The sequence below is a fragment of the Amblyomma americanum genome, chromosome 5, assembly GCF_052857255.1.
Source record: "Amblyomma americanum isolate KBUSLIRL-KWMA chromosome 5, ASM5285725v1, whole genome shotgun sequence".
Taxonomy (NCBI): domain Eukaryota; kingdom Metazoa; phylum Arthropoda; class Arachnida; order Ixodida; family Ixodidae; genus Amblyomma; species Amblyomma americanum.
The window spans coordinates 71935441-72007529 of NC_135501.1; the positions used below are offsets into that span (position 1 = coordinate 71935441).

Genomic DNA, 72089 nt, shown 5'->3' on the forward strand with positions numbered 1-72089 from the left:
AAAGAAAAAAGGGGGGATTCTTTTCCACCCCCTCAGGGCTGCTTTGGAAAGGGGTGAAGGGCGTAGTTTGGTGACAAGCGTGAAGGGCTTGACCCCTGTACATGCAGAAGGCAACATTCCAGAGGAACTGGTAGGGGGGAAGGGAGGGGGGTAAAGAGGAATGCCAACGAGGCCTCTAAAAAAAGAAGAGAAAAAAAGAAACAAAAACAGAAAGACAAAAAGAATAAGAAAAAGAAAAAAAATTAGGGGAAAAAAAGGAAAGAAGAGCCATTGTACAAGACTTGGAAATATTCATTCAGACACGGGTTGTGGCAACACGAGAGAAATCAAATAATACAAGTTCCTAACCAATCCTTAGAAGGGCACTCCGTACACACGCATACAGATACAGACAAAAGACAAGGCTAACAATAAATCCAACACCAGAAACGAACTGCAATGAGTCGGAAGTACAATCTACCGCAAGACAAATGACCATTTAGAGTAAACAATTCATCAATGTATGAAGCGAAGACCGACATGACAGCAAAAAAATGAGGGAGGATAACAGGAAATGGGTGACAATATAATACAATGCGCGACTATACAAGATTAGAATAATAATAAAAAGGGGAAAGAAAATAGCAGTAAATGTGGGACAATGCAAGTGAAAAAACTGGGGACAATGCAAGCGAAAAAAGGAAAACACGTCGGAAGCTATGCTTGTTATTATGCATGCTGCCGCCCGTTCTATGAGTCTGGGATAATTATTTTTGGTAGTCTGGGATAATTATTATTTTAGGAGTCTGGGATAACTATTTGTTACATCTATTGAGTGTGTAAGCATGATAGCCGGCCTACTGTTTCGTTAATGCCGCTCGAGACTTCGTTAAATTTGTGAATCAGGTACGATTCACAGCTCTCGCGGTCATAATTTGTTTTTAACCCCGATTGGAGTACAATAGTTGTAAAGTTATCGAATGGGTGCCCAAGGTTGTTGATGTGCTTTGAAAGTGGGAGATTTGGCTGTGTCCGCACATGTGATCTGTGGTTGATGCGAATTCTGAATGGTGTAACGGTCTGCCCTACGTACTGAGCTTTACAGGTGCCTCATTCCAGGAGCTAGACAACATTAGCGCTGTCGCATGAAAAGTTACCTTTTATCTTAAAAGAGAAGAATGACGCTGCGATTTTAGCACTGGTTGTTGTTGTCATCATCGGACAGAGTTTTCACCTAGGTTTATTGCATGGCGCGGATCCTCTGAAGCTACGGTTGCCGATTGTGGACGATGTTATCATATCCCGGATGTTCCTTGCGCGCCTATACACAACACGTGGGGCATCAGGGATAACTTCTTTCATCTTTTGACTCTGTTGAAGGATGTTGTGGCGTTTTTTAAGAATTGTGCTAACATTGGGAATTGAAGCCGAATGGGTATGAACCACATTGACTTGATAGTCCGGGCGTGGCTACTTTTTGCCATTTATGAGTTCGCGCCGGTCATGCTTTGAAGCTTTCTTGACTGAATCGTCGATGACTGACAATGGGTGCCTCGGTCGTGCTAGGTCCACACGGAGTTGCTCGCAGTTTGATTCAAAGTCGCCTTCTTTAGAGCAAATCCTAGGGAAACGTAGGGACTGACTGTAAGCGATGGATGTTTTACAATGGCGAGTGTGACTGCTCTGGTAGTGTAGGTACTGGTGACGGCCGGTGGGTTTTCTGTAGACTGTTGTCTCAAGTTTGTTATTCGTGATGGTCACCTGGACGTCAAGAAAATTCATTGTCGAGGCTGAATGCGACGAGAAAAACGATATGTTAGGATGAGTGCTGTTGAAGTCCGAAATAAACTTAGTGAGTTTTTCTTCACCATGTGTCCAGACCATTAATATGTCATCGATGAATCTTCGGTAAAATATTGGTTTAAAGGGAAAGTAGTTGAGGAATTTGGTCCAATTTTGGTTCCCATTGACGTTCCACTTATTTGCACGTAGTGGTGGCCATTAAACTCGAAGTTATTTAACTCAAGTATCAGTTTTAACATCTCTGCAAGGTTAGACAGCAGTCGCGTAGCTCAGTTGGTAGAGCACCGGACGCGTTATTCGGAGGTCGTTGGTTCGGATCCCACCGGTAACATGGTTGTTTTTCTCCTGCTTTATCAGTAGTTTTCTTTAAGTCAATTCATTGGCACTACAAATTAAAAAAGAACAATTTAGAAACATCTTTAATGCACCTTGGTTTCGGTGATTGTCGGTTTCCTTAATATGTTTGTCAAACGGGCCCCTCATTTCATTTACCTTCTCTGCTAATAGCTTAACGCGGGTCTCGGTTTTGCCAGTCTTGATGCCATAGGTAGCATAAGAGGGTTCTCGCACAGTTTCCGCCCTCGCCGTTAGATGACGTTCCACGTCACGCTCGCGCTATTACAGGACGTGCTACGTCCGCCGCTATGGTCGAGGGTGGTGCTGGTGAACACTCTCAAGGTACGCTTACGCCCAATAAACATAAATACTCACGAGAGCAGCAGATTGGACAGCCGTCGCCGTAGCTCAGTTGGTAAGAGCACCGGACGCGATATTCGGAGTTCGTGGGTTCGGATCCCACCGGCGGTATGGTTGTTTTTTCTGCTGCTTTAGAAGTAATTTTCTTTAAGCGATTTATTAATTTAAGTATTATTATCCCACTGAGAAGCACAACACATTAAAAAAACGTTCCCCTATGCACCTTGGTTTCGGTGACTGGTAGCTCCCTTTATAGGTTTGTCAAACGGGACCCTCATTTCATTTACCTTGTCTGCTAATAACTTAACGAGGGTTTCGGTTCTGGCAGTCTTGATGCCATAGGTAGCATAAGAGGGCTCTCGCACAATTTCCGCCCTCGCCGTTAGATGACGTTCCACGTCACGCTCGCGGTATTACAGGACGTGCTAGGTCCGCCGCTGTAGTCGAGGGTGGCGCTGGTGAACACTCTCAAGGTACGCTTACACCCAATAAACATAAATACTCACGAGAGCAGCAGATTGGACAGCCGTCGCCGTAGCTCAGTTGGTAAGAGCACCGGACGCGATATTCGGAGGTCGTGGGTTCGGATCCCACCGGTGGCATAGCTGTTTTTTCTGCTGCTTTAGAAGTAATTTTCTTTAAGCGATTTATTAATCTAAGTATTATTATCCCACTGAGAAGCACAACACATTAAAAAAAACGTTCCTTTATGCACCTTGGTTTCGGTGACTGTTAGCTCCCTTTATAGGTTTGTCAAACGCGCCCCTCATTTCATTTACCTTGTCTGCTAATAACTTAACGAGGGTTTCGGTTCTGGCAGTCTTGATGCCGTAGGTAGCATAAGAGGGCTCTCGCACAGTTTCCGCCCTCGCCGTTAGATGACGTTCCACGTCACGCTCGCGGTATTACAGGACGTGTTAGGTCCGCCGCTATGGTCGAGGCTGGCGCTGGTGAACACTCTCAAGGTACGCTTGCACCCAATAAATATAAATACTCACGAGAGCAGCAGATTGGAAAGCCGTCGCCGTAGCTCAGTTGGTAAGAGCACCGGACGCCATATTCGGAGGTCGTGGGTTCGGACCCCACCGGCGGCATGGTTGTTTTCTCTGCTGGTTTAGAAGTAATTTTCTTTAAGCGATTTATTAATCTAAGTATTATTATCCCACTGATAAGCACAACACATTTAAAAAAATAACGTTCCCCTATGCAGCTTGGTTTCGGTTACTGTTAGCTCCCTTTATAGGTTTGTCAAACGGGCCCCTCATTTCATTCACCTTGTCTGCTAATATATATATATATATATATATATATATATATATATATATATATTAGCAGACAAGGCAAATGAAATGAGGTGCTCGTTTGACAGACATTATATGGACGCCGACAGTCACCGAAACCAAGGTGCATTGTGGAATGTCTCTAATTTTTTTACTTTGTAGTGCCAATAAAGTGGTTTAAGGAAAATTGCTTATCAAGCTCCTGCTTTATAAGTAATTTTCTTTAAAGCAATTGATTGACACTACAAAATAAAAAAAATTAGAAACATTCTCTGATGCACCTTGGTTTCCGTTATTGTTAGCCTCATATATATATATATATATATATATATATATATTCCGCGCAAGCAGTTCGCCGCAGCGGCCGTCAGTTCCTTCATAAAAAGCTAACAGAATATCTATAAATAATAAAAAAACATTAATGCGTAAACCTGATGGTTAGTAGCAATGGGGAGTTTGGCGTCATGGCCGGCACGATGCAACTTCGGTATTGAAAGGTAAAGAGAGGAGGTCAGTAGAACTCTGTTGAGTGAGAAAATCCGTCGCATTCTTTCCAAACAAAGCCGAGTTAAGCTCTTGGGGGGCGTTGAAAGTTTTTTGCAAGGTCCGCCCTTTGGTCCGAACAGAAGGATATTCATTGCCAACTAAAAAAAAGGAAGCGAAAGAAAAGAATGTTCTTCGCGGGCGTAAATGCGCCTGCAATGCACAGGCAGGTCACGAAAAACTCCCCCGTAGCACGACTCGGCAGTTGCATCGCCTGCCTGTACCTTTTTTACATTCGAAAGCGAAAGGCGTACAGTAATATCTTCACCAGTCGCTCTGCGCCCTTGGCCGGCGTAAAAGTTTTATAACCACAGGAAGAGTTTTTCCCCGATCGCCATCGCCATGCATGCGCAGTTAGGAGGATCATAATAAACGTTCAGACGCGAATAACTCAACACACACGCTTGCTATGAGAAATTTCAAATTTATGTACCAATACGCGTGCCTTTTATTTTTTTATATACATGACCGCTTACGACACTCTCTAAAATTACACTAATGTAGTTAAGTTTCAGAGATTGCGCGTGGCGACAAGTGTTATTTTATTTTTCTGACGTCCTGCCCGCATGACATATCAGGAGAGGTTAATTTCACGAATCTCTCAGTCCTGATGTAAAGAAACCTGCGTGGACAAATTTTGACGACCTTGAATATCAAAAGATTGCAAGTACTACCAAACTTAATTGGTCGACACTTTGGCTGTGCTTCGGCTGCAGAGTTACAAGAACATAAGAAGTTCCCGCTTTCTAAACCTCAAACACGACGTAATGCAGCCCAACTTATGTTAATAAATATATGCAAGCTGCTTCACCTAGCGCTGTCTGTAATATTTAAAAGAGCTTTTTGTGTAAAAGTAGTGGACCATTCATTATTGCACTGTCAGCGTTTCAGTGCATCACAGATTAGCGTAGACAGATAAATATAGTGCTGGCTAACTAACATTGTATGGCTAACTTTAGAACCATTCCAGTTAGACTCTTGTTTTATCGTGAAGCTTCCCTCCCACCGATAGTAAAATTCATATCGGAATCTTGATTATCCCAAATGAATGCACATCGCGGGTGCTGTGCAAAAAATTTTCGGGAAGCGAAATCGTGCAGATGGAATATTGTTAGACACGCCTAAGACCGCGCATCTCATAGTGGCGCGTCTGATGACGTCATCTCTCTCCGCTTGATAATCCTAGCCGGGCGCTGCGAAGAGAGCACGTGACGGGAGGGCCACCGTGCTCCGAGCGGTCGTGGGCGTGCGTGGATAGCGCTCATTCCGGGCGTGCGGCTGAGCTTCAACCCGTGAGCGGTTTCCGCAGCAGTGACGCTTACAATTGTATTTGCGAATATCGAGATTGTGATATTAATGGTCCTTACGGTGGGCCCCAATCATCTCGAAAAATGAGGAGCGTAACTGGGACAGTTAAACATTCGACAATTCAATATCAGTTAACCAGCACGGCAATTGACACGCAATACTTAAAGGATAATAAGAGACGATGGTGCTTCTTGGTATTTTGCTCTTTGTCTGGCAGGCGCATAAGTCAGGCCACCTACAACATTCCTATAAAATTTGTGAGCTAACCGTTTGATAAACGTTCTAGCGGCGGGTTTTCTCACTCCGCAGAATTCTACAGATATCCTCTCTTTTCCCTTGAATACTAAAGTAACATCGTGACGGCCGTGACTTGAAACTCCCCATTGCTACTAACCATCAGACTTTATAAATTATGGTTTGTATAAATTTTTTATAGATATTCTGTTAGCTGTTTATGGAGGGACTGAAGACCGCTGCGGCAGCTGCTTGCGCGGAATACATACATACATATATATCCATGAAGCCAACAGTCATCGCAACCGAAATGCACATAACTGTATATATATATATATATATATATATATATATATATATATATATATATGGCAGACAAAGTTAAGGAAATGAGGGGTTCGTTTGATAAACTTGTGAAGGGAGCCAAGAGGCATCGAAACCAAGGAGAGCCTAGGGGAATGTATATTTGTTTTTACATGTAGTACTGATCAGTGGGATAATAATTGTTTGATTATTCTATCGCTTAAAGAAAATTACTTATAAAGCAGCAGAAAGAACAACCATGCCACAGGTAGGATCCGAACCCTCTTCCTCCGAAAGAGCACCGGACGCGATATTCGGAGGTCGTGGGTTCGGATCCTACCGTGTTCATGATTGTTTTTCTGCTGCTTTATAAGTAATTTTCTTTAAGCGATAGATTAACCTAAGTATTATTATCCCACTGATCGGTACTACACATTATAAAAAAATAAAAATTCACCTATGCACCTTGGTTTCGGTGACTGTTGGCTCCATATATATATATATATATATATATATATATATATATATATATATATATATATATATATATATATATATATATATATATACGTATTTGGTTGCTAGAGACAAAATTCAAGGTTCTGAAATGATTCATTAGGCAATATATTTATTTTGAGTCGACGTTTCGGACAGAGCCTCTTCTTTCTCAAGACTGCAGTTACAGCGATCTTCTTCCTCTTCTTAAGGAGGTGGCATTGGCACACATGAACGACACATGAACATGTGTGCCAATGCCAACTCCTTGATATGAGGAAGAAGATCGCTGTAACGGCCGTCTTGAGAAAAGACAGGCCCTGTCCGAAACGTCGACTCAAAATAAATCTATGGCTAAATGAAGCGTTTCACAACGTTGCATATATATATATATATATATATATATATATATATATATATATATATATATATTATATATATATATATATATATATATATATATATATATATATATATATATATTGGTTCTTCTGTTGTAACGGTAGTGTGTGACATTGTCAGTGCCTTTTTGGATAGACCCTTAGCTAATGAGCTCTCCCGTGCTGCGTCTGTTCCGCTATGCTGACTGCTTTTTAGGGATTTTAAATAAGTCTTTTACCAATGTCCTTTACAGTGTTGTTACTAATATCGATAACACGTTCTCCTAAGAAGGACACGGTTTGAATCTTACCTTTGCATTGACAAGAGACAACCACATTCAGTTTTTAGATCTTAAACTACATTTCACAAGTACCGACATTTGTTGGTGGGATAATACGAGGTTCAAGAAATGTATCTTACCTTACAAGAGCGCGTATTGCAAGCTTTTAAAGCGTGGCTTCATCATGTCTGGTTGCCTCTTTGCCCTACAGAAGTCCTGTGGACACGCGGTTTATTAAAGGTTTCACTGTCAAGTCCAGCGTCTGCTTTGTGCTGGCTACCCGCACCACATAATTCGCGGCACGTGCGAAAGCCTTCTCCAGAGATCAAAGCTACAGAATTAAAATTGAAACACAGAGACCAAAAACCTTTTGTCATGCCATATTATCATTCTCTCCTTCACAACACTAAGAACGTTGCATGAATGTATGTCATTCGTGTCGTCTATTCAGCCCCCTGCCAACTCAAGGTGTGTCCCCTACTCAATAACGAAAAAAAAGGGATGCCAACGCTGGCAAGATAAACCATCGGTGTGAGTTCACTAAGTGCATTTCTGAAGTGATCTACGAGGTCCCCCTGTCATGCCGCTGGTCCTAGATAGCACTAACTGGGCGCTTGTTTAATGAGCGTGCTCTAGAACACAAGCGATCCATGCGCGCCGGCATCAGCAGTAATCTTCCCCTACACTGCAAAAAGTGCCAAAGGAATCGCTGCACGCCTTTGCTCGGGAGTACAAAATTTCTATGGAAGGCAAAAACAAAAACAAAGAGGGAATAAATCGAGGCTTTCTACATCGCAAAAGGAGTGACAACTGTGTCAGCACCATATTTTTGTCTTTATCGAGGAAAGAAATTGAATTCTTAGATGGCCAGGTCCGAGTGGTCTATGGTGCTTAATGCACACGTGGCCTTGTTGCTATCTTGTATCTTGCTGCTTCGCTGCCTCATGCTTAGTTCATTTAGGTTTTTTATTGTTTTTATTGTGATGTTAAAGACCCTTATAAGTCCCTTTCTTTCACGCAATAAAACTAATTTGACGTCTGCTCTTTGTGTGTTCCTGTTCGTGCCCGTTCTTGTTGCCCTGTCGTTTTCGAGCAGTTTTAATATGATAGTGTTTCAGACAGTGTCATAACTTCCTTCTTGCCAATGCGTCCGGCGACTTTATTACTGCGAGTTTTTTTTTTTAATTCTTCCCGCTAAAGGCGTCGATTTCGATCCGATTTTCCCATAATCTCTTCGCCATGCTTTCGCCTGCCCACTCTTTAGCTTGCTTCGTCACGTGCGCAATAGCTTTAATTCTCGTAGTTGAGCTGTTTCCGTTTTACCAGCGTACATGGTATCATCAACATTAACTGCGCCAAAAACCCTTCCACTGGTACAGTGAATGCCACGACCAATGTACGACGCCGGACGTGCTTTGATATTCTTTTGAGCCAACCGTTGGAAGCGGTGGCCTTCCCTAGCATCAAAATGTTTCCTTATACATCGCAAATTGATTTACTGCCTTTCCCGCCATGTGCAGACTCTATTCTGAACCTGCAAGAACAGTAATCCAGTGATTACAACACAAAGAACGGGAAATGTTTTCATATTTCACTGGTAATTAAAAGATTATTCTTTTACAATTCTAGCTGCTCCATGATCTTTCGGCGGATTCGCGTTGACTGTCGTTGTCCTGAGGTGTCTTGAAAGGCGCTCAAAAGACCGCTTTTGAGCCACACAGAAAAGAAGAAAAAAGAGCATCGATATACTCAAAGCTTCCGGCTCGCGAGCACGACTCCTTTCACCTGGCCGCCCTCCTTATATCCTGAGGTGAATGTCACCTTGCGGAATACATTTTGAACCAGCGGAGCTAACTCAGACCAAGATGCACAGTTTACTTGTTCTCAACGCAATACGCCCAATCACTCGCGGGCTCTGTCGGACATTCAAGTTTGTTCAGTAGCTATGCAGTTAAGGTCACATCATTACAATAGTCATTTAAATATTCAGCTATAACTGAGGAATCATCTCAGAATGAAGATAACCTCAAGGAAGATTTGCCCTCCCAAAGCCTGGGAGAGTTCAATTCAAGACGGTGCTGTGCACAAGCGACTTCCTTTCCGCTGGTTTTCTTTCTGCAATCAGAAATGCTAGAGGACTGTGAACTATTTCATGCCCGTGCACGTAAAGAACTCTAGGCGGCCAAAATTATCCACCGCCCTCTACTACGGTGTCCCTCATAGCTCGAGTTGTTTTGTGATGTTATACCCTTCAACACCAAGCCAAACCAGTGATTATTTTTCATTTCTCAGAACACTACTTGTTCCGAAACCCCGACTTTGATTACAGCCAGCTCCAAAAATGCTTCACTGCGATCTATGACCTCTCTAGTGATCATGGGACTCGCTACGCATCCATCAAAACTGGAAGAACTTTTCTTATCATCCATAAAAAAAAGTGAAATAAAACTTGGCTTTTGGAGAACGGAAATGGCGCAGCATCTTTCTCGGATCTAACAAAGAAGTTCAAGGAATTTTTCCACAAAGCCTCCATCGTTACCTTACATTCTATAATGTTGTACAAAAAGGTTAAGATTTTCCCAGTGAAATTGATGAATGAAATTGTTAGAATTTCACCGCAGGTTCTGACAAATATTTTTATGTATTTCTTTTACTGTATTGCACCAAAAATTGATAACCGACTTTATTTTTATCTTGACTTTCACGGAGTGACGTCATTTAGGAATAGAAAGCTGAACGTACGCAACATTTTTGTCATGAATTGACATCAAGTAACTCTGGAGTTTTTACTCCTATAAAAACATTTCTGTTATTTATGTTGCATCTCATATTATGTTTCAATTGACAGTGAAATAAATTAGTAATCAAAAGTACCCATATTAGCCTCAAAGCAGCGTGGCCTATGATTGGGTAGAGGTATTTTAGAAGGGCTCCGTTGCAGCGTTGTAGGAATCCGAACGAGGATGCAACTCCACCACACGTTGAACATAAAGCTATAAAAGTTGCAGAAGTCAAGCACACGACAACGAATGGGCATCGCTCATAACAGCCTACCTCATTACTTGTAGAAAATAGAGATATTGCTTGATGTTTAGTGGAGGGCCACGCCAGGAGGCCAGACCAACGAGAGCCAAGACATGATGAAAAGAGCATGAATAAAAATGAATGAAGAATCAGAAAATAGTAAATAAGGGTCTAGCAATTGAATTAGAAACAATCGGCGTGCAATCTGAGCGCTGGGTGCGGCAGTTTGCTTCTCATTGCGTCTGGAATGATAGTGCTGCGGACAAGTGGACGGAATACCTGTGCTCTTTGGAAACGAAGCCACACTTGGCTGACACAGCGGCAATGCACCGATACGGCACCGCAGTCAACGGCGGACATGTCAGCAGATTTTACTTCAGTGTAGTGCTTCACACTGCACCGAAGACGACGCAAGCATGACTGGCGACTGAATCACGTCACCCTGTCACAGGTGTTCAGGATAACGATGGCAACAAAAACCTGTCTTGAGGTTTATTAGACGACCGGTTCGAGACATACCGATGAGAAGACATAAAGTCTACTCACCAGTGTCCCTTGTGATACGCAAATAAGGTGACTGTTAATTACTAGTGTTCCGCAGTTATACACTTCGTTCAATTAACTGAAAGTCAAACATTGCTCAATGTTGCTGCAGCAGATTCATTGAGCCAGAAAAGCCGCGTCTCTGGTCGTGACTGCATGGCCTCTCAAGCATTCAGCACAAGCCAAAACGCAATACTGAGCGCTTCTGGTTGCGTTATCGCTGCGAGAAAGTGTACCTCCTATTGATTCAATTGCGAACAAATTGTTCAACTAGGCCGTGCGCGGCTTATGTGTGGTGTGAAGAAGAAGAAAAACGCTTTAAGTTCCTTAAGCAGCTATGTGTGCAATCAATTTAGCATTCGAGCCGTCATCTTCAGTGCACCACTCTCTACGAGAGTTTGTGCTTGCGAAGTAAATGTCTATTCATGAAGTTTTGTGCTAGATCATTGCTTCGGGTAATGCACCAGGTGTTTGCGAAACAGAGAATAAAAAGAGGTAAATGAAGAAACCTACGCCTACATCCAAAATATACCTCCAAAACACCAAAGACGTTTCTATATCATATTATCTTTAATTTTTCAGCAGTCGCTTTCTTCGTGCTCACTACAGCGTGACTCGTGGATCGGGTAGGTCATTCTACTCTACAAGAAAGGTAACCGATCTTCACCACTTAACTATCGGCCAATCTCATTAACGAGTGTTTGTTGTATAATCATGGAACATATAATATATTCGCATACTGCCTTGTTTTTATCATCGAATAACTGCTTTCATCATAAACAACACAGCTTCCCTAAAGATCGTTCCTATCACACTCTGCTTTTTTCTTTCTTAATGATATACACGCATGCCCTGATCGCAACATTCCCACAGATTCCATATTCCTATATTTCGGAAAAGCAATGCATAAAGTATTCTGTAGGCACCTAAATCATAAACTCATTGGATTCGAACTTTCCTAATGACCACTGTGAATTCGTTCACGCTAATCTCCACTCGTCATCTCCCTCTCCTGTCTTGTCTTGCGTTCTCGAGGGCAATTGTAGAACCGGTTCTATTTCTTATCTACATAAAAGATTTACACTGTAACATCACATTTGATTTTCGACAATTTGCGGATTACTGTGTTATGTACCGCCCAATTAATGATCAGGCCCACATCACCGTCCTTCAAGAAAATCTTGTGCGCATCGAAGAATGGTGCAGCCCTTGGCTCATGTCACTAAATAGAAGTAAAAAGCCCTTTCTTTTCATCGCCGGTGCACCCAGCTGGATGATACGTAATTAACACTATTCCTATCATATCAGTTGACTCCTGCAAGTACCTCAATATCCACTTAAGTAGAAATTTAATCTGGTCCCATCAAATTTATCGCGATACTTATTCTGCGAATCAAGCTCTAGGTTATTTACGGCGTATGTTTTCATTTGCTCCCCTTTCGATAAAACTTTTTCTTACATAACTTTTATACGTCCAAAACATGAATTTATCTACGCCTGGTATGATCTCTACAATGATGACCTCGGTAAAAACTGTAATGCCAGATTCATTCGTTCTGACTACTCTTTATCGCACTAGCGTATCAGCACTACAACCTCAGTTCCAACCTCTCACGCTAACCTACCCTTGAAAAATTGCCCGTATTTCTCTGTATCATAGATTTTATCACACCTTTAATCACAACGCACTCAACGGGTATCCCGTATTACCCCCCTTAATGCCTTCTACCCCGAGCAATCTCGCACCGTAATGTATCAGCAGTCTTTCCTCCTTAGAACATCCAACAACTGGAATTTCCATCCATCCGAAGTGGCGACCATCGTCAATCCCGTTCACTTCAAGTCTGCCATAGAATGGCATACTCCAGTCTGCTCTGATTCACCCGCTTCTCGCTGTCTTGGAGCTACTGAGAGATATATGCAGATGCTCTAGCTATAAGAACAAGGTCCAGATAGGGCGTTACTTCTTGAAACGAAACATAAGTTGGCTGAATACACATTTTTCAAGCGCAGCGCTACTACAGGGAATTGGCAGATAGTTAATGTCTCGACTGTAAGTTCACTACTGTGGGACAAAATCACGCAACGAGGAATGTCATGCCATGTTTATGATGCTATAGCCGACCACGAATTTCGAGATATTGTTTCTTCGTGCATATCTGAAAGGACTGTGTTTTAGGATAATTTTCTTCATATTTCTGTCAATCTATCGACCATGATTTTCTCCTCTTTACCAAATTGTCAGCTCCGAATGACAGAAGGAACTATGTGCTGTTCATTAGCAGCTGTGGCTACGCTGCGTACCGATGTGTTTCAAGGTAGATGCACTGATGCATTTTTTTCAAGTGAAATTCCTGACCTCTGCTGATTCATGTCAGGATCGCATCAGCGATCACTTTGCAGAACCGCGGAACAACGAAAGCGAATTGAATCGAAACAGTACAATAGAAAAAAAATGTCAGTAGAGAGCAGTGCACTAACTGTGTTTTCCGCTGTGCTGTCATTTAATTTGCTACTACAATTAACAAGGAGCATAAAAGTAGTCTAGCTCTTCCAAAACCGAATGCGAGCGTCAGTGTACCTGCTGGAAACATTGGAAAACATCCAGCCGTGACTCATTTGACTTATTATGCAACAAACTGATATCAGTGAGTCGCGATGGAAAGAACGAATGACGTATATGAGGTGTGCGCGCATTAAGTTCGAGAAGCCAGTCCTGATAGTCATTGGTCGGAAGGCTAGACAACTCCGCGTTTGCACCTGGCCATGAAGCTGTTGCCTAGGCTCTGTTTTCAAACTGGCCGCTCAGTGGTTACGGCGTTCGGCTGCTGACCCATTAGACGCGGATTCGGAACCGGCTGCAGCGGTCGCTTTTCAATGGAGGAGAAATGCTAGAGGCCCGTGTAATATGCAATGTCAATGCACGTTAAAGAAACTCGTGTGGTCGACATTAACCGGAGCCCTAGCGCCCCTCATAGCCTGAAGTGCTATGAGACATTAAACCACATACAGGACCAGTTTTCAGACGACAAACTGAATGACTAGGATTGTTTTATTGCGAAAAAATTATGTGGTTCATTTGGCGAAAAATCTGATAATGTCGTTGTCATGCCAGAGGGTCCAAAAAGCACGTGGCCTCGGCAGGAAAGAACGTAAATAAAATTTCCTCAATAAAATTTGTCTCGAAGATTGTTTTGAACCCAGGCCGGAGCATAGAGATGAGTATCGCTCGCCACTTCTTTAGAGAAGTGCGCCCACATCGCTTTTTTGTTCGTTATTTCCTGTTCACAGCACCACAATACCCCACGTGATAAATTAACAGTCACTACCGATGCGGCAGAAGGAATAACGGCTTGCAGCGCTTTATTTGTTCTTCATCTCGCTCCCAATGGAAAATGAAGCATCTTAAGTTTTTCTTCAAAGCAACCCCAACGTCCAGCTGCACAGAAGAAGCAAAAACCAAGAATAATGTAAGCCAACCGAGGTACATACACCCGTGTAAATCATGCATTTCTATTGACGAGAATTTCAATACCTGTGATTTTTTTATCTATCGTGGCGTGCTAGGTACTCATCTGTTCTTGATATTAAGTAGCTGTCTAAAGCTTGATATTGATTTGCTGGCGCTTCTAAATGAGAGAAGGATGTTGCATAGGCCATTACGGATAGTGAAGTTTCCGTAAGGGTCGCTCGTTTTTCTCTTGCGTACGAACTGTATAAAGCATTTTCGCAGTTTTTTAGTGATATGAGCCAGTGTCACTGGTTTGAAATAGAAAAAAAAAGAGTTTTGAGGAAACTAAATTACGTAATAAATGTCTCACATATCTTGGCGGACACCCGAACCGCGCCGTCAGGGAATTGATAAAGGAGGGAGTTAAAGAAATAAAGAAAGAGGTACCGTAGTGGGGGTCTCCGGATTAATTTCGACCAGATGGGGTTTGGTTAACATGAACTGACATCGCATACTACACGGGCGCATTTTTGCGCTTCGCCTCCATCGAAACGCAAAATCGAGAGACATCTAATGCGTAGCAGCAGCAGCGAATTTAGCAAACGTGAGGTCAAGTTTCCTATACTATTGTCCTGTCAAGAGATAGTAGTGTCCAGAGAAGGCAAGGGGTCTATAAGTGAACAAAAGCCCACCTCGTGGCTTCTTTTGGAATATCGCTGGACACAGATTTATTTCTACGCCTAGACCACTTATGATGCTTCTATGCGGGTTCATCGAACATAATAAATTCGGCCTCAGCTTTATTGTGATTATGCTCGTCTATTTAAGGGTTGTTTTTTCTGATTATGCCGTCCATTTAAGGGTTGTACTGCCAATTTCTCTGTTGTCAAGTCAAGGCGAGAGTAAATACGACTACATAAAGGTTACGCAGATTTATTTCATTTTTGTTGCTGTGAAATCCGGCAGTGTCCCAGCTGTAAAGGAGAATTCTAGAGGTCATGCAACATCGCCTACCGATTTCGCAGCTTGTAGCGACAGCCGAATGCGTTACCCTTACCTGATATGCATTTATAATATCAACGCGTATGCGTAGAAATGGCGTGAAAAATACTTCGCAAACGGCGGCCGTGACACAGCACTATTAATTCGCGCAAATTAGAGTATCGATCAAATTGTGTATAATCTGTGCTACTGGAAACCAGCAACAAATTTAAAGTATGTTGCTGCGGCACCAAATGAACGAGGACGAAGAAGAAGAAGGTTTGTTTACGGGGGCTTCAGGACCCAAAAGGACTCAGGCTATGTGGGACGCCGTAGTGGAGGGCTCCGGAAATTTCGACCACTTGGGGTTCTTTAACGCGCAGTTACGTCGCACAGTACGCGGGCCTCTTAAATTTCGCCTCCATCGAAATTCTAAAGCCGCGGCCGAGATCGAAACCGCGTCTTTCGGGTCAGTAGCCGCGCGCCATAACCACTGAGCCATCGCGGCGGCCAAAGAAGGAGAACAGAACAAGGTTCTTGTTTGTTCTCGTTCGTTTGGTGCCGCAACATTATGCATCCCTAAGAACTTGCCCATATTTCTACCCTTTTGCCATTTGAATGTCTCTTGTATATAAGGTGTGTACAACATTGCTCCAAATCTGGACAGGTTTCCTGTGTGGAGCTTCCTTCGTGTAGAGCATTTACAGAAAGAAAGAGAGGAGATATATAGGTATGGTTATATTCGGTCCATTACAATACTTTCAAGTGACTATTTGAAATATTTACAGATACTAATAATGATCACCCGGTGAACTTTCCAATATTGCAGACGCACAATGTACTTGTATCCAGCGCTATCTAACGGGGAGGAAATTCGATGACTTCATTTTTTTTGTATTCTCGCGGAAAAGAGGTACTTGGCCATCTCTAAAAAAATTATTTCGGGAGTATGGAAACCAATCTGACGTTTCCAATTGCTAGCTTTACTTCAATGGGGAAGCAAATATTCAGAAAAAATTCGTGCGGAAAGGAACCACGTTTTTTACTGATTTCTTATTTTGAATCTCACTTTCTTACCAAAGTTCGATGGTAGCTCACGCAGTGTTCCTGGGGTGCTGGACCGGTGACTCTATCTCGTGTTTAGCAGAATTTATTCATACCTTGTAGAAATATCTGCTGCTTTCCTGCATTAAAAAAACAGCCCTCCTTTGGTGGGTTTCTTGATGTTATAAGACAAGATGAAACAATAAAATACAAAATGTTCATAAGATTGAAATGTCTGATCGTCCTCTTTAACCATCAGCCAAAAAAGCTGCGCTAGAATTCCATTTCGAGCATACTCTATTAATTCCGCGTTATTTTTCCCCCTATTTAAATACAAAACAGAATGCTTTCTGACTATGCCAACAACAAAATATTTTTTTCACCATTACAGAAATAGCAGAAATACTAGTTTTGCCCTAGTAATTAAATATATGACATTAAAATTTACTGAATTCAGTTTGGTTTAGTAAATACCACAAGACGGCTCTAACGCCCGAGACAGATTTTAGTTGATCTACAGCAGAACGAATCGCTAACCCTTCGACGCAACGGTTTGAACTAAGACCATTTACACGCGATAATCTTTAGGAACCTGATCGGTTAGAGAACCCGGCGTTGTCATAAACTACCTAAATTGGTCACGAGATCGATGACGTCACATTCACGTTGAACTCACCGAATCGGAGAGATATCATTAAATGACAAGTGTCATAACTAAGTGACGTGAATTAGCTGAAAATCTTCCGACAGGCCCAGTACTTGGTTTGCTTTATTTATCCACCCCGATAGAGGATATATTATCATTCCCGGCACAGTGTTCATGGCACAAAGACTGCGAGGCTCCAAACTTGTCCCACAAGGGCTGGGCTGGGCGTTTAGGATCTTCGAGCTATCTAGAATTGAGCTGCTAGTCTGAACTTGCGCCAGGCACCAGTCAGGGGTTGAACTTTCAAATAACAGATGCACGGGCGAATATCGGAGCCAGTGGAGGACCGGAATTGCCCAAGGCATACTTCCTTGTCTAAAGCTATCGCTTTGCCTACTCCCAATTTAATTAATTTGTGGTTGTTTCCCACTGGAATGTTTTTATAAACAAAACGAGGAAATAAATTCTGACTCTTCTTCGAAACTCTTTTTCGAGCACTGGATTGTCTAGGGCAGCTAGGATTGTGCGGCAAATGTGCTTCTGATGCGTGCCCATTTCTTACAATTAAAGCATAGTCAAGGGAAATAGCTTTATATTTACAAAAAAGCATTTTTCTTCATTCCAGGCAAGCTAAAATCACATGGTTATTCCCCACCTCCCCACTAAACATGCTCAAAATATGCTTTCAGGTTAGGTGTTTCTGACAAATTTTGAAAGTACATCTCTAATACCTAGCAAAACATTTGATGAAACTATTTCCTGCCCAATTATGGCGCCCTCACGAATAGAAACTATGTTTAAATACAGTATAAATATCCCACTGTATATTTTATATGTATTATTTTCAGTAAAGAAAGTCCCAGAAGTACAAGTGTTTAGCTGCTTACTCGACACACTTGAATATAAATAGCCAAACGCACATGCTTGTGGTTTGGTTTGGCGCTCATAATTCGAATTAGGATGTTTTTAAACCCATCAATAAAACTTAAAAATATTACGTAGGTAATTTAGTAATGATATAGATATTTAGCACCTCACTCAACAGTGGTTGTCGATAGAGTGGACCAATGAAGTTTTTATGTAGTGTAGGCGCTAGCTTATTATTGTCATCATCATCCTGACTAAGCTCACGTCAGGACAAAGGCGTCTCGCATATCTCTCCAATGCACCATGTCCTGTGTCAACTGTGGCCCCTCATACCCCTGCTAACCTCTTACTTTCATCCGTCCACCAACATTTTTGCGCCGCCTGCTAACGCTTGCCTTCTATTTGAATCCAGTCCGTTACCCTAAAAGATCATCGGTTATCTTGCCTTCGCATTAGATGCCCTGCATAAACCCATTTCTTTGTCATGATTTTGAGTAGGATTTCATTAATACACGTTTGTTCCCGAAACTACCGGTGGTCACTACGTGGCCTAAGTACATGTATTTCTTTACCACTATCAGCAGCTCGCAAGCAATTGTAAGCTGCTGCTCCCTTACCTTGCTGAGCATATTTGTGTTTTTCTTACTAACCCACACCCCTCTGTAATGTTTCCACCCTGAGGGTAGCAACAAATAAATAAAATAATTAAATAACCTCTCTATGCCTTATGACAACCCATTTGATACCTGGTAGTGCGTGCAATAGCATGAATAGACTAGCCTAACTGGGTAACATTTGGGCAATAAATTATGCAAGGTTCAATAAAAAAAAGGCCTTTCCGGAGACAGAGATTCTTAGCACCCTGCGCTGTATGACAGGTCTGACCACCATTTTCGCGAGTTGGTCTGCAGGCGCTGGGGACTGAGGCTCGAGCATTAATTGGTACGTTCAAATAGGAGGTTGCGACCATGTACTACACAAGGGTGGCCAAATCCTGTTCTGGTGAGGGAGCGCATATTCGGTTTTGGTCAGCGTAATCAGGCGCACAATAGGTCTGGTTATACAATACCATCGGCAGGCGCATTTTTTTTTATCCTGTGGAGACCTGCGTGCCACCGTGTTTCGAATTCGGGTCCTCTTGCAGTCAAGGCGAGAGCTAATGCAGCTAATGTGATTTGCAGCTAATGCGATTTTCGTGAGTAAAGGAATTTGATTCAATTGATTTCCCAGGTGGATAGATTCACGTTTTTTGAAACCTTGATTAGTATAAACGCTAAAAGAGAACATTCATCACGGAAGTGGCAAGAGCTGTTCCTAAGAATCAATACTGCATATTTAATAGGCAGGAAAATACTGGGTTTTTATGCCTCACTGTTATATTCAATTTATTTTGAGCATTTTATTTTGACCTTTAATTTAATAATGTCACAATTTATTTCTCAGGTGCCACATTTTTGAAATCAGTCCGCAGCGGCGGCTTCCCACTGCCCTTCAGAATCTGAGATTTTGTGCGTGAGGAGCACAATGAACCCGAGGTAAGAACGCTCATAAAATATTTCGCTGCCTAGCTCTCTTGGCAATAAAACCAAGAAAAAACTTCAGTTACACTAGCAAACAAGACAATTCAATATTAAGCTCCAGCACTAGAAGAAAAAGAAACCAGGTGTAAACCCTCATAAAACATCTCGGTGACATATTTGCCTCGGAAAAGAATCCGGGGCAGTCACTCTAATAAAATAACCGGATGACAAGTGTGTCTAGCAGCTTTAAGCCCTGAGTCATTACAGTTAAAGCGCTTGAAAGAAAATCCCCACTTGGGCTATCCCGCGCCCTTAGTGCTGTGGCTTTCAGTGGTGAAGACGAAATTGTGCACGCCTATCACATCATACAGACCACTGGAACAATGTACTCATCAGTACGCTCTTCAGAACCTCCACACTAATAAATACCAACACTCTACGAAAACTGCAAAACACTAAACGTGTATATACTGTCGGTGGCGAAAACCAGCCACAAGAATATCAGCAGGACTTTTGAATGCAAGGTCACAACCGGCAAAGCCTCTCCAATATTTTGAATATATCCAATAGTGTTTTTTGTTGTGCGCAGATCTGACAAGTGGACCTTTGTAGAGACCTGTTGCTTAATCTCATATGATTATGCTAAAGTTCTTTAGTGTGGTAGCAACTGAAATAACAGTTATTGTCGAACACTTCCTGCTCCTGCAAGGTACCATCGAAATGCTGCGCACAGAAAGGGGAGCAGTTTTACAGCCGAATAAACTTTGCCAACTGTGCATTGCAGTTTTAGAAACCATAAACTACACATCATTCAATGACCTGTGGCCTTACAAAGCGCATAAATGTTCCGATTTAAATATACTTTTCATGCAGGCCGATCCCAAACACGAGACTGAAACGACATCGTATACTACATTTGCCTCATCTCCAACATCATTGGGCACCAGACAACATAAACTGCGCGAATAAATATCGCCCATATAGGCAAGCTATGAGTTCACACCATGAAATGTTCTCGAACATTTCATCTGGTCTAACAACGTTAAAGGTGTCTCTTGATCACAGTGCACTGAAGGCCAGGGTTTGACTCAATACCTCGGCTTATACTGTCTGACGGGACTCCAGCGTAATTCCTGAATGCTCAACCTGTTTGCCCTGAGGTGCTCAAGCGTAGTTTGTTGCTACAAGATGGTTGAGTAAAATTCATAAGCGTAGTTTGACACCTGGGCTCTGCTTCCTACGGGTCTCATTTACAGGACAATAATTATCCATTGCACAAAGAAACATTTTCCGCACGGTTGTTCAGAATAAAAACAATAACCTAAATAAATTGAAAGGCATGATCTAGCGCGCAAGGTTGTTCGCCAGCTCCGAGAAATTTCATTTCATTTCATTTCATTTTATTACCTTAAAGACCCCTCGCGGGGTATTACATAAGGGGTGGGATTAGCAGAAAAGGCACAAAACAATGCCACTAGTGATCATGAACAAAAAATGTTGTTTAGATTGCTTGCAAATGATGAAGGACAGGTGATGTCGACGATATGCTGGGGAAGGCCGTTCCAATCTTTAGCTGCACGTGGGAAGAAGGAGGCTGAAAAAGTAACAGTTCGGGCACGTGGGCGAAAAACTTGAAGCGTGTGGCTAGTGCGATGAGAAATGTATGATGCTGGCGTGATGTAAGGGGCACGGTTAAGTGATGAGTAAAAGATTATGATTTATGATTTAAGATTTCGCCAACGACGGAACAGCTGCATCCAAGAGGCGCCATCCACGCCTGGAAGCGGAGGGTGCAGTTCGCAACAAGTTTCTTCTAGTGAGTCCTTTGCAGCTAATGGTTGGTTTCCTAAAGACTGTATTCTGTTTCATATATTCGTAAAATTCCTCCAGCGGTGGTTGTTTAAATCATAAAATGCATACAAGTTTTCCAGGTTGCGGTTTCTCTGTTCTTCGTTCACTTCTACCGACCCGCCACAATGCGGCTAACTACGATAAGCATATTACCATGCCAACGCTCATATCTGCAATAAAGATGCACAAGGACACTGAGTACCCACCTCTGCTGTTCCGTGCATCACGCACTCGAGGGCGTTGCTGACAAGATATCATGTTAACCAGAAGTCAGCCTTCAATAGAACCATGATAGAGGAATAGGCAGTACTTACCTGAGCAATAACCAAATGCAGAGTGTGATATCGATTTCAGAGAAATTGTTTTTCTTAGTCAAGTTTTGGGACGACTGAAGAGTTCGTTTGGATTTGGGACGAGCATTCCATTCTCGTTGCTATTTCAGCGTCTAAATGTTCAATGAGCCAAACCGAGGCGTCATTGAAAGAATTCAAATAGATTCTTCTTCTTTACCGAAAATTATGAAGACAGCGCAACACACGCTGACAAAAGAAAACCGACCATAAGCCTACGTTATTAGTAATACTATGATTGATTGAGCGAGTCGTTGAAAGACTCAAGTACGCCCTGTTTCCTTAGGTTGGCAGAGTAAATTTGATTAGTGCGAGAATAGTAGGTCGTATTTCGTACCGCTAGTCATAGAACGCACTGAACCTTTACTTCTCTCTAATTTATTCTCCTCCTTTTCTTGTGTCACGCAATTTTCTGCATCCAGCTTTAATAATCAGCTATCATATTTAATCTCATCAGCAAGGCAATTTGTCGGCTTGCGTGATGCAGACTACCGCAAGCATACGCGTACCTCTCTGAAGATGACTACACCATATTTTAGCAAAATATGGTATACACAAAGATTTGAAACTCTGCAGACAAGTGCCTGATGCGCCAAGCATCGCTAAATCAGCCGAAGAGGTACAAGTCTACCTAAATTCGTAATCAGCCTCCTCTCTTTCGTCTTTTTCATCGCGTTTTGCTCTGAGATGCTCAGAAGCAGGTTATTTTTTTCTCAGCCGAGGGCCAAAAGGAAATGCACGACTTGACCACATTTACCACGCCAAAGCGCTGAAAATGGTGTCGACTACTATCGCTTTTGCTGTTATAAATTCCAGAAGTAATGCAAATATCATCAATATCAGCATAATTACGTCCACTGTAGGACAGATGCATCTCCCATATCCCTTCAAAAACCTTGCCCATTGCTAGCTACGGTAATCTTATTCCCGGAAAGGCTTTAAGGTCATCCTCAAACATGATCTTCTGATGCCCCGAGTGAATCTATAGTCTCAAATTGAAGTCGGCTACCTTACCCTAGTAGGAAAGCGGTTATCTAGCCTTCACGTTAAGGTTGATTTCTTGTCCATTTTGTTTTTGTTTCGTTTTACTTGGTTATATTAACTCGCACTTGTTCTCTAATCTAGTCTGCTTCCTTTCTGTCTCTTAAAAATACACGTAATATTGAACTTGCATAGCAGGTTGCGCTATTCTCAGTTGAACTCCTTTCTATAGTGTCATGTTTCCACAGCTTTAGACCTTTCATAATACTTAAGTTTAAATAATTCAAGCTAAAAACTGTCTTCTTGACTGGTAATGGTAAACTGCAATTGAACACCTGACAAGGTGTGTGAAGTCCACTACTCTGCCTCCATTCACGGCACTGGGTCATTTCACTCTCGTGAACCAGACCTAAAGGCAATACCTTTCCTAAATAGATGCGTTTTTTTAACGCTGCCAGTAATTCGACGCCTATCGTGAACTGTTCCGTTCTAAATCTTGAACTATAAATTCCTTCATAGACCACTGAGCTTCTAAGCTAGGCAATGTCATGAGCAAATCGTATGCAGTCACGGTACAGCTTTTCGGAAATCTGTTTTTCGAATGCCTACTGCAAAGACTCGGCGAATAGTATAAGACATAACGTGCCTAATTACTCTCCTGTTTTGTTGTCTTGATTTTCTCAGTTTGAGGAATAAATTTTTTGTTCAAAATTAGTGCTTGCACCTAGGCTTCTTCGTCGTCTTCAGGCGTTTTTTCCACCATGCTTATTAACCAACTTGCCAAATCGATCCTTCAGCTCTAGTCTTTATATATGCTATTCCGGCGAGCTCCTATTCGGAGTGATTTACGTTCAGTACATCAACTAAAACAATTCAGTTATTTATCGCATTAAGGGGCGCAAATCGCATTATAAGCTGCATGGACCAAGCCTGCAGCTATGACTCTCTGAAAAGCTCGAATAGCTCACATCATTTTAAAACCACGCTTTGTTGAACTACCGCAAAGCTGTTCAAAAACTCGGAGCCCCAGTACATTCTTATGCAACCTTGCCCCCGATTGAGCGGAAACATCCTTGCACCCGTGCGCATATGAAGAGTGCACGAGTGCATAAATTGTCCTAACCTGCTGAGCACACCCTTTTACAAGAAAACAAAAAAAAGTAAGGGCGTGGAAATGGTGCCATCTTTAGTTTTACGCCTGTATGGGTGTAATTTCTTTACTGTTCACTAGACGCACAAAATTTTAACTCATTTTTAACGGACCTATTTGTTCCTCTCTTCTTTCACTCCCTCCTTTATCCCTTCCCTTACGGCGCGGTTCAGGTGTCCAACGATATATGAGACAGATACTGCGCCATTTCCTTTCCACCAAAAACCAATTATTATTAATATTATTTCATTTTTAGTGTCTCCGTTCATCTATTTTAAAATCCCCTTCCGGTTCTCGCGCTTGGGGAAGGTATTCATAAGCCATAAATTATTTCCTTCTGCTACTGCTCAAGCCTGCCATTCTTAGAACCTGTTTCACCGTTCTGCACTGCATGTTCGCGTTCCTGTTGCCTTCATTAGCAGTGAAGTAAGTCATGAGGATACGGAGGCATTGATGATTTCATGTCCTCAAAAAACCTTGGCACTATCGCATCGTTCCGAATTGATTTAGACAAGTAGGTTTGTAGTTCCTTCAATTTTCACCTTTTACTGAGCTTTGTAACGTTAGCTGCGTCATTTTCTTCAATGCTGTGTAGCTACCTCTACTTTTAAAACTGCTTCATTATTCATCAAGAATCTCACGGCTGCTCCGGCAGGTCTGCTAAATCACGATAGCTTATGTATGCGCCCGCCGCTTAAGACTGCACATGCTTCTTCTGTTCCAATCTCAATAAGGCCTATCATGTCTCATTTTTTACCCGCTAATTCATCATCAGCGATTCCAAGCTAGTGTCAGTTCATTTGGAGGAATTGTATGGTCATGTAAAAAATCAAGCATTACCGAAAAAGCCTAGAATTGGTGCTGCAGAATTGGTTTTGCAATGCGATTGAATCGCTTGATTTTTCGTGTTGAACGCCTTTCTTTTAGCACGAAAGCATTGCTACGTTATATCCCCGGCAGAATTCTCGTGTCTCTGGAACTAACGCCTCTAAACCAAGCGATGAGCCGCAACGTAAGCGAGTAGCCGTGAGCAGGAGGTGCTCTTGAGTTTTACTCCCGCAACAGGTAGAATTTTTTTCACTACGAATTTATTGCAGCAGCTTTACACATTTCTTTTTAGCCGTGTGTGTGGATCTCAGTGAGAAACTATTTCTTTATACGCTTCTAGTTGTTGATCAGTTCACTTTCACAACTGCACATGTTAGCCTTCCCGGTTAGGTCAGTTGGTAGAGCGCTTGTATCAGTAAGACAGTGGTCCCAGTTTCGATCCCCCGACCAGGAAGGTTTTTTTTTTTCAACTACGAAGTCCCTATGAAAGCTTTACAGCGTTCCCTTGTACCGCACAACTGTGCTTCGGTGGATATCAATTCGGGGATACTACCATACTGAAAATCTACTCCACATTTTGCAGATGTTCCTAAAAACATATGAGGCTTGATTTGCTCTCGCCACAACACATTAGCTTTTCTGGTTAGTTCAGTCGAGAGAGCGACTTCTCCGATGAGGCGGTGGTCCCAGATTCAAGCCCTGGAACAAGATGAATTTTTCTTCAATTACGAAGTTTCTGTGGAAGATCTATAGCGTTTCTTTCCAGCCGTATCGCTGCTCAAGGGTGTATGTCTATGATTAATTACTCCCTTAAAAAAAAATTATCTTATGGAATCCTTCTGAAACCGTTGCACCTGCACATTACACCCTTAAAGAGCCATCTAACAGGCTCCTCTCAACAGCACCCTACTAGCAAACGAGGTAAACTGTCACCCTCTATCGATCTTTCTGCTCGGCCACCACCGACTTGCACCCCATATAGCCACCTTTTACCACCTTCTCTACACTCCAGCAGCACCCAAATCCAGATAGATTAGGCAGATGAATGTGGGCGGGTGGAAACTGGCGCTTGTCGAGCGTGCCGGGAAGGAGGGGGCAGAGTTTAGCCGCGCACTAAGAGCAGAAAACGATGTCATCGCATATGGGCTACTTCCAAACACCCTCAGAGTAGGGAAGGTGCCTGGAGGAGAAGAAACAGGAGGGTAATTCGAACGAGCCACCTTCCAAATAACAGCGAGGCGATCAGCAATCTCCGGTGGCTGCTATAAACTTTAAGTTATGGTCAGGCCAAGGTCCACGTTTGGACAGCTCTAAATCACTTCCAAAGACGCAGTGGGAAAGCCGCCTGCCGTCTTGAAGCCCAAGCGGCGGCTAAACTCTCTTTGGTAAAGGGATCTCCACCCACTCACCACCATTACCACCGGCCCACCTCTCTCCACATTTACGCTTTAGAAAAAATTCGTGCGCGTGTGAAGGCTCAGTAATTAGCGAGGGAAAATACTACTGTGCTTTCAGAACCGTTCCAGCAGATGTCTGGTCGTCCCATAGCCGTTTGGCTGTCAGTTTCCATTTTGAAATATAAAAGCAAAGCCCTCTAGGTGCAGCTGCACTGGAACTTGTTGTGGTCTACTTGAATAAAGAGCAAACCCTGGCCTCAAATAGAGAGCTGTTACAGTGCTCACAGAACATAGACCGCCAGCGCCTGGCCCAGTGACTCTGCGGTGTGTATTATTCCTGCGGTATTGAAAACGCTGGTGCTTAATTCGTAACGAAAATATGTACACTGTTACGAAGTGTTCCCAGAGGTTCTCTATTTCTAGTGTTGTTTACTGCGCGGCTCCTGTCTTTTTAGTGAGAAAGCACTAACTAGGATAGGTGCAGAGCCTAGCAAAATCGTCTCTTCCCGATGTATGTCCGGAGGCTCAGAGGCTTGCAACTGAAATCACTTCAATATCCACAACCTACGTCGGCGCGGATCGGTTAGCTTCAAAAGCCGCTCACCGCGCTAACTAGCCTATAGCCGATCGTTTTTTTTTTGAAGTGAAGCAACGTTGCATTTACACGAATTATATAGAAACCATGAAGTAACCTAACATCTCTCCTGTTATACTGCACCAAATTCTCACGCTGTTCTTTGCAGAACGCCTTCTTCGTCAACTTATATCTGCTCCCTGCCGCGGCACTGCCCGCTCATTGTCGTTTTCTACGTTGCACAAATCCGTGCTTTCGCAATGATTGGGATGTAAGCAACCTCTGTAGATCTTCCCCTGCCCCTGACTAGCGGATTTGCATGAAACTTAAATTATATTAGCGATACGTGTACTTCTGGAATTGTTTACTTGAAAATACGTTTGTATTTAATTCAGGAGTGAATCCCTTTACAATATTGGCCTGCCTTGGGATCCGTTAGCTTAGCTTTACAGAGTATGAACGCTTGTTTTGTTGCTTGTTTCCGGAGCAGAAATTTTTGTACTTAATTTTTCAGACTACAGTTACCGTTCTTCATACTTCTCAAAGAGCCCTTGGAATGCATTCGTTCAAGCGTTTCAACATCATTTTCACGGTGGCGGTACTAGCGACTGTGATAACTTTTCCTTGCTTCTGTGCACGAGATTGTCGGCAAAATCCACGGGAGTGCGGTGCGATGCAGGTAAGAACAGCACAAAATGGTGCTTTCTAGTCTGGGAACAGACAAAACCAATGTCTAAAAATTATTCCTGAGGAATATACAACTTTAAAATCAGGTTTTTCACTTAAGTTTGTGCAATATATAAGCACGTCAAGGGATTGCTGAGCGAGGCTTTCTGTCGCACGGTGCGCACACGCCACGCGAGGCGGGTTGTTCCCGAAGATCTTTGAATAATATTGATGGTCTAATACTATTAAGCAATGATTTATAGACGTTTACTTTCGTTAACCTTTTATTTTCGTTAAAGTGTAACACACGCATCGCTTAGCATTATGCCGTATTATCAATCAATCAATCATCAGCCAATCAATCAATCTGCTTATTTTCAACATCAATGGCATTGAGGGGCCGCAAGCAAAAAGCCTCAAGATGGGCTTGACTTGCCCGACGGTCCCGTGCACTTGGGGACATACAGCTAGCAAGCATGATGGCGATACATGTTTATACAATTTCATACATTAAATAAACAACAAAATTCAGTTAATTCCAGAAAAACGGGTGAAGATATTTCAGCATAAGTTGCCTAAAGTTAGTCGGCAGGTGCGGAATTTCGCATTCTTGAACTTGACAACTGTTGCTTGCACTGCTGCGTGCGATACTGCTAAGAGTATTGTTGTTAGGTTTAATGCCTCCCTCGTAAAGCCTCATTAATCGTCTCCGGTAAGTTTCTGGCATCGTGCTATACTGAGTTCTACAAAGGTAGGGTCTGTATAACAGTTATATAAAACTTTCATGATTATACGAACTGCCTTTTTCTGTAATCTATAAAGTGTGAGAATATTCGAGTATTGGCATTACGAAGTTGTCTACTTGCGAAAGGCATTGATTACAAACGCAGTGTGGTAAGGCGAGGTTTTGGGGAGCAGGCAGCTTTAAAAACAGCGGAATGTGGATAACATACGCTTATGCATTTATGGTGTTCTCATTTGGCATATGTTTTTTACGGCATTATAGATTCCGGGGTAAATACAGCCTTATAAAATGAAATATTGTCGGAAAATAATGACCTTCCCCCTAAAAAGCAAAAGAAGACTTTCACATTTCACTTTGAGTTACTCGAGATTGTCTGTTCGTTTGCAGACTTTCAATTATCGTGAGGGCGGAATGCGGACATCAACAAATTATTAGGTAGAAATTATTTCGTTTCAAAACATAACATTTTCTGCTTAGTCTGCTTCGAAACTCTCGGCTAAATTTCTTGCATCGAGGCAAAATAGGTGACGTAAATGCCAATTGACTTCAAACTATAATAAATGTACGCACTCCAGCGAATGTTGATTTTGGCAGTGATATCACATATTATAAACAAATTATTCTGGCGAGAATCATGGAAACAGAAAAATTTGAGGGAGGTACCCATTTGCAGTACTATAAAAGTTACTGTCATGCTACTTGCGCGAACAATTTGGTGCTCAAATTGAACACTACGATAGTGATCTCACGACTGGTGTTCAAAACGTGGTACCTTTATTTGGAAGTTCACAATAAACTATCATAATGAAGGTGTTTATCCGCTAGTGGTTTACTGATTCAGCACCCTCTCGTCCTGTCGTGCTTAGACAAAAGTGCTTCCTATTGAGAGAGGGTGGCTTTCAGATTCTGATCATTATATTTCACTTTACAAAGCACCCTAAATATTCGCCTTTTGTTCACGCGCACTACTTCCATTCCTCTAGCTAAGAATAATTTCTACATATGTAATGGTGGCTCATTGCAAATATTTCATTGAGCCTCCCCTTAATGTGCAAAATAAGTAACTGAAACGAAGGCACGCAAAAGCACGCATTAGGCGCTGTGAAGAGAGATATTTTTTGATCCCCATGAACCCTATATCGTCAAGCTGCTACTCGCGCAGCTTTTTGCCCTAGCCATCTTGTCTATTGTAAAGTAAGTAAATACACTTCCACAGCACATATTTCTATCGTTTCTTGACCTCGTGAATTGATGTAATGTCATGTTTGTATCAATAGAAAGCCGGCCTAGGCGTGAAACTGCTCAAGCCCGACAGTTGCAAGAGCTAGGTGTAAGTTAGAAAATGTGCGGACTGAATGAGTCTACTCGTAATATAAACTACGGCATTTCAAAGAGTAAGAGACCATCCTTAACAAAAATGGAGCTTTATTACTTGGTTAATATCAAAAATGGCAACAAGGCGTCACCAAAGCTGGCTGATTTCGCTAGTAAGCTGTGATGGTCGACATCAACAATTGACGGGGATACCACAATCATATAGTACACCCACGTTCACATCGACGCATCGATGTGAAGGGGCACTGTTTGAATCAAATGCAACAATGTTTTTAAATTGAAATTGCTCAGTACAAACAGGTTTCTTGCTCAGGACAACCGTTAACAGATATACAATGAGCAAGATTGCCATTTCTTTAGGATCAACTATATTTGGATGCAGCTGTCCTCAATGTCCTTTTTCTGCACATGCCAAGAAATACCCGTAGTGTTATAAATGTGCGAACCTTTAAAAGTCTTCGCTTTTCTACATGATAACAGTTGAAACAAGTTGTCTTGCTTAGCAGTACTCTTGAGTAGATTACGCAGTGTGGAAAGTTGGAGAAAGATCAACGTGAGCCGGGTGTGTTTTGACAATTTGTTTTATCCACAGCGCAATAGAGAATGTACCTTTCTTTCTAACGAGAACAAAAAAGCACAAGGCGGAAATATTTCGTCCTGTTACAAAGAAGATGGTGAGAAGACGCAGTATAAATTGGGTAAGATGTCTAACTGGCGCTCGTAACTGCAATTATTGCGTTGATGTGCTCGCAGGTACTCTCAGATTTTGCTGTGCTCGACGACCTTGCCACTTCAGATCTCGAGCCTTCTGTGTACTGTGACATGTACGAGAAACTTTCTTTATCCGAGGACGGCACCAAGGCTCAGTACACCCTGGTTTACAGGAATGTGGGAGACACAACCCCGTGAGTTGCGCTCACCGACCGGCAGAAAGCTTGAGATAAAATTTCTGTAACTAGCGTTTAAACAGACAATTTTTTAGCTCCATTCTAGACAAATTAAAGATGTCAGTGCAAAATCGCAGCTGACTTTAGTAGCGAACATACGTTTGACCTTACTCGTAACGTTGAGAAATTTTCCATAACGACGTCATGCACGCTTTTGTCGAACGTTTTTCTTCTGGCGACATTGCAATTTAGCCCCGGAACTCTTCCTGTTTGTAGAGGGCGTGTTTTTCTAGCAAGCAGTTATTCGGGGCACATTGAAGCATTGAAAGCTGGCACGTCACCTGAAAAGGCGCCTTATCAAACACCGGCAGAATGCTTCCCATGCTGCGCTGCCTTATCGCAACCATAAAGACACGCTTCATCTGCATTGGCGGCGCAAACTTTTTTAAACGCCGCCCAGTTGATAGTGGCAGCGCTTAGGGGCTAGTATCACCATCAGCATGCAAGTGTGTTTGTACACGACACAGTGTGTACAGCTGCATAAACATCTTCACCTTAAAAAAAATGGAAGACGCTTAAGCTTCGCCTTTAAGAGTGGAACGCAACAGCGTGTTGCAGCGCCCCCGGGGTATTACTTATGTACAGAGTCGTTCAAAATATGTGCGAACACGGCGCAGCGTGGCCGCGCTCCGCGGAGCGTCAGCGCATCCGGCGCGGTCGCGCATCGAAACAATGTGGCGCAGGCGCACAGGAGACAGGAGGCGGTGCTTCGTGTCGTCTGCTACAGTGCGGAAGCGCACATGACTGTGTACTGGCAGCCCCTAGACGCGCCGAGATGGCATTGTCGCTTTTTACTGACTGCAGCGCGTTGTTGTTGGTCCCGCACACGTCAGCTCCGCAGCTTGTGTCCCCGTGGAGCGTACTCGGTTAAATGGAGGTGCTGTTTCAGATTTCTCAGTTCTAGTCTGGATTGGTTTATGCTGTGAAGTGCCCAAAAGCTACTCACGCTATGCGAGACGTCGACGTAGTAGAGTGATCTGGATCATTTCGACCCTCAGCGATTCTTACCATGCACGGATATAGCGCATTTAATGATCGTCTTTCCTTTCGCCTCCATCAAAACAGGGCCGCAGCGGCCGAGATCGAACTTGGTTCCCCCGACTCAGCAGTCAGGTGCTCCCCAGAGTGCAGGCGCAGCGAGACATTCTCAGCACTTGACCACACTCTGAAGCACAGCTTTGTTTTCTGTCCGTTCTTCCTAAGTCGAATGAGATGTTTTACAGCAGGAGCTGCTAAACCGTGTGCGCAGAGTTGGCTTCAGCTTTGCTCTCCTGGGTCCATGATCAGCCTAGGACGAAATAGCCCGCAGATTGCTTGATAGTACTTCGAAACTTACTATAGAAATGAAAGAAAACACCGAACCTTCTACGATTTTTTAAAAAAAGGTATGAATGTAAATTTGTACAATCGTGTGACTTTTTCTTAACTCAGGATATCCTTACTTGCACCATTAAGAAGGCTGAACAACAATGTATTTGGTTGGAAGCTCATGCCATAAGTCAAATGACCCTGATTGTAGCACTGAAATGCCTTATTAGAATTATTTCTCCTCTATTGCCGCGCCACTCACGTGTTTTTCATGTCTCCGCTGACGCTTTCTGCCGGCATCGCTTTCTTCCAACGTGGTGTACCGTGGCGTAACACCAAGGAAACAGCCGCATGTAAACGCAAGGAAAGGGCCTAATCACGAACAAATATTTATTGCAGGAAGCACATTTGCTATAGTCTTCCAGTCGAAAAGTCTCAGGTGGTGACGGTGACAATAAAAAGAACGCGGAGCTTGGTCTCTATGCAAGTTAAACGCTCCTTGCAGCAGGATACTTGGGGCCAGAGACATCATAATAAGTGGCTATAGGAATGAAAGCCACAAAAGAAGCGTTTGCGCCTAGGTTGATTGAAGGCTTTAGCTGGAATCACATTCAAGATCGGCGCACAGAATTCATTTACAAGAGGAAAATCTGAGACTATATAATTAGCTTTAAAATTTCAATGCCTCTACGGTCATTGTTGTCCAACATAAAAAGCTTATTTCATTTACTGTTGTGATTGCTCATGGCACACGGCCCACTGCTGTATACTGTTAGCTGTTTTCTTTCTGCACCCTTTCGCAGTCAAGTTCATCGCGTCGAAAAGAAGTTTTTTTTTTAGTTCTCAACGACGAAATTGCTTACTTTTTTGGATTAAATTACCAGCTGCTAATATTTTGTGGGGACGTGAAAGCGTTCCAAATGCCCGAACACATAGAAGTAGAACTACCAAATGCCAAGAATTAATAAACATCGAAAGAGCATGAAATGAATTGCAATCCCAAACAAGCCCATTACGCATCGTATTACAAAAACGATCCTCTCTCTTATTTGGCAGAATATTGATGCATGAAAATGCAAACGATGAAAAACCCTGCTCACAAATCTACTCTGCATAGCGAACTAAGACTCCTGCTCAAGCATTGCACCGGTTCTTTTTGACTTTCTGCTGGCATCTTTCTTTTTTCCTTAGTTCACCCTGAACCCTACGCAGTGTGTCCCGAAAATTATTTACTACTTTCGTCATGAGACATAAAAAAAAGCTCTTACGTGCCACGCACTCCCAGAAAAATGTGCGCATTCAGTTTTTACACACTTGCGTTCATAGCGCGTCAAAAGTTTAGATTTTATCCTGCTATAGACGCTGAAGGTGTCGGTGCTCCTCTACGGACATTTAGCACATGGTAGGAATACAGTACACGTTTAAAAATCGCCAACATGACGAGACAAGTAACTATCTATCAGGAAGTGAGAGTCTTGTCCTATCCAGCCTAGGTGTTTCGGCTATTTCTTTATACCTCATGAGAGGGTCTTTATTCCCCCTCAGGGGCACTTCCAGAGAAGCTCGGATGTATAATTCTTGTGCGAGACTGTGAGCAGCCTCATACCCCGGAATGCTCTCATGAGCAGGAACCCTTATGAGGGAGACCTCTCTGCTTGAGGGGTAATCTGGCGGCTTGACTGAGGACCACCTCCTTACAAAAGTTGTGAACAGCTGCATTACTGTCAGACAAGATGATCTTGGCTATGGTACTGACGCACGCTAGGGCAATAGCAGCCTCCTTTGCCACTAACTAATTCCTAAAATATTAACCAATCCTACAGTCACTTTATCACAATTCCCCTATTTCTTGATGAACAAGATATTCTGCGCGATTTAAATGTACGCGCCAGCTTATAACACTCGATATTAATAGATTTCAGCCCTAACTGACACAAACTCTGATACTCCCGTTATTATGGCTGTAGCGTTCGTCACTGATCGTAGCTATGCTGTTATTTTAGAGACTTTTTTTATTTTTGTCGATGTTTAATATGATATTTTGCTTAATGTACGCGCTTTGCAGAACTACAGCTGTTAGGCCACTGCAACAATTATTCTTGATACTTGTTAGAACAAACATATTAACGTGTAAAGATTAATAACAGTAAATACTAGTGCCCAAAATGATCCTTCATTTTAGGATACAATTGCTTAAATGATTACACTTACCGGCAGTTTTCAGGCCGCCAGACTCGCTGACGCTGGTCCCACCTGGTCGTGAAAGCAGATTCGTCAGTAAATACGACCTTCCCCAGTGCTCCTCTATCCATTGCTCATGATCTCGGACAAATGCCAGGCACTTCTCCTTGTTCTTCTCGCTCACAAGTGCCTTCTGTACATCTGCTCTTGACTTGAGGCCAGCCGCGCGCAGGCGACGCGTCACTGTTGCGTTCGACACACCTGGAAACCCGACAGTATTCTTAATTTCAGTCGCACTGGCAGTGGGCTTGTCCACAGCGGCCGCAACAATGCTCATGTCGTCGTCTTCATTGGTGACTTTGGGCGGCCTGTCCGTTGATGATCCTTGATCCTTCGCTCCTTTCGGTATGCCTGAACAATCCGGCTCTCGGTCGAAAGTAGCCGATTTGTTAACATTGATATCCTCCTCTGAGAGTATGCTTGTAGGCTTAGCGCTACAATTTTCTACCTTTCGCTCTCCGGAACACGAGACATCGCTTGCTCTCCCAAGGTTCGGCGAAAAATGACACTCCCCTGGACTGTTACACCGCTTTTATTACTGGGGCAGCATAAGAAATAAGCATGGAAAGAAAAAAAGTGACATCACTACTTTTAAACCTGATAGCTTGACGTTTGTCAGCCGATGAAAGTAAAGAATGTGCAGTGGATCGTGCTTTCACAAGTCATCCGAGAATCATTCACTAGTCCAGAGCAGTCGCTTAGCTTGGCACGTATTTGCAGCAGCTTATCAGCCGCGCCAGAGGATAAGTGATTGTCGTGCCCAAGCTAGCTCCCTCTGCCAGTTGACGCCCTTACATGAACAACACGCTGCAGTCAGTAAAATGCGACAATGCCATCTCGGCGCGCCTGGGTGCTGCCAGCACACAGTTAGGTGCGCTTCCCAGCAAAGCAAGCACGTTGCGCTTCCGCACTGTAGCAGACGACACGAAGCACCGCCTCCTGTCTCCTGTGCGCCTGCGCCACATTGTTTCGATGCGCGACCGCGGCGGATGCGCTGACGCTCGGCGGAGCGCGGCCACGCTGCGCAGTGTTCGCACACATTTTGAACGACCCTGTACATGTCATCAGTATACAAATACTCTGCACGAAGTCAAAGACCACATCGCGTTCACTAGGTCCACTTCAATTCACTTCTAACCGACGACCTTTGAGATTGCGTGTTCGCCACGCAATCTCAAAGACTTGGGCTCGATTCCCCGTACCTCCACAAGATCGCTTATCTGGAGGTTCTCGTGGTACTACGCCGACACCAGCTATTCGAGGACACGACCTTCTTAACGCTCAAAGTGGTTGAACAGCGCAACAAAGTCAGGACAAAGGCAAGACAAGCGCTTACTAGCAACTGAGTTAATTGAAGAAAGGAAACAATAAGGTATAAAAGGAGATAAAAAACGACAAAAGGGTAAACAACCTATGCCACGTGCAAGTCAAGATATTGAATTTCCTTGTAACTTAATGCCACGGAAGGATTGCTGATTCACTTTTCTCTAAGATTATGAATGTGATATGCTTCCATGATTCGCACGTCACCTTGTTCTTAGGATATAACAGCACTGCTGTCTTGTACAGCGGTTCTCATTTGCATTTTTTTTGCAGCGAAAATTTGTCCCAGGAACCGGGCCATCTTTTTCTTGTTTTATTTCATATCCGTTTTCTTTTTCGTGCTTGCACTCGCACCTAGCGCAGTGAAAGGCAACATGGCAAAATGGGTCTTTTTTTGCGCATTCATTGTTTATTGAGCTCTTATTCAGGCAGCTGCCTGTTTCCCCAACATAGGCGACACCGCACTTGAGGGGTATCTGGTATACGACGTTTTCTTCGCAGCCAACGCAGGGCGACACATGTCCTACCTGGCAGCCGACCTTCTTTGTTGGTTCTGCCTGCGAAACTTGTTTGCACATGGCAATCAGTTTGCTAGCGGCAAATGCTAACCTCTGTACAAGAAGACAGCAGTGGTGTTCTATCATTAGAACAAGGTGACGCTCGAAATCATGGAAGCGTATCACGTCCATAACCTTGGAGAAAAAAGCATCAACAATTCTTCCGTGGCATTAAGAGACAAGGAAATTCAATATCTTAACTTGTACATGGCATTTGTTGTTTACCGTTTTGTCGTTTTTTCTCTTTCTATATTTTATTGTGTACGTTCAGCATATATTGCCACTTTGCGTTCTTCAATAAACTCAGTTGCTAGTCAGTGCTTGTCGTGCCTTTGTCGTGCCTTTGTTGCACTGTTCACCCACCATAAATGTTTAACAACTCGCCCAAATGTCAGCTTTACTCGATGTTACTTCTTAACGCTGTCGGGTTATAAACCGTCGACTGGGATTCCTACCCGCTACAGCGGAGAAAAAATTTTGCGTTCTGATGCATTGAACTTCTTAGCCAGCCCTGCACAAACTCCCGGCTAATTTTAATCATGATAACACTTTGCGATATGTTTTAGAAAGCGTTGCCTTGTCATCGGTCATTGCTACGCTTCCGCCAGCTGCGTTTGTTACGACCGCCAAGAGAGGGTAAGACGGGCACTGTCGGAATGTTTCGGGCAGTGGAAAAAACGGGTGGCGCTGGGAACACTAGCCATCAATGACAAATTGCAGCCGCTTTAGCTCAATTCGCCAAATGCGAAGAATGTGCGCTAAAGCGTCATGTTTTATTTCGCTTTCGGTTGCCGTCGAGGGACACGTAGTGGCAGTTGAGGGATGTGGATCAGCCTGCTAAGTGGGCCTCAATGGCGGCGGCTGTGGTGCGCCAGTTATGGCCAGGCTCTTCATGGACGGTGCAGCAGAAGTGGCTAGGTATATTGCGGCCGCGAGAGTAGCGCAAATGTTGCGAGGCCTATAGCTGCCCGGTACCCAGGCGGGCGGCTATGACAGGTGCAGCGAGGTTTCAGGCGAGAGAATGGCTGTGGTGGAATGCATATGGCTGCTGGGACACGCTTACAGCCAAATGTGGACTAAGTGGCTTGAATGGGGTGGTCGGCCGAACGTGTGGGGTCCTTGCCACAAGCTCCAAGCCGTTCATAAAGGAGGGCGCTGGTGAAGTAGCGGTGTTCGGAAGCGACATTCACATCATGCTAGAAACCGGGGGCGCGTCCACTGGCCTCGCGAGCCGAGGCAACGTGGTAGAAGGCGGCTTGTGAAACTGCAGCGTGGGCTTTACCAGAACCTGCTGTGGACGAGAGGTTGTGCGCGGTGGTCGGCCGTCAAACCTGCTTTTGGCGGCTGTCGAGCCAGTGGTGTCAGGCGTCTTTGAAGATTCTAAAACCGCTGGGGAGCAAGAAGAACCCACATCAGAGGCCTGGTTTCGCTGGAGCAAGGGCGCTGGCACGGGTTCAGGGTCCTTTTTCAGGCAACTTAAGGGGTGTGACAATCGCCATGCATGGAACTACTGTCACTTTCGCCTGGCCTACTCATCCTGCTTGTGGAACGTTTGCTGCATTTCGGACCTGTGTAGGGGCTAGGATTGTGGCGAGCAGGCTTGGGCTTTGCCGAGAGCGCGTTAGGAACAACTGTCATGGCTACAAAAAGGAGGAACAAGGTGGAACAACTGCCAAACTGCCATGGTATGGCCAGCTCTCCGATTTCTATTTTTGCCGCTGTTATTGGGGAATTTGCTACTTTTATTTTTCTCGCGTCTTAAGGGCAGTTACAGGTAGAAACCATTTTTACGACCAGCTATAGAGCATTAGTCCTCCGCAGGCGCTTGCCGGCTTTCGAGAGTGCCCTAATTCTCGAAAGGAAGTGGAAGTTCCTTGTGGTCCCCCTGTTATTTTTCGAGGTTCTCTTTTTTTGTGCGGCAGTTCACAACATTTATGTCAAAAAGCGCATATTTTAATTCTGAAATATTACCCACACATTATATATGTTAAGCAATCGCTTGACCTTGATCGTATTGTTGAAAAAAAGCCGTTTGCATGTAATTACGACGAGACCACGTTGCTAACCCCACGCATTATATCTAGCGTAATTCTCTACAGTTCTCAACAACGTGGTCGCCGATATCCGCTGTTACGATAGGGTATTCCAGGAAGAAAAAAACAGCCCCGACTAAGACACCTGTGATAAAGTCTGCGTAAAGAGAGTAATTATTCATTATCATCCAACAAAGCGCAGCCAAACGGCTACAAAGGAAAGCGATACAGCTTTCTCAGAAACTTCGTAGTTAAAGAAAAATTGGTCTGGGGTTCGAGCTTAGGACAACCGCTTCACTGGACCAGGCGCTCTACCATCTGATGTAACCGGCACGGCAATCTTATGGTAGGGCGAGAGCTAATTGATCAATAACTTGAAGGCGACGACGCCACTGAAAATTTTTGCAATGTACTTCAGAGTTAAATGCAGTCAGTGTAAAGACAATGTTGGAGTGCTGTGATTGATTAATGTTGACTTCTATAATTTCCTTCGTTTTCTCTCTTTTTTGCAGCATATACGACACTTGTACCTTTGAGGCAGCGAACAGTACGCTGATTTACATAAGCTGCGTAAACTGTGAGTGGTCGAGTGAAAATCTTACCTTTAAAAGAGGATAGACACCGAATTTTGGTGCCGTGTTTCCTTCTCTATAATGACGCTGAAGGCTATACTGTGCACGAATCACCGCGCAGTTTTCGCCTATAAGCGCTAAACAATTTATAACACTTTTTTTCTGTCATGCTGTTTCGGTTTCTGTTTCAACTGCCGAACGTTGACTGTAATATCAGTGCGCTTATAGGTCATGTTAGGAATGAACATCTGCAACATAATCACTGGTTCTACATTCGTTGTCATTCCAGCTCTTGAGGCAGACTTCTTTTAGCATTGTAGTGAAATAAAGCGACGAAGCAGCCAGTAAATCGCTATTTTTTCGTATCTCGAGCGACTTATCAGCGAACTTTGAAGTCACAGTCATAATTCGGCCATTGAAGCCGAAACAGCACGATAAATTTGATAATAGGTTATTTAGAGGTAGTAGGGGAATACCATGTAGTAATACATGTATAATAATGCCTTACACATTATTACAAAGGAAACATGCACTCAAAAACTAGGTGACAAAAGTCTTTTAAGAACGTGCCAGTAGTTATTATTACTGGACTTTCATTGGAGTTCATTCGAAGTGTCAATTTTCTTTTTATAGGATAAGAAATTCACAAAAACTGGAATTAAGAGTGAGTGGAATCTTAGGCCGTCAGAACAGAAGAGAATACTAACTATTCATATAGAAATATTTCCTAATACAGGTTAACATAAAGGAGGTCTGTAACTATCAGAAAACAGTAAATTGATAAGAGAATCGCAGTCGGCCGATAAATATCACACCTCAGTAAACGGGTGAAGGCTGTAGTTCCTTTAATGTTAAAGATATAAGTAACGCCAAGAAATACCAAGCACTGGAAACATTATTGTTAGATAGTCGTTTCATTTACCTGCGAAAACTTTTACGAGGAGCGACAGACATGTGAGTGCCACCAGATGAACGGAATTTTCGGAAGAAAATCGCGCCCTTTTGACGAAGCGTTTGCTTTCTGGCATGATTTGCCAGAGGACGGCCGCAACTGTTACTATTGTAACAACTGCGGCCGTCTGAGTTCAAAGCTATAAGCCGATGGGAAAGGGTATGCCTTAAGGCATACCCTTTCCCCTCGGCTTATAGCTTTTAGCTCAGAACTTCACTCAAACGCGGTATTTAAATGCGCACATATTCTTGGGGCACAACTGTTGTCAACAACGCACAGTTTACCCGCCAGTCGTGTCTGATATGCCACTTACGCCCCTTGAATGGGTAATTTTGCTTCCGCAATTGATTTTCTTGTAAGTTTGATCATAGCTCTTCTTGCAGTTAAAAAATTTCAACATTTATGATGTTTTCTTCATATTTTAGTGCTTCTTCGTACATAATATTAGAAAAATATTCTTATAAGTCTCCGTTAAGCAAAATGGCAAGAAAGTGCATTCTGGCACAAGCGTCGTACAAAACGGAAGGTTTAGCGCTGGCGAAAATTAGTGTATATTGTACCAGGACAGGAGCTTTTAAATCAGAATAACCATTTTCACTTTTAGTCAAGACACCGAGACGAATCACGCCTTTACTAAATTATCTTCTATTGAATGAAAATGAAGCCGGAAATTAAATTCATCCTAACTATGCTCATCATAACAACTGTTGTTTTAAAGTTATGTGTTTAAGCTGAATACTGAGGGCATTCAAGTATGCGATAATTTTTTTCCTCATTGTTATTACAGATTCAAACTCTGTCTACCACTTCATGCTCGACTACGTCAACGGAGACCATTGCCTTGTCGCCCACTCTAACATTACAGAGAACAGTGATACTCGTAAGTAAAAAAGCTATGTAGATGTATTTCAACGTCAACCCGCTGCATTACCTGGCAGCATTTTTGTCAAGAAAGTCATCATGCGAATTAGAGTGTGACAGGCATTAAGGGCAAAAGGAGACTTTTCTGCAAGGTATTCTCATTAGCTACCACAGATTGGGGAGAGGAACTATAGAGGCAAAACAGAAAAAAGAAAAGAAAGAAGTCTTAGATATCGGTGTATGCTTCGTAGTCAGTTGATTTAAAAACTGATGCTGAAGGAAATCTCATTATGTGCGCATGTCTGTAATATCTCAGCAGCTGTGCGTTTCTTAATGAGAAAAAAATGTAGAGAGAGCACTTCTGCCCGCCTAGAATAGCCGTCATCACGCAGCAAAGATCACACATTGCATAGCATAACCACTAGTCTCGCGGGGGACCTAGGGATGATTTCCTACAGTCAGGTACAGCATATCTATATTTGCAGTTCTGCGTAGGTTCCCAACGCGTGACGTCTTGGCACGTAATAACGCGGACCACCGAATCCGGAAGAGGCGTGCAAGAAAACTTTCTCTCTGCACCAAAGTGTCTGCGAAGCTCTTGCCACCACGACAGCGATTTTGTGTCGATCCGCTTTTCGTGATCAGACGCAGCGGGCAGGCTTCGCGCTTTTGCGCGGGACATAACGCTTGCCGCGTGGAATTCCGGCCAATTTTTCAATTCGCGTTTAAAAACCTTGGACCCAGACCGGAAGCTTCGGCTTCCATCCGGCCTACCACGACGTGAAAAAAACTTTGCTGCGTCGCCTGTGGCTTGAAGTTACTTTCCCCAACCATTAATCGTTCTCAATCGGAATGGGTGATAACCCTGCGTGTGCAATCTGCGTATATGACGAGGCTATAGTCCAAATTCTTTCTGAATGCCCTGCCTATACCACCGAAAGGCAGTCGTTATGTCGTGCGCTGGAGCGCTTAGGTCCACGCCCACTGACGATGCAGCTTTTCGGCCACTGGCCGCTACGATCGTCGGCGGTGAAGGTCTCGAAGGCACTTCTCCGCTTCTTATGAACTTCTGGCCTGCACGACTGGCTGTGACTTTTACGAACGCTGACTTTTCGTAGTGAGTCTCCTTTCTCTTTCATTTTTTATTCCGACACTCCTTCCCCCCCCCCCCCCCCCCCCCCGTGTAGGGTAGCAAACCGATTATTCTTCCGGTCAACTTCCCTGCCTTTCCTATTCTTGCTCCTCCTCCTTATTGCCGAAATATAGCTTCAGTGGGAGCTATATTATTATGTTAGGCAGGTGGTACTGTGTCCTTGAATTGTTGCTATGCACATAACCCATGCGGTTCAAACGCTGACTTGTTAATAGCTACAAGTAGTCAAAAGCTTGCGATATAGTAGACGACTGATATACAGTGATGTTTAGCCGGCGGGTACTGCGGGAGACGTCGATGTGGTGCCATCGTCGAGCTAACTTCTTTCTACAGGTGTCTGCACAAGTCTGTGTATATTTCCGGAAATAGGTTGCACTGACTTTTGCCCGGAAGTATTTGGAGAAAGCAAGCACTTTTAGTTTGAAGTTATGCTTAATCCTGAAGCATAAATAAGGTCAGGACACCGACGAGAAATTTTGTTGTTAACAAGTGGTTGCTTAGTTGAATTATACAAGTTGCTTCAGGAAAGAATTTGAGTAATTTCCAAAACAGGATTTTTGAGGAAAAACTATGGATTTAGGGCATAGTATTACCAGTGTTGGCGGACACCTTAAAACCAGTGAATTGTTGTAAGTAGTGACCTGGTTGACTGACTTTTCGTATTTTCCTTTCTGGCTATTAGAGTTAGGTGCCTAGTTCCAATTAGAGATTTAGAGATGATCATTAGTAATAGCCATATCAGTTTTTAGAATTTCGAAAACGCGAATATGTTCGACGGTGTGGCTCGACAAAATTATGCTACATCGTCATGCTGCATCGACCTTTCCAGGGAAAGCAACTAGTAAAGATGTCAAAAGACACATTATTTGAATTACCCACAAGCCCGAATCACCACCGTTCTAGAGGAGCATGCAGAACCACCATAATCGGTCCGAGAAGCAGGCATACATCCTAGTCTGACCGACTTGAGCCACCATGGGAGCGTCGTGCGAACGGCACATGAACTGTGGCTGCAACTGCAAACATCGGAGATTCATGGCGGGCTCGCGTTCCGTTTAACAGAAGGGCATCCTTCACTCAATAACAGCACTAGCGCTTGTATTTCCGCATCCCAGCAGGTCAGCTGAGACATAGGAAGCGCAATCAGGGTCCTGCCCTTGCGCATTCTCCACGTCGTCCAAGAAGTTTACGCGTACAGATGGACAGAGCAGCGCCAGTTCAGAGCGGCGAAATGGTCCTCTTGGAGCTGGAAAGATGAGCGCGCGACTGTTACATTCAGGCTTCGGGATGACTGCACCAAGGTATGAGCGCTGTTGGCCGTAACGACGTTAAGATGACAATGGTTACGGCACGGAGTAAACTTCTTGACCGCCCATCCAGCGGCGAGGGACTCGCGCTAAGAGCGGGGCATCGCTCAACGTCCGAAAGTTGGCGGCTTGCGTAGCCCAGAACCCTCTTGTGTCCAGAGTGGCCTTCCTGTAGCAGAAAAACACAGAAGCCATCCTGACTAGCGTCAGTGTGTTGAGCAGTTGGGGCGGCCTCATCATAGCGGGCCAAGGTAGGGGCTTCCAGGAGAGCGCCATTAATTGCGAGGAAGGCTTTTTGGTGTTCCTGAGCCCATACCCAAGCGATTTTTTTCGGCGTTTCGTGAAGTCCTCAATAATGCACCGCACATAGACGCCAATACCGACGAAGGCTTTCAATCCCTTAGGTAGAGTGGGAGCTTCGCATGCCATTAAGGAGCGCGACTTCTCCGGGTTTGGGCGAATGCCATGCCGGTGGATATATCCCACCTAATTAGCTTCATCCAACCTGAAGAAATACTTGCTGGGCTCTAAACGAAGCCCAGACTCTGAGGTGAGCTCCACGGCAAAGCTAAGGCATCCTTGATTTCCTCGTAAGTAAACTAGTAAACTAGGACGTGGGCAAGGCATACAACTGGCATCGTAAATTTTACACGGCCAAGCGCTCGGTTCATAAGAAGCTGGAAGGTAGCGGAGCGTCTGACAGCTCTTAAGGCATACGGTCGATGTATTAGAGCCCGTGGGAAGTCACAGAAGCGGTCTTTCCTGCCTAACCATAGTAAAGAGACACTTTCCAATGGTCTGAGAGGACGTTTCAGGTGAAAACTACCTCGAGCCTTTGATACACTCTTCAGCGTCGTCGAAGCTCTTAAGTGCATATACAGTGACACGAGTAATGACGCTGGGCTCCGAGCACACGACAAAAAAGCGAGTGTTTCCATCCTTCAGCACAAAGACACTCGCAACGACCAAGGACTACAATATAGGGAAATAATTTTCTGCCCAAGGATATCCGCCACTAGTGCCTGGATAAGTTTGCAGTCCACGGGTGTACTCAGGTGAAGGTATGCGACTGGAACAGAATTCGCGCTGGTTGCGATTTTGCCCCGCGGCGGTTAAGCCCGGCGACGGGGCTCCATCTTAAACATCCGCGCCTGCACCCCCCCCCCCCCCCCTCTTCTGTCTGGTCTCCGACCGGGAGAAAGCAGTTGTTTGGCCGATGACCTCTTGTACGCGGAATTCCGTCTGGGGCTCCGGCGAGGCCAGCCAGGGGCTCGGCGCGGGACGTTTCGGCGCGATAGTTTACGTTCGTCGCAGCCTCTGATTCGTCGGTCCCGGGCCCCGGGCTGTCCGGGGACTGTGAGAGAGGGAGATGGGGACGCTGCGGGGGGGACTGTAGAATGCGGCGGAGGGTAGTCGGAGTGGAGATTTTGGATGTGGCGGTGTGCTGGCTAACCGCGGGTGGGTGTGAAGTGTCAGCCGAGAGGTGGTCGGCTCGTCGCGAAGTGTCTGGCCAGCGAGTAGCGACTCCGGGGACCCGGCAGCGACAGCCCGACGCCATCTCGGACCGGACCTCAACCACCCGAACAGCTAAGCCCCGCCACTCCCGCCTTTACGAACTCTATCCTTAATTCTGTCCTTAAAAAGTGCTTTGTATACTTGTATTTCTTCTCATCTGTCATCTTAGACTTTGTGTGCAGAATCTAAAACTTGTTCTGTCTGTTCAGTTCCCATGTTTTGTTGTAATTGATGACATGATAAGTGTTGTTCCGCTTTGCTAATTAAATTCCTTCACCCTTATTACCGACTCCTGTGTCGTGTCTCCGGTCAGCCGCTGGTCAGGCGTGGACCTATCGCTGGTTAGCCACTCGGTCCTGCTTAAGGTCTGGCACCTGAGTGGAGGTGTTTGTCTCTCCTCCCCTAGAATTGGTATCAGAGAGTGTGGAGCCCATTGTATGCGTGCTCCCACTCCGTGACAAACTGGCGTCCGCGACAGGACCACGCCTGACCAGCGGCTGACCGGAGACGTCCGCGAGAATGCGGTCTGTTGTCTTTTTTCTGCCGAGATGCCCTGCCATCAGCCCCCCATGTGCCAACTGGAGAACCTTCTCGCGATGCTTCTTTTGGCCGGGTTTACAGGGAGATGTGAGCAGGTTTGTCGCATCGTGCGACATATGCCAGAAAACCGTGGCGCGAGGCGCAGTGCGGAAGGTTCCCTTGGAGCGGGTGCCTCTCGTTGACACCCCCTTCAGCAAAGTCGCTGTGGATATAGTGGGACCCCTCAAGCCTACCACACGCCGAGGCAACCGCTATATTCTGACGTTGATAGATTACGCCACCCGATTTCCAGAGGCAGTAGCCCTGCCAAGTATCGAGACAGAGAGGGTCGCCGAGGCACTTCTGCATATATTTGCACGGGTAGGAGTACCGGAAGAGATGCTCAGCGATCGAGGATCAAACTTTACTTCCGAACTTATGGCTGAGGTGGGGCGCCTTTTATCTCTGCGGCTGAAAACGACGACTCCCTACCACCCCATGGCGAATGGTCTGGTGGAGAAAATGAATGGCACCTTGAAGAAGATGTTGCGTCGAATGTGTGCTGAACAGCCCAAGGACTGGGATAGATTCATCGAACCTCTTCTTTTCGCTTACCGGGAGGTAGCCCAGGCGAGCACGGGTTTCTCACCATTTGAGCTCCTTTACGGACGCAATGTGAGGAGACCGCTTGCCATCTTACGAGAACTGTGGACGGGCAGTAGGATTGAGGAAGAGGTGAAGACAGCTTACGAGTATGTCATTGACCTTAAAGAAAGATTGGAGACGACGTGCCAAATTGCTCACGAAGCACTGACCCAAGCAGGAGAGCGGTACAAGGCATACTATGACAATCGAGCCCGGCCACGACAGCTGCAAGAGGGGGACCAAGTGCTTCTTTTATTGCCCACTGAGCATAACAAACTCACCATGAGATGGAAGGGACCCTATCCAGTCGTGGGAAGAAAAGGCGAAGTGGATTACGTTGTTGACGTCGAGGGCACTACGAGAATGTTTCATATCAACATGTTAAAGAAATATAATGCCCGCGAGACGCGACCAGAACTCCCGGTGCAGACTGTTGCTACAGTAGCAGCGGACGAGGCGTGCACCGAGCTGATGTGGCCATTGGATGAGCAGGTGGGCCCCCAAGACATCGCCATAGCGGGCCAACTGACACCGCAACAGGTGAAGGAACTGCGGGGACTGGCGTTAACCTATCAGGACGTTTTCACGGAACAACCAGGCTTCACGACATGGGCTGAGTGCTCTTTACCTACGACGACGAATAAGCCCATCTATGTGAAGCAATATCCACTACCTCAGGCAGTCCAGCAAGCAGTCGAGAAAGAGGTGTCCAGCATGCTACAGATGGGAGTGATCGAGAGGTCACGCTCCCCGCACAACGCCCCGGTCGTTTTGGTTAAGAAACCGGACGGTTGCTACCGGTTTTGCGTGGATTTCCGGAAACTCAATGATGTGCTGGTAACAGATGCGGAACCTATTCCTCGCGCGGACTGCCTAATCGCCGAAGTTGGGGCAAGAAGGTACTTCTCTAAAATGGATCTTGCAAAGGGATATTGGCAAGTGCCTCTGGAGGAAGAGTCAAAAGAAAAGACCGCCTTTTCAACTCCCAGCGGACATTACCAGTTCAAAAACATGCCATTCGGCATAAAAACGGCACCGGCAGTATTCGCAAAGCTAATGAGGAGAGTGCTCGAAGGAATTGACAACGTCTACCACTATTATGACGATGTTTTGGTAGCGACAGAAAGCTGGCAGGACCACATGACAGCACTCCGCCTCGCTCTCGCACGGATACGGGCAGCCGGACTGACGATCCATCCAAAGAAGTGTCACTTGGGTTTTGAGGAACTCTCTTTCCTCGGGCACACCATTGGAAGGGGCAGCCTAGGCCCAATGAAGGCCATTTTGGGCAAGATCCGCGATTCTCCGAGACCGAAGACCAAGCGCCAAGTTCGGGCATTCTTGGGACTGTCGGGTTACTACCGGGAGTTCATACCAAACTACGCCAGTGTTGCGGCTCCCCTGACGGACCTGACTAAGAAGCTGATGCCCAACACCGTTAAGTGGGGGGACCGGGAGCAACACGCCTTCACAGAACTGAAGCGGCTGCTCTCAGAGCCACCCATCCTACAGGTGGCTGATTTCAAAAAAGATTTCGTCCTTCGCACAGACGCCTCCGACCAGGGTCTTGGGGCGGTGCTCCTCCAGGGAAAAGAGGGGGTGCTGCACCCCGTCGCCTACGCAAGTAGGAAGCTACTACAAAGAGAGCGAGCCTACTCAGCAGTCGAGAAGGAAGGCCTCGCAATCGTTTGGGCCATCAAACGATTTAATTTTTTTTGTATGGGCGAAAGTTCACCCTACAGACCGATCACCAACCACTCAAATACATCCGCGAGGCGCAGTTTATGAACTCGCGACTGCTCCGTTGGGCCCTCCTACTCCAGGAGTATGATTTCACGGTCGAAAACATACGTGGGAAAGACAATGTCGGGGCTGATTACCTCAGCCGGGTTTGGGAGCCCGTCGCCCGACGAGTTGATGATCTCTAGAGATCAAGAATTTTTCGCTTGAATTTGTGTAACGAGTTCGTTCTTCAGCGTGTGTCTATTAAATGCTTGTGCACGCCTGTATTCCGCAGTAATATGTCAGTGGGTTTTGCCTGTGTTTCGCAGTATTATCTGGATGTGTCTGTGCTATGTATTCAGTACAATATGCATGCCGCACACAGCGAAGCGCGCGCGACTTCTGTTTTTGATATGGTAATGTTATCAGGGATAACATTCTTGACGCGGGGGTGGTGAAACAGAATTCGCGCTGGTTGCGATTTTGCCCCGCGGCGGTTAAGCCCGGCGACGGGGCTCCATCCTAAACATCCGCGCCTGCACCCCCCCCCCCCTCTTCTGTCTGGTCTCCGACCGGGAGAAAGCAGTTGTTTGGCCGATGACCTCTTGTACGCGGAATTCCGTCTGGGGCTCCGGCGAGGCCAGCCAGGGGCTCGGCGCGGGACGTTTCGCCGCGATAGTTTACGTTCGTCGCAGCCTCTGATTCGTCGGTCCCGGGCCCCGGGCTGTCCGGGGACTGTGAGAGAGGGAGATGGGGACGCTGCGGGGGGGACTGTAGAATGCGGCGGAGGGTAGTCGGAGTGGAGATTTTGGATGTGGCGGTGTGCTGGCTAACCGCGGGTGGGTGTGAAGTGTCAGCCGAGAGGTGGTCGGCTCGTCGCGAAGTGTCTGGCCAGCGAGTAGCGACTCCGGGGACCCGGCAGCGACAGCCCGACGCCATCTCGGACCGGACCTCAACCACCCGAACAGCTAAGCCCCGCCACTCCCGCCTTTACGAACTCTATCCTTAATTCTGTCCTTAAAAAGTGCTTTGTATACTTGTATTTCTTCTCATCTGTCATCTTAGACTTTGTGTGCAGAATCTAAAACGTGTTCTGTCTGTTCAGTTCCCATGTTTTGTTGTAATTGATGACATGATAAGTGTTGTTCCGCTTTGCTAATTAAATTCCTTCACCCTTATTACCGACTCCTGTGTCGTGTCTCCGGTCAGCCGCTGGTCAGGCGTGGACCTATCGCTGGTTAGCCACTCGGTCCTGCTTAAGGTCTGGCACCTGAGTGGAGGTGTTTGTCTCTCCTCCCCTAGAATTGGTATCAGAGAGTGTGGAGCCCATTGTATGCGTGCTCCCACTCCGTGACAGCGACCCAGCTCAGCAGGACTGAAAGCCAGGAAGGTGTGGTGTTGCCTGGTCACGGCTTTCAAGCAGTTGAATTCGGTAGTTGTAAGTTTCCGTCTGACACTGAAAGGCTCGAACCTGTAAACTTCTTCAATCTGTGGCGTCTTGGAAGGTGACTCAGCGGACCAGAAGGATACTAGAGCCGGCCAAGGGCTACAACCGCTTGCACTGACCAGCGAGGATCTGGTAATTAGCACGACGGGTTAATGATCAAGATTGAGCATGACAGCGTGTCCTTTCTGAACGGCAAATAGGAATCTCAGCGACGTAGTTGCGCAGTGATATAGGGATTAAGGCGACGAGAGCACTTCCCTTTCAAGTTGAGACTCCAGGCGGCAGATTCATTCTAAAACCTACAGTCATAGAGATCAGGCCGGGCAGCTGGCACCGGTCATTCAAGGCAAGGCTACACAAAAAATGAATGAAGGGTTAAAGAAAACACCACAGACTCGAACAGGCTAATACCGTGTTCGAGAAGCCTTGAGGCGCAAGCAGGGATACAGAGTGTACGTTATACACATGACTGTGCGTTGTGAAATCGACAGCGACGCCGGTTTGCTGGCATCAGCCGAACAGGAGTGGCGAGCTTAACTCGTCTGCCCTCCACTGCAAGCTCTGTTGGGAAAACAGGGCCGTTACCTTGCACATCGACGACGACACTGACTGTCGGCCGCAAAAGTTTGCAGGATCTGCTATGCGTGGCGGAGCGAAGCAAAATTGCATTTCTGCGTCATCTGCCGTCATAAAGCGCGGTGTCGAGGCTCATGGCACGCCCGCTCCGGCAGCACTGTGAGTGAGCCTCAACAACATGCTGTGTCACGGCAGATGGCACAGCTGTGCAGTTTCGCGTCGCTCCGTCACGCATCGCAGATTCCGCAAACTTTTGCGGCCTACAGTATACAATGGTGTTAAACAAGGCGCCGACGAAATGCAAGAGCCTTGTTTCAATGCCTGAAAGACGCACGTGGAGCAAGTTGGCTTAAGAACGGTTTGTCCAGTATGTTAACAACCACTTAGTGTCGACCAAGCCCATCATATTTCCGCCGAGCAGAGCAACATCAGGGAAGAGATAGGGGAATGTCCGGTGGATGTGAAGCCGAGGATAGGAGGTGACAGTTATAAAGCATTAGCTTGGGACCGCTCTTCCACCACAGTTTCTCTGGATCGTTTGCCGACGAGGCAGGACCAGCGCAGTACCTCGAATAGTGGTTCTTCCAGCCAAAGCAGAAGCAGACCACAACCATGTTAGCACGCGACCACTCCCAAAAGAGTACAAGCGAATCTGTTGGAGGATCCCGCACAGCGACAGCACGCCCGGCCGGCGATGCGGACTCCGCCGTGAAAGTGACGGCCATGTCTCGCACGATGGCGAGCGTCATGACGGCGCGGAATGAATGAGGCCAGCCTATGCGAAACATGTAGTTGACCACGCGATTCAGCATCGCTTGTTGGAGCACCTGGGTCCCGATCAGGGCTTCGGTATGCGTCGGTGCGCCAGGCATCAAATGCATAGCCAGCCGCCCAATCGCTAGAGCGAGGGCCAGAAATCACTCCCGGGCTCCACGTGCCCAGCTCGCCCGCGCTGATAATGCACCCGGAGGAAACCAACAAGCATAAAGGTCCGCGATGAATATCCTCAGTGCGGTGTATGCCTGCAGGTGTTCGTGGCTCTCATTTGTAACTACATCGCACTGTCTGGCAGGTTGGGCACTATCAGTCACCTAGCTTTGGTTGTGCCAGCCATTCGGTGTAGTGATGGCGTAAAGCAAGATAGGATAGGCATCCAACGTGTCGGTGTCGTCTGAGAGAGTTAATTTCAGTGCCCCTACAGAAAACACTCGGAAAGGCAACGCTCCCAGCGGTGGCACTCTTAGAAGCTTGAGCCGCAGGTTTGATAGCACAGAAGCACGCTCTTTGGTGGCGCTCGCAGCGAATGATCTAACAGGACACAGGTCTGCCGGCACACTGCGGGGGAACTAAAACAGAGCGTCTGGACCGCCTCAACATGTTGGTCCAAAACTAGCAGCCTATTCGTCAAGTTCCCGAGACAACCGCTGGAAGGAAGCGTGCAGCTGCTGCATGACCAGACCCAATTGTTTATTACGAATGGGGATGGCTGCACCCTCTGCTCCAGAAGGCTCTCCTCTGTTGGCTGGTGGCCGAACTGGGCTTGCAGCCGCGTCCTGCGTCTGGCTCTGGGGCCAGACTTGCAGCATTTCTTCTGTGTCACCTAAAATTTGTCAGGCTGCACGTACACCAACTATGTCCGCAGAATCTTATCACCAAGCAATGCTGCTGCCTACGCTGCCGGCACTCTGCCAGTCTCGAGGAACAACACAGGCACCTTGTCTTTGCTCGTTCTCGAGCCCCCATTTCTCTTCGTCATCGTTACATTGGCGCGCCCTCTTCAAAATGCGCTTGTGCGACGCGGTTCCCCCTCGCTACATTTGTTCCATAATGTAAAGAAAGCACAGTGATCATCTCACGGTGATAACGCTGGCAAGCGCACGATAAGAAGACCCAACAAATAGGAGCCGAGGGAAGGCAGCGCCAGAGTCGCGTTTCGGCGATGAAGAGGTGGTAGCCGATGTAGCTTGACAGCAAGCACGGCCACAAGCAAAAAGCAAGTGCCACAAGGAGGGACACTTCACCCGCGAGTGCTTAAAATATGTTGTCGGAGCAGGCGGAAGGGTTCAGGGCGGTCTGAGACCCAGGGGAGGTTGCCGTGCTGGAAAAGGGGTCGCATCGGCTACAATCCCCCAAGCAGAGAGACTTGTTACAAGTGGAGCCGGGTAGGACACTGCCATAGAATGCAAAGTGTCTAGAAAGCACCCAAACCGGAGTTACCTTTGCAAAGGTAATGGCCGCATCTCCAAGCACTGCTGGCATCTTAGGCCTTGGAAATGTCCAGCGATCAACCATGACACTTTGGACGGGGTGTCACAATCTGTACTCTCCAATTCTCTTCCTGACCTGGCAGAGCTGTTCTGAAATGTTAACCTTCTTTGTTAACATTGTACGGTGTGCCTCCGAACATATCAATACGGGGGTAAATTACAGGCGTCGTGCGAAAAGGCTGTGATGTCACACTGGCCAGAAAGGAGCAGGTATAACTGTTATAGTCGCATCAAGAAAGTTGATCTAACTGTATACGTTCACCTTGAAAAAAAAAAACATGGACAATCACTCTGCGAACAGAACACAAGAAACTTCTCTGTTTTGTTCTTTCTCAATGTCTATTTCTCATTGTTAACGCCTGCATTTTGCAAGATGACTAATACAAAAGCGTGTGGCTGGTTTTCTGCAACGGTCTTCGCCATTAGGCGGAAGCGTAATGGCGACGCTTCCGTCACAAGCCCGCTTCCTGTCCCCACAGCAGACGGACAATAACAAGCACACGAGGAAAGCTTCCACCTCGCCAGCAGAGCACTATAAGAAGGCTTCGTCTCCTTCGAATCTCTTGGGAAAGCCATCTTTTGCAACTGGTTCCGAACAGGAGGCATTACTCTGGCCGTGATTTACAGCATGCTATGCTTGCTGTCTTGGACTAGCCAGGACTAGTGACTAAGCTACTTTCCTGCTCATTGGATCTATCAGTGTGATCGGCAGTGATTTACACTGCTTATATTTCGTAGATTTCTTGTAGTGGCATGCAATATGATACAATATCATGCTGACAATGTTACAGAAATCGTGGCCTAGAAAAACTTTCTAATAGAGCTGCCCCGGAGTCCAGCCGCGTGAAAATCCTGCTAGCAGGTAGAGCGTGCTCACCAACTAAACACTTCAACATTTCTTGCGAGTCGTTTGCATCATTGGCCGAAATAACTGTGCTGGCCGCCCGCGCACCTTACGAAATTTTCTGATCGCGATGTTGCGAAAGGTACTGCTGTGATTCTTCATTCATTACACAACGCCTTCGTCTGGATATTTGTTGTCAAGGCAATGGGCTAAAGAGAGCAGCACATTAAACTGAACCATATCATCCGTAAACAACGCAACCTGCCAATTAAAGCGCGGAGAAATTCTACTTTTCCCGATGTAACCTTTACTCAACTTTTTTATCTTTTTTTTCAGAGCACTACTACTTGCTCGCCAATCCCGACTCGGATATCTCAGAATATCAAACGTGCTTCAATAAGATTGATGCCTACTCTGGTGGCATCGTCAATTCTATGCGTGACGATGACAAATGCAAAACGGTTCCTCGTAAGCTACACTGAGCAACTACAATAAATAACTGCAATAAAGAAACCTCGTTCATTTTCTTATGTATAACAGAGGTTTGGTATCAGAGCATGACAGAAACATTGCAAAAAAAAATTTCGTTAAGGTTGTGTTACACTTCTGTGAATATTTTGTCATCCTACTGTCGAATTAATAATAACGCACTTCATTGTTACCTTGGCCTTAAAGGAACGTGGTGACATTCAATAAAAAAGAATTTTAGTTTGGGCAGTTACAGCTATTCATCATTACAATAAACTGGAGCGACTACAAAAAAGGTGTTACGAATTCTTGAGAACTTTTATGGAAACCTTAGCCAGCTATCTACTGATCCCTTCTTTACTAAACATAATATGTTTAAAGCAAATAAATTATATGATTATAAAACTGTTTATATGCATCAACATAACCCTCCAAATAATACACACCCTCCCTTGCATGCTTACAGCTTATGCAGGGAACTAAAACCAATGCCGCGTACATGAACAATTATGACTGCTCCAATCTTGACTACCGCATACCGTGCTGTATAATTAACTTAAAACCCACATTGACCTTACTGCCCCGCTTAACACATTGAGGCACGCATTAACAAATCTTCTCATGAGGCGATGAAGATTATTGCAATTCAAATCAATGTACTGACCAATAAAAACTTACACCACTACTCGACGGATGGACAACCGATTGGTTTTCAATCCATTAACTTTTGTTTGCATCATAATGTGCTAGCGTGTATTTGAAATGTATTTGAAATGTATTGAAATGAAATATAATATATTGAAATATTAGTTTATAACTCTTCAGGAAGTGTAAACTCTGCATTTGCTATTTCTATAAGCTCATGTTAACATACATTTTTGACATCTGCTGTGTATATAATTCTTCAGGTTTATATCCACTGCATTTGCTCTAGGTATAAGCTTCATGTTCATAATTATTTTGATTGTGCTGTGTGGTCCACTGCGTGATGATGACTGTAGGCCCCCAGGGCCCAGTCAAGCTGTCTGTGACAGCTTTTTGCCGGGGGGAACCCCATCTTGTAGGTTTAAAGATAAAATGAATTTGGTTTGCAATTAGCGCGACATTTGCGATTATGGCCTATTGGTCCGGGCGCCCGCTTCGGCTGCGGGAGTTGGTTGTTTGTAAACCCACCGCCGGACACCCACCGGTAAAAATGGGTTCAAGCCACCCCCGGCCCGGCGCCCGGCTTCTTCAGGGGTGTGTGCTTGGAGGAGGCTCCGCAAACACCGCTGCGCCCTTTCGGGGGCAATCCCAGTTTTGAACACTCACCCTGTAAATGTGGTTCGTGTTTCACCCTCAAGTGAAGAGTTCGACTCAAGGCTCGTACGCTCTAACCAGCGTCTGAATTTCAAAACTAAGTGATCGCTTCGTCTGAAGCAATTCAGAGTGTCACTGCGGTCCTGGTCGAGTCCGGTTTTTCCGGCTGTCCGAGTTTGTGAGAAAAAAAGCATGGCCTTTTGGTAGAGCATTCACCTCGCATTCGGGAGGTGCTGGGGTCGATCCCCAGTGCCAACGGGGACCAACCGGCTTTCTAATGGGTACAAGGTTTTCCCAGGCTTGGTGCTCGGCCATTCTAGGTTGAGATGCTTGGGAAAAGGGTCTTGACCACAGTTGCTTTGACGGATCAGAGATAAGTTAGGCCGTCAAGCAGCGTTAAATCCGCCTCGTGCGGTAGAAGCCCATTTGTGGACATTTTTCTCACAAAGTAGGACAGCCTGAAAAACCGGGCTTGCCCAGGACCGCAGTGGTACTATGAATCGCTTCGTCAGAAGCGTTTGCTCAGAGCAGTGTTGAACTTGACGCTGGTTAGAGCGTACGAGCTGTGAGTCGAACTCTTCACTTGAAGGTGAACCACGAACAACCTTTGCAGGCTTAGTGTTCGAAACTGGGTTTGCCCCCGAAAGGGCGCAGCGGGATCTGTGGATTATACTCCAGACATACACCCCTGTAGAAGCCGGGCGCCGGGCCGGGGGGTGGCTTGTACCAATTATTGCCGACGGGTAGCCGGCGGTTGGTTTCGAGCCAACCCCTTCCGCAGCCGAGGCGGACGCCCAAACTTCTAGACCACAACTTGCAGCAACTATTACTTTTATTGCCATAACGACGTCAGTGTGGTGTATTTTGCCGTGCATACAGAATTTCAGATCACAATAAAAATTTAGTAACATTAAATGTTGATATGACAGCACGAAACCTAATGCGACTCTGAACAGATAGGGGACGCTTCTGAGAGCATAGTGGAAACAAATAAGCTACAGTCGATATTTAAACTGGGTCACCTTGAAGAGGGAACCACTTCCATCGACGCCGTCTAAGAAGACGTCGTAATTAGCTCGGCTGAATAAAGTTGTTCCTCTCTCTCTCTCATCGTTCGGTAACTTCAAAATAAAAAAGCACACTTTAAGCATGTATTGCAGCTTATTTTGCACCTATTATCATCGAAGTCCTGCTGAAAGTGCAATGCAACACGCCGGAACTGATTTCCTGCTTTCTGACATTAACAACAATTGCATTTTTAACTGCCTTTTTACCTTCAGTCAAGCATTAGGAGCCTAGTAGAAAACTGACACAAATAATTCCTGCCTGCACGCAGCTTAGCCCTGACACTACCTGCCAACAAATAATTCCATTGGACGCCCCTTACTGAGTTGTGGGCTGCGGCACCTTTATTTGGCACCATGAAAGTATTTATTTCGAAGTTTAAAAATACGCACATATGCTGTGTTCGGGATGGCTTGGAAAAGCCTTCAGGAGGTTTGACCGGCCCCGCACCCTAGTAAACGCTGTTACGATGACTTCATAAAGAATGCAGAATTCTAAAGGAAGCCGTAAACAAAGCAGAAAAATTGTTAAGGTGTTTTCATATTAAGGCGGCAGATTGTGAGAAGTAAGTAATAAATTCTTTTACACTTGTCACATGAAACGCGTTTAAAAAGACCTTCAACATACAGTCCTTCTCGAGGTAACTACATTGGTTTGTATAAATAACGAGACTTCTTTTATGTATGTATGTATGTATGTATCGTTATATGTTTTTATGTTTTGGTACCAATGAACTTAGTGAAATTGTACAGCGCTTTGAATGACAGAGGTACTAGACTATCAATGCTGTTTAAATGTGGCCACCAAATATAACATTTTTAATTAATTATGCAATCGCTGTTCCTGTACTATATGCAGCATGTTCTTGTTATTTGAGGCAATGTCTCACATAAGATAGGAAAAAAACTAGTATGAAACAACAATCGAAATGTTGAATAGGATTTGAATTGTTTAGAACAAAAGAAACAGTAGTCATGACAAAGCCAAAAAAGCTAACGAGATCAGAACTAATGTAACAAAAATATCAGATCAAGGTGATATTTTGTGAAAAATAGCACTGTGGCATTTTGAAAAATAGCACCACGGCATCTCTAGAGTTTCGAATAAAACGCTTGACAATACAATATACAATAGTTTTTGTAAAAGGTGTCTTATAATTTGGAGGACGTGCTTTATGGAACTATTTGTAACTCATGAAAGTCGCAGGTTCTGCTGTTATTCGCAGATACATATGCAGCTAGAACATCTAGCCCGATTACAGCAGCCATAGGCTAGGGGCTTCAGTATCCGCTTCGCGTGTGATAGCTCCAGGGTTCGATCTCCAGCGCTGCGGTGTACCCATCGCTGACGCACTGGGCACATCTTTTCTCCTTGACTGGTGCTCTGTTTATCTGGAGTAAAATGCTTGTAATGTTTGTCTTTCACCCTCCTTAAGTGGGCGGATTTATGTCCCTTGCCTCTTCTGGTCATTTTGGGCACAAAAATTTGTATGCATCATAATCAATTTACGCACATTTAATAGTCTTAAGAAAGCAATATTACATGTATTAGCATAAAGCAGCGAGCGATGGAAACAAATCGATCTCAAAAAGCACAGAATAGTCTTCACGACTGGCGGTTCTTTATGTTTTTTATTGAGGACGGGGCGTCGTTTGTGCCTTCGGTTTGATCGATCATATATTTTGATTCCTTTCATTATTATTAATAATATTATTTAATATTCCTCAAGTCTCTTGCGAGAAATTACATCTAGGATTGTGATGACACGGCGAAGATAAATGTTCAGTATTTAACATGGGGATCAATGGTCATGTTGATCAATTAACTTACACATATTGATGATAGAACTTTCAGAGTAGATGTACCTTTTTACTGCAAGATCTGTTAAATATTTTTAAGTTTTCGAAGCTTGCTTTTGGTAGGAGGCTGAATATTCGATTTCTCTGCTCTTTTGTAAATTTAAATGTTTTGTGTTTTTCATGTGCCAACACATCAAATAGGAAACTGCTGTCGGTAAAAGATTTTAAATATTCAGCACTAAGTATTGTGTAATGGGTGCTGCGTGAGTTTCTCTTCTCAATGGCGAAAACATTGGAATCAACTGTGAAAACATTAGAAATAAATATATTTTAGCAGTTCAATGAACATTTCATACGGTAAGTGGTAACTTGCCTTGATAAAGGGTATTCATGATGGAGGTCACCCTTTTAAGGTAATGAAAACGACAGTACCTACAGACGATAGGAAAATAGTAGCCCTTAGGTTTCCTACCCAAACAAACGCACTCATAGAGGTATGTTCTGTTGACACGTACCCGGGGTAGACGAAGTGTCGGCGTAAACATAGAAAGTAGCCTGGTGATGATAGCCTGTGGGCTGTGATAGTCTGACGCATGAGACGTATGCGATAGACTTAGGCCATCTATTGTCTAAGTGCAACTTGGGACGCCATATATCTTGCGCATACTATTCCCCGAGAGAACGTCATCACACAGGCTCGTGAAGGCATTGCACGAGCAGCCAGTGGAAGGTTGCTAGGTTCGGTTCCACACACCGGGAATCTGATTAAGAAAACGTCGAAAGCCGTGCCGGTAACTCTATAATTTACCAAATATTGATACGTCCCCACTACCTGCCATCTCCGTCGCTCTGTAAACATTGCTTGAGTGGAGTACTCCTCAGTAGTTTAGTTTAATATTAGAGGAGAGCTGGCCAGCATGGAAGCAGGCTAGCGATGTGTGGAAGCAGAGTACGGAATTTCTATGGTGGAAAATTGAGTACAAATGCGGTTTCCTTTCGCAGACCACCTGCTTCTCACCGGCTTGGAGCTGGCGAAGAGTATGAAGAACTTGTGTAGCAATAACGTTATCGCAGCGATAGCATAACTTGTTACATAACAGGTTAGCATAGTTACTCCGTTTCAAATGCTGTATGAAGGCAGAAATTGGCACGGATTTAAATGTATTATTGTGAAATTCAATAATTTCAACTAAGGGTAGACATCGAGGGGTTTGGTGTCACGTATGTGACAACTTAAGGAGTGATAACTTTTAATAATACTTGTTTATATTACAAGTTTATATATATTGTCATCGAGAAACGGTTGACGAACGCAGGGCTCGTTTACTTGCACGTGCAAGATGGTGTTGGAACTTGCAAGGCAGCAGGCAGCTCGAGAGATGAAGACGAGGAGGCATCAAGCCCCGAGATGGGTCAACGCTTGCCAACTGTCAGGTAATAGAGTTTAGCCTCTATACGGCGCCGCTACAGGAGTCAGTATTGTGGCAATATAAATAAAGTACCTTGTTATTTTTGGCACTCTCAGAACAACTACTGCCGCTTCGTTTCACTTTATCATTTCCTTCTCATTACTCGAGTATAAAAGAGCTGTGTGTAGCCTATCAGTAGGTGTAGGGACATAGATTAGTAGGCATGTAACTATAGTGTCTTGAAAGAACGAAACCGCGCTAGTAAAACAATGCACCAGGGAAAGGAAAAACACGCACAAGCGTTGTGGCAGTAGCTATAAATAGCGCAGCTTTGTGGCGATGAGTTACAAGGTAGGTGCACAACTGCGCTGTAGATACTAATAGGCTGTACGCGATGTGTTGCACTGATGACATCGAATGCCGTATTTTAAAATTAAGTTCCTGTAAATCATCGGAGTGCATCAGGAAGTTGCGTTAATCAATTTAGATGTTAAAGCGAATTGAGTCGAAAGAACTACAGGCTACAAAAGGACAAACAAACGACGTCCCTTAGCTGCATTTACCGCCGTACGGTCGTGTCATGTGACGCTACTTCAAGCACGAAAAAAAAAGTTTTTGAGCACTGCGGCAACCCGCACTGGAGAATTGCGAAAGCGTGTCGTGCAAAATTGAAATGTCGGAAATTACTGCTACTAGCACTGTATCACTCATCGTTTTTTTTAGTTCATGTCATAGAAAATACTTTCTCACAATTGCTTTCTGCAAGTAATCTTGTCACATGATTTTGGCGTGGCTTCATAACCTTCTCAACTGACTAAATTTTTTGCAGCTCCTGGTATCACGTGACTTTGTTATTACGTCAGCACTTAGTGACATGACTGAAATTTTTCCGCCTTCTCACGTCACTTTGGTATGTTGTCATCACTTATCACTTCAATCGTCGTTATCATGCTGCGTCTCATTTTCCATAATTCTTGTTTTAATATTTATTCTAATTGACATTCCATAATTAACGACATGACAACAAGAATGAATATTATACCACTCTTTAATTTATTATCAAGAACATTACAATCTCATGCAATCAGACGTTAAAATCACGACGTCATAGTGCGGACAAAATTTGTCGACAGGTCTTACAGACACGTTTTGCGGACCTGACTTTGAGACTGAGACATCTAACGCTTTCGCATTAATAAAAATACTCTATATTGCGACAGAATGAATCATACTGAGCGCCCATATTGGAAACGATGAAACAAATCCCGTCGCGACTTATTATATACTTATTTGATTTAATATGCAACTGGCTTGCTAAAGATTAGAATGAATCCTCAATTATCAGAATGAATGCTGGACGCAAGGCATGCGCGCATATAGTTCTGAGAGCAGTTCTCATTACTCCGCGACCGAAACGGCAGTGAACTGTACGCTTTTACAGGATAGAGAAGCTTCTTTTGAGGCTGAATCTTGAATGACAGCCTCAGCTGTTTTATATTTGTTGCATTCATTTTTTTCTGCGAAATTTTTTTCCGCTAAATTCTTCACCACCGGCATATAAAATTTATAGCGCCCGCTATGCTGCATGCGATAGGACACCACAACAATAAACGTGATCCGCTTACTACAAAAACATAGACAGCAAAAAATTGCCTTCAATTTGCTTGCAGATGATCATTACAGAGTGTCACTGATCCCCGGGGAACAGTTGGGCCGAGAGAATGGATTAGGCGACAGCTGTACCTACACAGACGCACATTTAATACACTCTACGTGACACAAACGCTAGCGCAGAAAACTAACAAACAAAACTAGCCCAAAACACAAGGACCACCAATACACATGACCCGGGAACATCCTTTCTACTAGCGTTCGGCGTCCGTGCGCACGGTTCGGTGATGATGAAGCGTTGCATAGGTGGAGTCACTGGCAACTAATTAGCCGGTGTCGAGGAGGAGTTCGAAGTGCTCAGGCTGGCGTCGCTGGCGACGCTGTTGGCAGTGTCGTACGACCTCCCTGTCCAAGTGCCCATGGAGCCGATGCTGGTGATGTTGGCGTTGTGGGCACCACCCGGACGGGTGGCAACAACGCTGGAGGCACCCCCGGCCGTAGCAGGTGGTTGCGTCAGCCGCTCACTCCCAAACGGGCTCAGGAACGGCAGAAAGTCAACGGTGCGACGCCGTAGGACGCGAGCTCACCGGAGCAGAAGCCGGCGTTCCTCTCTTCCATCCGAGGTGTTCCTCACCCGCCGGAACCTCCACTTCTCTGTGCTTCCTCCGCGTGCAGAGCCATCCCTCGCGCTTTTATAACCTTTGCGTTGGTACACGTCATCCTTCTCCACCAATCATCTCTTCCCACCTCACCGAATGCCTCTTCTTCGTGTTCTTTATTATTGGGCTAATACGCGTCATGCTTATCGTCATACTCGTCCTCTTCTCCGAACATCTTGAGTTCATACTTCTATTTCAAACTTGCTATGACATGTGACAAGGACCCCATCTCTCAAAAAGTTTTCCATAAAAAAACTGCTCACATCATCTCCATCTCCAAGCCTTCCACCCAACCGACTATTTTCTGTTGTGATTCTGGACCCAGCAAACAACTCACCGCAGATGTCAAGCACACACCAAAAGCACACCACTGACAGAGCACAGCAATTTGCGTTCACGGAACATTAACATACGACTGGCGCTGTCCGCACGGTGTCCTTAATAAAAATAGTACGGTCCACAACACACTCCGTCGTCCTGACGCATCGGGCTCTTTCATAATTGATCGCGGAGAGATGAACATTATATGTTCTAAGCTGGAAATGTACCTTAAGCCAGATATCCAAGGGAGAAAAAGGCTACATACACAATCGTTTCACTCCCATCTGCTAAGCGGTGCAACTGTGGTCGTGGCAAGGCTTTCGGCGGGTCCAGCGTCACCAATTTTATGCTGTACGTGCGAGACAACAGGAAGGACTTCGACCTTTGGGAGAAGGAGCGCGGCGCAGAGGGGTGGCAGTACAAGGACGTACTACCCTACTTCAAGAAGTTCGAGAGTTACAAGGAGCCAGAAGCAGACACCGGTGAGTTCAGAGCAATGATAAGCTATGTTGAAAAAATAACAACGATGCACTGATTAGGCATGTGTGTCTCCTGCGTCCCCCTGGTATTGAATACTGAATTTTGAAATACTCTAGCTTCGTTTACTTGAACCAGGTAGGGGAGGTCGAATCGGGCCTCGGACACAGCAGAGCTATTTCAAAGCGACCGTTTCTGGTTTACAAAAAAATAGACCATGGTCAAAACAGGCGCGAGTGCCACTTCGAGTAGGGCATGGTGTATTCCTTAATCTGCTCTTCCCGTTCGCTGATACGATTCTTTCATTCGACATCGTAAACATCGGAAAGAATTTTTCGCCGTTTTGCTTTCGGTTGGAGAAACATATATTCGTCTATGCGTCTTTTCTGATATGTAGCAGCTATTAGCCATTATTAAACATAATTCATTTTTAAGTTTTGGAAAGACTAAACCAAGGCTGCCTCGACGTTCAATCACAAATACATAAATACGTCATATTTTCAGAGGCTCACTTTATTTGGTTCAGATTTCTCACAAACGACACGTTCTCAGCTTTCTTGGTCAGAAAGTAGTTCATTTAAGGTACCAGTAGTGGAAATATTACATCAGGTAGAAATAAAGAGCTTGGCGTCAGCAGTAGAGAGCTACGCAGTATTGAAAAATAAAAATGGCGGCTCTGAATCTAATCATAGCTGTGACCAAAGTAAGCAGAAGTGCTGTTGTTGAAGCACTCTAACGTCCACCATGGAGCCGTGCACATTCATTGCACGTACTAAGACGGACGGCTTCAAAGCGCTTGGGGCAGGTACGCATTTGGGCTGTCATGACAGCTGAGTGTGATACAGGTCTTGAAAAACACCTTTTGTAACCTCTACAGAGACAGCTGGGTCAGGAGCATGAAATCCTTTTTCTTCCTTTCAAGCCATGGAAAGGAACGCAACAAAGCAATCGCACAGCTGTGCACTAATTTGTTTTGCATTCTCCCACTCAAATTTGTTGGCATGCTGCAACACTAGAGATTACTCTCCCATTTATTCGGCACCAGTAAATGCACTGCGGTTCAAGTGCTGCTCGTGACAGTACCTCAATCGATAAATTTGTGGCTTCTGTGCAGTGAGCGAAGATTAAAAGGATAGCGCGAACATAAAAACAACGTTTTCATGAACACTTCTCTGAAACAGGCATGATGATACACCAACACACCTTCCCTGTGTCGTGTGCACAGATAGGTGACAGGGTTGATTAGCTCATAAACTTCTTCTTAAGGCTCTGCGCATAATGTCGGGGCATTAAGTCATGACTGCTTCATATTAAGCTTGAACGTGAACTAGAAGGAAACGTATTTAATTGTGACAGTCTACGCCTGCACCCAATGAAGCTAGCCAACGAAACTATTTCCGTGGCGCTATTGCGCAACATTTATGAACAGGGAAATAAGAAAGCAAACATGCTGCAAGTATTCCTAAAATGGTCATAATGTGTCGCCATGCCTTACATAACTTTTACGCCCTAGCTCCACTACAAAAAATTTAACCGTTTTTATTTGTTTATTCATTAAATATACCTACATTGCCCAAAGGCATTATTGTAGAGGGGTTAAACACATAAAATGCACAGAAATAGTCACGTACACAGCATCACAGAGCACAGTGAAGGAGAAGCAAACAAGCATTAACAGCACTAGTGGCGCATATAGATAAACATAAACAAACTTTCAGATTAGACTGTAACTTTCTATTCATTAGGTTGAACGCGCAGCCAATTATGTGAAGAAAAACACAAATTGGGCACGACGCATTCTGAACCAGCCTGAAAATTCGGACATATAAAAACTTCATTCGGCAGCATATCCCAAATTTTTTTAGACAAAAATACTAGTATTTCAGAACATTAATCCGGCAGTTATAACGTCTAATTTTCATAGTATTGTACCTCTTATTTGATATATAATGGGGCTCCTTTAGGTAGAGATTTTATCAAATGTGGTTGTAACGTTGTAGATTATTACCCTGAGAGATTGCGAAGTCCATTTTCGTCGTCACCTGACAGCCAGGGCAGTGCAGATGCAAAGCTGTTGCCTCGTGTCCTCATGTACCACGTCGTGGTCGTGCCGTACTCTTTTGTGCTCTACTCAGCGCTGATATGTTATAGCGCACTGGCGTAACCGCCCCTCTTTCCTCGAAGGTGAAATAGAATGCAGGTTTAAGGTCAACCCAAAGAACTAACAGAGTGAGAAAACTCGTAAAGAGGGGCAAAGCGAACAACTCTCTTATATTACGGGAGGCACGCCGCCGGTGTCCCTACCGCCATGTTACCTTGCTACTTTGCAACAGGCACCAGCATTCAACCCCCAACTTTCTTCAAGCCATTGGGGAATCAGAGTCCGCTAGGACACCTAACTCTTTTCTAGCCCTGAGGTAATGTTGCACAATAATTTTACAGCTTTTCCAAGCGACTTGCGCACAAATATTGATATCGGATTTCTAATTTTGCGCCTACTTAATTTGCTGGTCTGCATAGTTGCCACTTTCGCAGACGTCTGCCTCTCCAAAGATATATTCATTTATCACAAAACTGTACTTACCACAGCGCCAATAGTCGGTCCTTCATCAAATGACTAAAGCTACGTGTCTGAAATCATAGAAGGCAACGAAGATTTGTCCACAATATCTAGTTGATAACGTTTTTACTTCTAGAGCATAAAATATTTGACATTCGATGTTATAAATTCTGCATGTAATACAGCCAGTTATCTTCTAATGTGGGATCATGGACGCCATGAGAGCTCTCCGACAGGCAACGGCGGCCACTCGCACCAGTGATGTCATTTGTATGTAGGCAGCTACGTAGTATTTTGAGCAGAGCAAGTTATTCTGAGCCGCCTATTTGAGAGGCCTCTGCACTGCATTCGTCTTAACCCTGCTGTAATTGTTAAGATTTTTGTTGACCTTTAAAAACGTTTGAAGTTGCATGCGTAAGATAGCCTATGTTCTTATAACGCGATCCCTGCTCAGAAAACAATGCCGGACGTTTTCTTCGGTAAATGCACAAATTTATCTGTATTCAAGATTACCGTAACGTTCACGGAGAGCTACCCGCCACCCACGCCGTCAGCAAAACCAAGCTCCTGTCTGCTTTTCTAAAAGCTGGCGAAAAGCTCGGCTTCAAAGTCCTGGACTGCAATGCGGCCGAGCAAACCGGTGAGCGTTTTCCTCTGATGCACTGAAAACAAAGTAGTAATTTTTAGTAAACTACTCAAACTATGTGCCCTTTGTCTATTCAAACTTCATGTGCAGCTCTAACTTTCGATATTTTTCATGATATGAAATATATTGGTCGTTTTAATCAATTATTGCACTGAAACACGTGGAAGGCAAACCTACCTCATTAAGCGTACCTGGAACATAAATGGTGATTTGTTTATTCGTATACATATATTTATTTCACTGAGAGGTGCCGTGAGTACCGACTATTACCTTAGCTTTAAAACTGCTTAATCGGCAATTTGTTTCGAAATATCGAGCGCGAAAATACGCATTTGAAAGTTCGGTGAGTTCGCTTTTCCACATAGCATACTTCTCAACTGGTATCGCATGCATTTCTCATGCATCAACTGCAGACTGTTTTTGTACTTGGTTATGTGGAAGAACTTAATTTAGTTTCGGCAAAAATACATGCAGCGATGGCATTTCATAAATAAGCAAAGCGGAAACACCTACTCGGCAAGCTTTCAAAGTAGTGCTTTTGATGTCCGATTACACGAAGCAAATTGGCTTTAAAAAAAAAAGTGTAAAGGTCGGGCTCTTCTTGGATAAAAAATGTCAGATTTCACCTTATAATTCTGCGTCTAAATGTTGTCTAATTATTTACCTCCATCGCGTGCGCAAAGCCCGCCTTGCTTTACAATCAACCTGGACAAACCAGATCAAATTACCCTTCACAAAGCTAAAAATAACTACCTGTAAACATTAAAACGCATCCCGCAGTATTCATGAAGAAATAATAATGTCTTTACATGGCATCTGCGCCAGAATGATAGCATCATATTGAGCCTTTGATTTGAGAGCTCCGTATCATCACGCGTACTGTTTTTTTTTGTTTTCTATATTTTGAAGAACCGGGTACCGACAAGTGTCTTTGAGGGCTTGGATAGAATGAACTTGGAAAGACAAGGTTGACGATATTTCTTATGGAAATGTGATTGCGTTGTGGCGGTCAGAATTGGTGTGATTATTAGGTCTGAAAGGTGTTAAAAATAAAGGAACCTCTGTTTTCGACCAGCCCCATGAATAAAGATGTCACGTGCGCGTAACAGCGAATAGCCGCTCGAACTTGTTAAATGTTTAAATATGTAGGCGAAACAATGGTGTTCTTGTGTGCGTCGCTAAAAACAGACAGTGGTTTGACTAGTTCTCAAACGGTGGGCTGGCGTCACTTCCCGATTGCAAGACGGGCAAATGTTTTAGATTTGGAACAGAGTCGCCACAACCGCTGAAAAGCAGCTCTCAAAACATTGCGACGCTTACGAGTAAATATATTCTCGTCAATTAGGATAACGACAAATATCCCATTTGGTCGCAGATGCAGGCTTCCGACGATGCAATACTTGCTGCAGTTAGAAGCATATGGCTTCATGCGAGGGCTGATACACCATAAAATTTAGCAGCAGTCGTGGAACCCGTAATTAGGAAAAAACGTTGTGTACTTCGCTACCACTCTACAGCTCTGTTGTGTAAAGGTTATTACACAATGCCGTCTGCTCACCAAAGAGCGGATGTCACGGCTTCACACTGGATCGCGCATATGCATTGAGGCGCCCTATTTGTGAGTGCGCCTAACCGAGAGGGATTCTTGTTGCATGCCTTGTGGGAACGAGATGAACTTTGCTTTTTTTGCTGGTAATTCATTGCTGAATAATGTAATGTCCGAATAATAAATTTGTGAGAAACACTCACGAATTCCGAGTTACAACGGCGGCTGGTAGTGCAAAAAGCTCACCAGGAGTGATTGATCGCTGCGTGTGCTACTGAACATGTTCCGAGATCCAATTATGAAATTAATTAATTGGATAACAATTTGGTTGACAGTGAAGCACTGTAAATGTAGGACCTTGTAATATAATAGACAGCAAATTCAAAAGCGCTATTGACTCTTGTCTGGCACTAAATCTGTGCGCCTGTTGGGACACAGCTGGCCGTGGAGAACTAGTTCGGTGTCGCCAGGCGTGGCAATGTGTAGCAGCGTTGTGGCAAAGTTACTACTCATAAATCCGCGCTTTGTCTTGTGCTCAGCTCAGTACCCAAATGAAAAGATAGCATCCCAGATTTCTAGTTGTACAGATAGCCTCCTAGTTTTTTTTTTTCTCTGGTCATAACTTCAGGCACCTCGACACAAAGTGCTCGAGCACTGGCCTACAGTAGCAAAGCTAGACTTCATTTATATAGGTCTGGGCAGAGCTCAAGCGGATAGAAGCGAAGCTGCTTACAGTTGCATATTCTCCTGTCAGCAATGCGCTACGAAACGCAAGCAGCGCGGTGCGCTCCGAATCGGACATGCCAGCGATAATGTATAACGAGGTTTTTTACCTGAAGGTCATGACACTTGTGGCCGTGCTTTTGTTGCCTGCATTCAAAAAACGCACTTCTGTTCGAACCGGAAAAAAAGCCATTTATTCACGGTTAGCCCTGCGCCTTCACGGTTGCCGCACCAATTGCTTAGCCATTTCATATACCAGCAGTAGCTGTGTTCCGGAGTACGGCCATGCGTCCAGTACTCAAGCTTCGTGGCTTCCTCTCTGACCCAAAGCTCACGTTCATTTGGTCTAACAAAACTAGCGTGATCATGCTCCCGTCTCAGTGACCGCTTTCCATGGCGTTGTCGCTGTCACGTCACTTGGTGCTCGTGGTGTGGAAGGTGTCGTCGTAACCAACTAACGATATAGGAGCGGGCGAAGAATTCTAGCCCGTTGTAGCGACTGGACTCCTGAATCGTGTGCTAGCGCTGATAGGAGGAATCTATTGACCGATACATTTGGCCCGAATTAGGCGTCTTCGCGATTTTGTGCTACATTGTAGATTTGTTCATTTCTGCAGTCACGCCTTTTGCAGTCTAATACTTTTTTAGTTAGACCTTAGCTCAATATCTTGGAATATATGCTTAACAGGACGCACAAGAATGTTCTTTGCAGGCTTTGGCAAGTCTTCAGTAAAGTTGTGCGGTGAGAGACTTTGCATTATGGAAAGCGTTTACTTTTCTTTTCTTTTTTTGTTATTATGCAGTCGCGCCTTTGTTAACAAAACCGGCATGCAATATGCCTTGATTACTGTCATAGTTCGCTTCACTTCAAGACAAGGTGACATTCTTGAAGTTGGAGAGAAATAACGTCCTAAGTTCATGAAAAGACCAAGTCGGAACATAATAATTTACTGCCATCTACGTCCATAAGTTACTTTGCATTAGCGTACGTTTTATGCAGGGGCGATATTTCTTCTTTTGTAAGGACGTTATGTGTACCGGAGCAGTTTCCATAGCAATTATGAAGGGCTGAATTGCTAGGATTTTTGATAGGTTCCAGATATTGCCTTCTGTGTGGCTGTCAAGCTTGTGTTGCATTAGAGCGTCGAAGGAGCTTCCCAGACTGAAAAGCAATGGTTTCGAGCGCACACATATTTCGGAGGCCATATAGAAGAGCCCTTTAGCGGAGTAAGTCAAGAGCGAACAGATGCGGTAGGAGGGTAGTGAGCCCCACAGGCAGACTGTCATCCCCTTAATCTCCTACGCTCAAAAGTTCTTCTGCGAGCTGAAGTGCTCATTCGGGAGTAAGATTAGGGTTGTGTTTTCAGCACCAATTAATCTGGAAGAATTTGGCCATCACTTGTCTACAAATTACAGGCCGGCACCAGCGTGAACGAGATGGCGTGGGCATGCAGTAAACATATTGGCCTTTATTCAGTTTTAGAATGGACGTTTTTTATAAAGCGCAGTTGCCATATAGTTGCCTATAATTTTAAATAATAACACACGATAACACGAAAGTGACACGATTAATAACACAGTTTTTTTAAATAAATCACCCCCTGCAGCGGCAGAGAGCAAACTCTAGCAGCTACAGAGCAGTGGCTCTGATCCATCGCATATCCTCTTGTTAAGCGAACACTATAACTGGAAGTGACGGTGAACTTCTTTCAGGGTCGACGTGCCGAAAGAATCTTTGCAGTATATCCTGCTTGTTTGCCGTTTTGCCGCAGCAGACGACGCGGATTTTCACTTATTGATCGCTGTATCAGGCAAGTAACATTTTATTAAAGAATAGGGACCAATACATGCCACGTTATTCTTCAAAGTGCAGCACGAATAAGCAATCGGTGTAACCGAGAGAAGCATATTACACGGTGCAACTATGTGATGACCCCCATAATGCGCAGGTCCACACGGGACGGAGAGGCAAAGAGACACCGTATGGCTCAGTTTAAACAAACAGGTATATTCAATAATTACACATGATTAAGATTATACATCAGAGGCTGGGGCGTCCGAGCTTACGTGCCGACGACTTCATGGGGGCGATGGAGTGGCTCCGGAGTTCGGCTCGAGCGGTTGCTGGCAGAAGCTGCACGCCGTCGGGCTTCGGCGCTGAAGGCCCTCTTGGCAAACGATGTCGTCCTGAGCGTAGACTGGACTGCATCCGTTTACATGTGCTTTTAAGCACTTGATTAACAAAGGACTAAGGGCGGTCATTTCCAGTGGCCCGCCCAAAGCATCAATTCTCCAATCCAAAATAACATGCGAGATGGGGACAACCCCTTGGGTTGGGCTTAGCCTCGAACCCAGAGTCTGTTAACAATACAAACTAAATAAACAACAAAAACGCCACCACTCTCTCTCAAGTGAGAGTATACACAGGCTCTCTCTTCGGAGCTAATTCACTAGCGCCTGTCTTTCCACATTCTTGGCGAGTACTGCCTGTCCGCCATGACAGGTGTCCGTCACGGCCCTTCTGGGAATGCGCTTTTGTTCACGAGGCACGGCGGGAAGCTGTGGGTGCCTTCCCGGCGATAGCCCACGTCGAAAGGGGAAGGAGGGAATGAATGTCTTCGCGGTAGCGCATAGCGTCGGCTGTGGTACGGCGCGCTCTGGCCCGCTGACAGCTCCCTTGTCCTGGAATGTGCCCGGGAGGGCCGCACCTGGAACGGCCACGCAAATTGGGGAGGATAAAGCCTGTTTCCCCGGGGCGGCGGCGGGTCCGGTTGTTCTGGTCGTCACTCAAAGAGCATGGCTGGGTAATTGATGATGCCGCTGTCACGGGTCTCCGTCTACGCCGCGCCGTGGAACGCGGAACCTCGCAGCACACACAAGGAATGCCACACTCGCTCACCCTCCAGAAGAATGTTCTCCGAACATTTGAGTCCCTGCAGCTTCCCTTGTCTTTCTGAATCGCCTCGCACAGTGCGTCCGACAAAACACTTTTCGCTGCACTCAACACCACTGCACAACACCAATGCCTCCGCTGTCATAACTGGCGTCTCCAGGGGCAGCACTGATCTTCTTTTACAGATAAACATGAAACTCAGCACCCAAGCCTCTCCTTTCTAGTCTAAACTGGACGAAATAAATTTACCACAGTTACAAAGGAGCTCCCACTTCTAGCACGATCACGGCACAGACAAAAATATAGATAACGAAAGGAAGTAGGGCAGGTTCTGCATGCGCTCCGCATGCTCTCCTGTGAAGGTGTTACTTAATGACAGAAAGGTTTAACTACCAACTTTGATAACTTAACACATAAGCACATAGCAATGTTATGAGCTGCGGTATTACACAATTCTAACCAGTTCACAACTCCGCTCTGTTTACGCCATTAGTCCGACTTAGCTTTCCGATTTCGCAGCGGATATCGGCCTTCATGAGTCATACTAAGTAAGTCTGTGCCCCTTTGTCTGCTTTGGGACTCGCGAGGGCTCGTGGCAGGAGCCTCTCCTGGCGTTATCTGCGCGGCAACCTCGCGCGCTTCTTCTTCTAGCAATGCATGAAGTAAATCCGGTGGCATTCCGGCCGTCACCTCGGGCGCCTGCCGAACAAATGCAGGAGAGGGCGTTTCTTGCAAACTATCTGCGCGCTCCGCTTCACTTCTGTCCCCATCAAAATCCGCGCTTTCCCTTTCCTCATTTCGTGAATACTGAACCGGTGCCGACTTGAGGCGATTTGCGTGTATCCTTATCAAACGCCGGTTCACGTCTCGGACTCTGAAGTTTACCGGAGAAAGCTTCTCGACAACCTCGCACGGTCCTCTCCACTTCGTCTGGAACTTACGAGCTAGCCCAATCTGCCTTTGGCAGTTTTCAATGTACACGCTGTCCCCCACATCAAACGGCGCGTCTCTAGCACTGCAATCGTGCACCTCCTTCCTGCGCTTCGCCGCTTTCTTTAAGGACTCCTTTGCGATGTCCCTCGCCACTTGCAAGCGCGATTCTAGCTCAACCTTATAGTCGTCCAGTGAAGCGTATGGGACACGACGGGGGCCCTCTGGCACTTCACTAGGCTGGTCCGGGTCTCGGCCGTAGAGAAGAAAGAATGGCGATTCGCCCGTGCTCTCGTGTGCTGCGGAATTGTAGGCAAACATTGCATACGGGAGCCACAAGTCCCAGTCCCGCTGGTCGCGCGAAACAAAATGCGACAGGAACCCGGCCACGGTTTGGTTCAGTCGCTCCACCGCGCCGTTGCAAGCCGGATGGTACGGTGTTGTCTGCTTCTTAGCGATCTTAAGCAGCTCGCAAACTCTCCTCATTAGCTGCGACACGAAGTTCGTTCCCCGATCTGTCAAGAGTTGCCTCGGGGGTCCATGTCGGAGCACGATCTGTTCGACAAATGCTCTTGCAACTGTGTCTGCCTTCTGATCTGGGAGTGCTACCGCTTCCGCGTATTTCGAAAGGTGATCGACAAATACTAAAATGTTCTTGTTTCCGGAAGTGGTCGTGGGCAATGGGCCCATTATGTCCATACCTGTCCGCTCGAAGGGAGCCGAAACCTCAGAGAACGGCTGAATTGGAGCTGGTCTTCGTCCCTTGGGTGTTTTTCTTTCGAGACAGGAATGACACTTCGCACAGTAGTCTCTAACATCCTGTCGCATGCCACTCCAAAAGTACAAACGCTCCACACGCCTGCGTGTCTTCGCTACGCCAAAATGACCGGCGCATGGCGCATCGTGAAACGCGCGAAGAACCCTTTCTGTCCACGACCGAGGTATGACGACTCTCTCCCAAGCGGTTTTCTCTGGTCTCCCTTTCCTGGTTGGCCTCGTGCGCCGACACAGTGTGCCGTCTTTGTCAATGAAATAACCTAGCTGTTCGGGGTGAGACGGTGCGCCCTCTAAGCTTTCGATTATTCGCTTCAGGTCAGGATCTTTGCACTGCTCTGTGCGTAATTCGGCGGGGTCGACTACGGGGACAAACTCATCTATAGCTGCCACGGCAGCTGTGCGGCTGAGTGCATCAGCATTCAGATGCGTCTTTCCTGACTTGTGCTCAACTTTAAAGCAGTATTCCTGCAGGTGTAGATTCTATCTAGCGAGTCGCGAGCTAGGGTCCCTGACACTCATCACCCACTTCAGAGGATGGCAGTCTGTGACTAGCTTGAATTTGCGGCCGTAAAGGTAGCATCTGAAGTGCTTTACTGCCCAGACAACGGCGAGGCACTCCCTTTCCGTAGCTCCGTACTTTTGCTCTGTGGGGCTCAGCTGTCGGCTAGCAAAAGCAACGGGATGTTCTTTGCCCTCGATAACCTGAGAGAGCACGGCACCAACTGCGAACTTTGACGCATCTGTGGCCATAACGAAGGGCAAATTAAAATCCGGGTGGCGCAACAGCGGTGCACTCATTAGCTTCCTTTTCAGGGCCCCAAAAGCATTCTCCGCGTTTTCGTCCCAGCGAAAGGCGACATTT

At 45.1% G+C, this 72089-nt stretch overlaps 1 protein-coding gene and 1 non-coding gene across 2 annotated transcripts; both read left to right on the forward strand.

Annotated features, from left to right (window-relative positions):
• Positions 1-3498: 3498 nt before the first annotated feature.
• On the forward strand, positions 3499-3572 carry TRNAW-CCA (transfer RNA tryptophan (anticodon CCA)). Its single transcript has one exon. It is a non-coding gene; the product is annotated as a tRNA-Trp (tRNA).
• Positions 3573-26142: 22570 nt separating this feature from the next.
• On the forward strand, positions 26143-52982 carry LOC144134784 (uncharacterized). Its single transcript, XM_077667612.1, has 6 exons — positions 26143-26259; positions 27024-27188; positions 30009-30160; positions 38177-38241; positions 39976-40068; positions 52381-52982. The coding sequence occupies exons 2-6, from the start codon at positions 27066-27068 to the stop codon at positions 52524-52526; spliced, it is 579 nt and encodes a 192-aa protein (XP_077523738.1). The 5' UTR covers positions 26143-26259; positions 27024-27065; the 3' UTR covers positions 52527-52982.
• The last annotated feature ends 19107 nt before the right edge of the window (positions 52983-72089 follow it).

Coding starts and splice junctions, on each gene's coding strand:
- LOC144134784 (XM_077667612.1), top strand. CDS start 27,066: ATGCATTCGTTCAAGCGTTTCAACATCATTTTCACGGTGGCGGTACTA. Junction 27,189..30,008: donor GGGAGTGCGGTGCGATGCAG/GTAAGAACAGCA, acceptor ATGTGCTCGCAG/GTACTCTCAGATTTTGCTGT. Junction 38,242..39,975: donor TTACATAAGCTGCGTAAACT/GTGAGTGGTCGA, acceptor TTGTTATTACAG/ATTCAAACTCTGTCTACCAC.